General features: G+C 44.5%; 1 protein-coding gene across 2 annotated transcripts; it reads left to right on the top strand.

Annotated features, from left to right (window-relative positions):
• Positions 1-244: 244 nt before the first annotated feature.
• On the top strand, positions 245-35458 carry LOC119955309 (synaptophysin-like protein 1). 2 transcript variants are annotated; one of them, XM_038781392.1, is made up of 6 exons: positions 245-448; positions 536-606; positions 19907-20028; positions 21003-21198; positions 30288-30476; positions 33745-35458. In XM_038781392.1, the coding sequence occupies exons 2-6, from the start codon at positions 538-540 to the stop codon at positions 33883-33885; spliced, it is 717 nt and encodes a 238-aa protein (XP_038637320.1). In that variant the 5' UTR covers positions 245-448; positions 536-537; the 3' UTR covers positions 33886-35458. The 2 variants fall into 2 exon arrangements, with proteins under 2 accessions (XP_038637320.1, XP_038637321.1); XM_038781393.1 differs by having other exon boundaries at positions 388-606.
• Positions 35459-60948: the final 25490 nt, after the last annotated feature.

Here is a 60948-nt window from a genome sequence, read left to right as displayed (position 1 = left end):
ACTTCACAACTCCCTGGCATCAAATTCCACCCGCCACGTGCCTGCTGCCCACGCTGTCTATCAGGAACTAGCTTCAACCATTCGCCACCAGAGTTCAAAATACTTCCCAGGTTTTGTGCAAATTCTGAAACCGCCCAACGTCTGTCCACGTCCTTAAATGCACATCAAGAGAAGCGCAAAGTGCCTTTGTTTGAGATGTTTTAATGGAGTTTATTGCCAGTTTTTTGTGTGTGTGGATTGGACTGGAAGCTGGTGCACTTTCCCAGTTTACCTGTTGCTGAGTGCTTGCTCTGCCCGGTGTGGGGAGCTGTGAGCAGGAAGCTGGAATCTGCACACTGACTGGGACGCTGCAGGGAGGAGGCTGACGTTTCACTGCTCCGCTGCTGCTGCTGCTCGGGGAGGAACTCGACGCTCAGTTGCCAGCGCAGGAAGTGGAGGCGGTGGACAGGTAGGAGCGGGAGCAGCACTTTCACCCGGGGCCACTTCCCCCTCACTCACTCACTTACTCCAGGTCTCTCTCCCATTGCCTTTGCAGGAATGGCCGGGATGCAGCTGGACTTGGGGCCCCTGAAGGAGCCCATCGGCTTTATCAAAATCTTGGAGTGGGTGAGCTGCAGCTTTCTTGTCTTTTCATGAATTAATTATTTGGGCGAGGGAGGGCCCGAGCGGGGCGCTGTCAGCTCGGGGAAAAGGTTGCTTCAAACTCCAGCTCGGGGCTGAGTGGTCCGGAGCCGGGACTGGGCCCCGGGCCCGGGGATTGGGGGTTTGGGCCCGGATCCCGAGGATTGGGGGTTTGGGCCCGGATCCCGGGCCCGGGGCTCGGCTGCGCCTTGCTCGGCTCTGCCATGTGATCAGCCCCGGGGCTCGATGTCAGCTTCTTGCAGGGAAGGAGGGGAATTGGCAGCAGATTTTCTGCTTAATCTCAAATCAAATATATACGAAACTAAAGCTAGTTTATCAATGGAGAATTAATGCTTACTAATGGAGTACTAGTGAAATTAATGTTTACTAATGGAGTTAATATTGGATTACTTGTGAAATTCATGTTTACTAATGAAGTTTAATATTGGATTACAAGTTAAATTAATGTTTACTAATGGATTTAATATTGGATTACTAGTGAAATGAATGCCTTGTGAAGTTAATATTGGATTACAAGTTAAATTAATGTTTACTAATGGATTTAATATTGGATTACTAGTGAAATTAATGCCTTGTGAAGTTAATATTGGATTACAAGTGAAATTAATGCTTACTAGTGTAGTTAATATTGGATTGCTAGTGAAATTAATGCTTACTAGTACAGTTAATCTTGGATTACTAGTGAAATGAATGCTTACTAATGAAGTTAATATTGTTAGAAGTCTTACAACACCAGGTTGAAGTCCAACAGGTTTGTTTCAAACACGAGCTTTTGGAGCACTGCTCCTTCCTCGGGTGAATGAATTTAATATTGGATTACTTGTGAAATGAGTGCTTCCTAATGAAGATAATATTGGATTACGAGTGAAATTAATGCTCAAGTGTAGTTAATATTGGATAACTAGCAAAATGTTGAATTACTAACTAAATTAAGATTTTATAGTGAAAGTAATGTTAGATTATTAGTGCGATGAATGCTTGTTTGTGAATTTAACTTTTATTTTGTAATGAATGCAATAAACATTAATTTCACCATCAAATGGTAGATTACTCAAATTACCGTTTACTGGGGAAATCAGCATTTTATTAATGAAGTTAATATTTTCTCGTGAAATTAACCATTTATTTGGTAGAACGATTGATAACTAGTTAAATTAATCTTTTATTTATGAAAGTGAGGGAAGTACCTGTCAGGAGAGTTTTTTTAAAACACAAGGTGCCCCTGCTGAAGAGGGGATATTACTCCTGTGGTAGCTGAGCCTCAGTCCTGTTTTATCTCAGGGTTTAGGTGTCATGGTCTAGTTCTCTGACACTGATTGGATTCACGGTTCTGCCCAGTTAAAATAAAAATGGGGGTGTCTCATTCTACTGATGGATCGACTAGCAGGTGGTTTCAGCAGTGTAAATGTGAGGAGACATTCTCCACCTGCAAATGAAAGCTATGATAGCAAATAGAGAATGGACTACTGTATTTGGTGTAAATTATCTGATGCATAGTGTGCAGTGTTTGGGTGCTCGGGCACATTTAACTGTAGACTGAAGCGCATTTGGTGACTTTGGTTGACTTGGTGGATATCACTGCTAACCAGTGCAGGCAAAAGGCCTGTCCTGTTTGTGTTGCATTTGGGGTGAAAATTGGAATGGCCAGCTTACACAACTTCTGGTTTTGTAACCTCCAACTGTGGCTTCTTTTCGGATTTGCTCTTTTGAAATCACAAGCCTACAACTTCTCAAGTCGAACGTTTAATGTGGCATCATTTAAAAAATAAACTTGTGCATTATGGTGTTGTTTAATTCCCCCCTCGGTGCTCCTTATAGATCAGTATTGGGCACAGTCAGAACTGCATGAAAGGGGCAATTTGGCATGTCCAATCCACCTATCCTGCACGTCTTTGGGTTGTGAGGGTGAGACCCACACAGACACGGGGAGAATGTTTAAACTCCACACGGACAGTACCCGGTATCCAGAATCAAACCCAGGTCCTTGATGCCGTGAGGCAGCAGTGCTAACCACTGCGCCATTGTGCAACCTAATTTGCTGAAAAAGTTAACCGTTTAACACTACTTTGTAAACTCTATTCTTTACCTCCTAATGATCACTGAGTTGTTGAACCTCAAACCACAAGAAATTATAATTGTGCCATCTAACTGCACAGTTTGTACTTCTCGTTAAAATTTACTGCTGTTTGACTTTCAGAAAAGATGCTCATACATCGTCTCCATTGGAAAAAAGAGAAAAGCAATCTATTGCTCCTTACGCAGACTAATTTTCCTGTGTATAAATAAGTTTGATTAATTCATGCTGAAACCAAAATTTACTATCTAAGCTATTTGATAATGGATTAAATATTTTCAGAAAATACTTCAGGACCGAAGCAAATGCTCAAATCTGGTACGGTTTGAACACGGAGTTTGGATTTAATTGAATGAAAGACCATCAAATTAGGCCATTCAACCCATCATGTGTGTCCGCTGGATTTCTGAAACAGCCAGGAGTCAATTCCACTCTCCTATTCTCTCGATAGTCCTGAAACTATTTTTCTTTTAAAATATATATTCAATTCCCGGTCAAAAGTTATCATTGGATCTGCTTTGAATTCCAGAATGTTACATAGCTCGTTGAATAAAAATATTTCAACTCGCTTCTCTGCTGGCATTGTTAGCAATCATCTGAAATCGGTGTCCCCTGCCACTGACCCTCACTATCAAAAACCATCAGAATTTTAAAAATAACCTTTTATTCTCACAAGTAGGCTTACATTAACACTGCAATGAAGTTACTGTGAAATGCTCCTCATCACCACACTCCGGCGCCTGTTCAGGTACACAGGGAGAATTCAGAGTGTCCACATCACCTAACCGCACGTCTTTCGGGACTTGTGGGAGGAAACCGGAGCACCCGGAGGAAACCCATGCAGACAAGGGAGAACGTGCAAACTCGGCACAGACAGTGACCTAACCTGGGAATCAAACCTGGGACCCTGGCGCTGTGAAGGAACAGTGCTAACCACTGTGCTACTGTGCCACCCATATTTTGAATATTTGGCCTTACAGGGATATGTGGCAAAATGTTTATGTTTCGCTCAAACCTCCTTTCAGCTTTACTTATTTCAACCCATCACTGTAACCCTCTATTGCCTTGTCCCTCGTATGCTTGATTAGCTTTTTCTCAAACACATTGATACTATTGGCTTCAACCACTCCCTATGGTAGCAAGTTCCACAGTCTCTCTGGTAAAGAAGTTTCTTCTGAATTCCCTGTTGGATTCATGGTATGTATTGATCGTCCCAAGTTATGCTCTCCCTCCAGTCTTTCTCTCAACCCTTCCTGCCCCCGAGGAAACATCATTTTTGTATCTGTTCTAAGGCCCCAATGAAATGAACTCTCAATTGTCTTTTCCAACTTTTTAAGTTCATATGTCGTCTCATTTCCCTCTACTGTGCATGTTCAGACGTATCTTCAATCTCTCTCTCTCCACTGTGGAAATTTGATGTGCATGAATCTCGGTTTGGGTACAAGAGATTGGAAGCTTTACCCCTGATTTCTGAAGCTTGAAGGGGTGGAAAATATTGGATGTCAACAATTTGCCTTGGGCTGCATTAATGATCATTATACTGCAACCCAAATCCATTCCAGATTGAGGTTTTTATTTTCCAATTAAGGGGCAATTTACCATGGCCAATCCACCTACCTTGAACATCTTTGGGTTGTAGGGGTGAGACCCATGCAGACACGGGTAGAATGTGCAAACTCCACATGGAAAGTGACTTGGGGCCAGGATCAAACCCGGGTCTTTGGTGCCATGAGGTAGCAGTGCTAACCACTGTGACACCTCAGATTGAGTTTTAAATACCTCCCACTTTTGAGGGCTATTGTTCCCGATGTTTAGATAATTGTTTATTTTTTAACTTTTTGTTATGTATGCTGGTGTTTGACTTGAGGTTAATTATTGGGTGTCTTGAACAGTGGCTCCATATTCCCATCCTGAATTTTTGTAATGCTTTTTTGAGTTAGGAACAGTTTATTCAGTCAGACCTGCACACGTCGCTAGAGCAAGTATTAAACAACAGGATGCATTTAAATAGCACCTTCATATTGCTCTTTGTGAGAGCTTGCAGTGTGGGAATTGACTACTATGTTTCCTCCATTATAGCATTGACAGCAGTTTGAAAAAACGTCATTGGTGTAAATTTAGAACAGTACAGCACAGAACAGGCCGTTCAGCCCTCGATGTTGTGCCGAGCAATGATCACCCTACTCAAACTCACGTATCTACCCTATACCCGTAACCCAACAACTCCCCCTTAACCTTACTTTTTAGGACACTATGGGCAATTTAGCATGGCCAATCCACCGAAAGCTTTGTATCGTACCGAGGCTGTGAAAAGTACAGTATAAATACAAGTTCTTTCTTTTCCTTCATGTGTAAAATGTCCCAAGTGATGCAATGGTTGCTGACTTTTCTGGTTACACATAGTAGTCCTCTGGGTGTCATTGGGTGCAGGTTTCTCCCCCCCCCCTCACTCCGGCACTGTGCTGATCCACGTCTGAGACTCCAATCGCAGCCTATCTGTGCATGGAATTTTGACAGCTGGCATTTGTATGTTTTCCTCACACTTTTTCCACGGCTCCATCTGCTTCACAGGTGAAAAGCTCAATTTAGTTTTCCTCGTTCTGTTGGCTGGGTTGAAACTGGGAGCTGGCAGTATGAGGAGGCCCGTCGTTTTAGCAACATAAGGGCAGCATGGTGGTTAGCATAAATGCTTCACAGCTCCAGGGTCCCAGGTTCGATTCCCGGCTGCGTCACTGTCTGTGTGGAGTCTGCACGTCCTCCCCGTGTGTGCGTGGGTTTCCTCTGGGTGCTCCGGTTTCCTCCCACAGTCCAACGATGTGTGGGTTAGGTGGATTGGCCATGCTAAATTGCCCGTAGTGTCCTAATAAGTAAGGTTAAGGGGGGGGGGGGGGGGGGGGGGGTTGTTGGGTTACGGGTATAGGGTGGATACGTGGGTTTGAGTAGAGTGATAGTTGCTCGGCACAACATCGAGTGCCGAAGGGCCTGTTCTGTGCTGTACTGTTCTATAATGTACTGTCTTACACGGACAACTCTTAGAATTCATACAAATAGTTCACCAACTGTTTAAAATTGGTAAGAAATGACTCTATAATGTACTGGAGGATTGTCGAAGGGGCCTTAAGGGGCAGTCGAGGCAATCGAATATTGCAGGCATCGGAAGTAGGCGCAGAAGTAGGCAATTGAGCCCATCTAGCCTGCTCTGCCATCGTGCTGATCTCTTCCTGGTCTCAAATCCACCTACCTGCCTGTTCCCATAGCGCTTTAATCTTAAAAGTGCTCTTTTGGCTATACAGCTTAGATTCTCAGAGACTTGGGTTCACTTTATTCATTCATGGGACGTAGGCGTTGCTGGCAAGGCCAGCATTTATTGCCCATCCCTTATTGCCTTAGAACTGAGCTTCTTGCAGGGCCATTTCGGAGAGCATTTAAGAGAGAACCACTTTGCTGTTAATCTTGAGTCACGTAGGCCAGGTAAGGATGGCAGATTTCCTTAAGCTTTTGCGACAATCGACCTTAAATTCGCGATTTTTATTGAATTCACATTTCACCATCTGCCGTGATGGGATTCGAATGTGGAGCCCCAGAACATCTCTGGATTACTGATCCAGTGGCAATGCCATTACCTCCCCATGTTTTTTTTATAAATTCAGCTTACCCACTTTTTTTCACCAATTAATGGACAATTTTGTGTGGCCAGTCCACCTACCCTGCACAACTTTGGGTTGTGGGGGTGAGACCCATGCAGACACGGGGAGAATGTGCAAACTCCACACGGACAGTGACCCGGGGTCGGGATCGAACCCAGATCCTTGGCGCCGTGTTGCAGCAGTGCCGGCCCTCATGATTTTTAAAAAATATATATATTTATTAAGGTTTTACATGTTAACTCCTAACAGCTGACGGTGTCTAGGCCTTTCAAAAAGGAAATAAACGATTACCATCTCAGGTACAATCCCTCCACTGAATCCCTGATGGTGAATTTAATTTTTTCTAAGTGCACAAAGGACATTAGCGAAGGCCGACCTTCGCGACCCACGCTGGCCGACTTGCGTGACCCACCATTTTCTCTTACCTTGTTTGTTGCTGACAAAATTGGAGGAAATGGCTTTGTGTCACTTTGGCCCTAATGGTCCCTTTGTCCGTTTTGTCCCTTTGGCCCCCTGAACATGGGAAAGAAAAAAGGCTGTGACCATATTAAAAAAATGTGGCCGCACTGCGCATGCGTGCCTGATCATATTTGCGCATGTGCAACGATGATCGTGTAAGCATGCGCAGTGCAACCAAATTTTTTTTATCTGTTCCTGGCCATCTTGGAGACTGCTTGCAGCCGGCATTATTAACAGCCGGCTGCTACGGCTGTTGCTCGCGAATGTGCCCGATTGGGGCGCCGTGGCGGACGTCTCCGCGACCCTCCCGCCCCCGACCCACCCGTGGGTCGTGCCCCCGAGTTTGACAATGCCTGAGCTAGAGGCACTAGGCGGAACTGGAGATTTCCAACTCGTATCCGCCTCCGAGCTGTCAGTGCCGCCAAGGCAGTAACGTCTGCCTCTAAGCGACAGTGGACTACCGGTGAGCCCAAAACCCCAAATATGGCCACCAGTGGACATGGGCGTAATTATAAACGGTGAATCTCAGACATGGTGCTAAAATAGGAAGTCCAGAAGCTGGCAGTATGGGTCAGGACAAGAACATGTGTGCATGATCAGCAGGCCAAGTAAACCACGATCACATGTTCTCAACATTTGGCAAAAGCCCACTCATCCTTGCCTTGAGGAGCACCTTGAACTAAATTAGGCTCCACCGATAATGAGGACATGGAGTTGTCTCGCTAGTGAGTCTAGGGCCCAATTCACCCTCCCGTTTCAACCTCACCCAGTTGAGTGAGGAGGGATCAGACAAGAGAATGTGGCCATACAGGTCTGAGATAGACACCCTACCAGGCTATGCCGATGTTAGAATTCCTTTCTGGAAGAAGGAGCCAGGGGGAATGAAAGGAAAGCGGTGCAAGAGAATCACAAACTTGAAAGTAATGAAAAGGACTGGAGTCGGTAGCTGAATTTTGTCCGCTAACTCTCTAAAGCTGGCAAACTCCCCTCCGCAAACAGGTCACCAAATGTTCAAATCCTTTCAATTTCCACAAGTTAAATGTTGAGTCCAACCCAGAAAACGAGAAAAGGTCATTGTTACCGATATGGGCCAGTGAGGAAAAGGAAAGAAGTTTAAAACGTTGTGGGAACTGTTTCCAGATTCTAAGATCGGAGACCATCACTGGGTTCGAGGAGAATTAGGCGGGAGAAAAGGGCAATGATGCAGTAACTATGGCTAGGGGAGTGGATGTAGTGCAAGATCGAGCCTCCATTTGTCCCCAGTTTGAACTGGGATTGCTGATCCACAATAAGATTTTTTTTGGATGTTAGTGGCCAGGCTTGAGTAGTTGAACTTGTGAAGTGAGTTCCAATTGTGGACCACCCCAACCCCCTAAGTACCTGAGAGGCGGAAGGGGAACGTGCCTAATTGGGCTCACCTTCCTGGGGCATTAACTGGAAAACCTCTTTCCTCCATTTAATTTATAGCCAGGTAAGTGTCATCTTTATGCCATCGTTTGAGGGAGTTGGGTCCATAATATATAAAAGTAGGTCATTTCCATTAAGACATACCAGATGTTCCACACCATCCAAGTTAATACCCTTCCATTAATTGGAAGCCCTCAAGGCTATAGAGGGCAGCCCTATTGCCAGGGTGAAGTGGAGAGAGTGGGGCGCCCTCCTGGTGCCCTGATTCAAGGGGAATTTAAAGTCTTAGCGCAAACACTGGCCGCAGGGGCATCATATAACAAGCGGATCCAAGCAACGATGTATGATCAAATTTAAATCTTCCTGAGAATCTCAAACAAATAGTCCCATCTGCCCTGTCCAATGCTTTTTCTGCGTCGAGAGACAGTATCACCTCTGGCTCGGGTGCAGGGGAGGGGGAGAAGTATAACATTTGAAAGGTGATGTATATTGGCTGATAATTGACGGTCCTTTACAAAGCCTGTCTGGTCCTCAGAAATTATACTTGGAAGGCAATGTTCCAACAGGAGCAGCAGAACCTTAGCAAGCAGCTTAACATCCGCGCTTAAAAGCGAAATGGGTCAGATTGAACCTCTTAAGGAGCAGGGAGATAGACTTGAGTAAGGCCCGGAGGCAATGAACTATGGGATAAGGAGTCATTAAGTATCTCTAGCAACAGGCCCGAGCTGCCCTGAAAATTTCTTTCAAAATTCAATCGGAAAGCAATCGGGCCAGGGGCCTTAGCAGCCTGCATCAGACCAATATATTTTAAAATCTCGTAACAGGGAGTCCAGCTCACAAACTCTTAACTGCTTCGACAGCTGGGATATGCAGGTTATCCAGAAAATCAGACATGATCAATTTTCCCGTGGGACGCTTAGATTTGAACAGGTCACAGGAATAGGATTTAAAAGCTGCATTGACCTGGAATGGGGTTGCAGCAGCCTATCTGGGGGATCTCACAGGGTTTAAGTTGGTGAACCAGAAGACAACTGGCCTTCTCCCCATTTTGTAAAAAATACCCCTGGACCACCTTATTGGTGGTTAGTCGCTCAAACTGGGTCTGCAGGCTTTTTCTGCTGACATTCAGCTCTGGAGTAGGATCGAGCGAGTACTGGTGATCTGCCTCTAAAATGAAGCCCACCTGGTCCAAATTCTTCATCTTTGCACATGTGCGCTTTAAGAAATAATTTCTCCCTGAGGAGGCCTTAAGAGCCTCCCACAACGTGGAAGGATGAGTGAGTCAGACCTATTCATGTGATGTAGTCGTAATTAGAGATGGATAGGCGCTCCCAAAATCTTTGGGCCAGTGAATGAGTATCTGACCTCCAGGGTGGGTGTTGGGTGGGGCCGGACTCCAGCAATAGTCCGAACAAAGTTGCAGGACGTGGTCAGAGATTACAATCAGCCACCACTCCCGATGGGAGGAGAGCCCTATCTAAAATGAAACGGTAGATGCGAGAGTACGCATGGTGAACATGAGGAAAAAAAGGAGAATACCATGTCATTGAGGTGCAAAGAATCGCCAGGGGTCTATTTTGCCCTCCCACCCCCCAAACTGGGACATAAAAGATGACAAAGTCCTGGCCACACGGAAGCAAAGATTTCGTTCTAGAACGATTCAATTTAGGGTCCCAAACGCTGTTCAAATCGCCTCCAAAAATGTTTTATTATTTTTTATATAAATTTAGAACGAACATAGAACATAGAGTGCAGAAGGAGGCCATTTGGCCCATTCGAGTCTGCACCGACCCACGTAAACCCTCACTTCCACTCTATCCCCGTAACCCAGTAACATCACCCATCCTTTTCGGATACTTAGGGCAATTTAGATAGATAGATAGAACAGTACAGCACAGAACAGGCCCTTCGGCCCTCGATGTTGTGCCGAGCAATGATCACCCTACTCAAACCCACGTATCCACCCTATACCCGTAACCCAACAACCCCCCCCCCCCCCCTCCCCACATTACCTTTTAGGACACTACGGGCAATTTAGCATGGCCAATCCACCTAACCCGCACATCTTTGGACTGTGGGAGGAAACCGGAGCACCCGGAGGAAACCCACGCACACACGGGGAGGACGCGCAGACTCTGCACAGACAGTGACCCAGCGGAGAATGGAACATGGGACCCTGGCGCTGTGCAGCCTCAGTGCTATCCACTTGTGCCAACGTGCTGCCCATAAACTTTAGAGTTCCCAGTTTTGTTTTTTGTGGCCAATCAACCTATCCTGCGTATCTTTTGGGCTTGTGAGGGTGAGACCTACGCAGACACGGGGAGAATAGCAAACTCCACATGGGACAGTGACCCAGGGCCGGGATCGAACCCTCCGCCCCGTGAGGCAGCTGTGCTAACTACTGCACCATCGTGCCACCCCGACCGCCTCCAAAAATAAGATGATGTGAGTCAAGGTTGGGGAGGGAAACCAACAGAGTGTTAAATGAAATTTCTATCATCCCAGTTAATAATCTTTATTACTGTCACAAGTCGGCTTACATTAACACTGCAATGAAGTTACTGTGAAAATTCCCCAGCCGCCACATTCCGGTGCCTGTTCAGGTACACAGATGGAGAATTCTGAATGTCCATTTCACCTAACAACATGTCTTTCAGGACTTGTGAGGAAAAAAACCGGAGCACCCGGAGGAAACCCACGCAGACACATGGAGAACGTACAGCCTCTGCATAGACAGTAACCCAAGCGGGAATCGAACCTGGGACCCTGGCGCTGTGACGCAACAGTGCTACCGTGTCAGTTTGGGGCATAGACGTTTACCAGAACTACTGGGATGTTCAACAGGAAGCCACAAATGATTATATGTCGACCACCAGGGTCAGTCACAATCAATTGGGGATGGGGCGAACTGGACTTATTGATTAAAATTGGCATGCCCCTGGCCCTACTAATGAAACTAGAAGACAAAACTTGCCCAACCCATCCTTTGCGTAACCTTATCTGATCCTTAATATGTAAATGGGTTTCCTGAAAAAAGAAAACCAGAGTTTAGGCCCTTAAGATGAGCGAATACTCTCGACCATTTTACAGGGCCATTCAAACCCCTAATATTCCAGGTAATCAATCAGATAGGCCTCCCTCAAACCAGAGCCAGACATTCCCAAGGAGAGATGTTAAACAAGGGTAACAGATACGACAAAGTAAGATGATCCACCCAAGGTGGCCCTCGAGCCAAGTGAGATGATATGCAAACATAAACTAACGCTAACCGCCCACCCCTCCCCCCACCCAAACCCAACGGCGTCATTGCAGTCGAGCATAACCACACCCAAAAGCAAATGGGACGGTGGGAAATAATACCTTAACCTTAAAATCTACAAATAACAATACATAACTAAACACAAACTCTGGGCTCATTTTGAAAACTGCTTTGAGCTGCAGAAGACCATTTAATACCACACCCATTAGCTAACACTTTGTTAGCCGGGAGACTCAACTGGAGAGTAAAAGCTTATTTAGCTTGGGACACCACACTGACGACTAAAAATCACGCCAAGTGATAACGAAAAGGGAAAGGAAAAAATAGGTTAATGCAAGGAAAGAACAGGAAACATCTCTCGTGCACCAGTGGTACAGTGGTTAGCACTGCTACCTCACAGCACCAGGGACCAAGGTTCAGTTCCGGCCTTGAGTGCCGGTCTGTGTGGAGTTTGTGCATTCTCTCTGTCTGCGTGGGTTTTCTCCAGGTGCTCTGGTTTCCGTCCACATTCTAAAGATGTGCCGCCGGTTTGGTGGATTAGCTAAATTGTCCCCTGGTGTCGTGGGATGTGCAGGTTAGGTTATAGGGTTATGGAGGAGTGGACATGGGTGGAGTGCTCTTTTGAAGGGTCGGTGCAGACTGGATGGGCCGAATGGCCTCCTACACTGTAGGGATTCTGTGTACAAAGGACATGAAGAGCACACCCAAACGACAAACATGAAAGGAAACTAAATGCAAAGTGTTTGTACTCCAAGTGATGTAACAGATTAGACATAGAACAGTACAGCACAGAACAGGCCCTTCGGCCCTCGATGTTGTGCCGAGCATTGTCCGAAACCAAGATCAAGCTATCCCACTCCCTGTCATTCTGGTGTGCTCCATGTGCCTATCCAATAACCGCTTGAAAGTTCCTAAAGTGTCCGACTCCACTATCACAGCAGGCAGTCCATTCCACACCCTAACCACTCTCTGAGTAAAGAACCTACCCTCGGATATACCTCCCATATCTCCCACCCTGAATATTATAGTTATGCCCCCTTGTAACAGCTACATCCACCCGAGGAAATAGTCTCTGAATGTCCACTCTATCTATCCCCCTCATTATCTTATAAACCTCTATTAAGTCGCCTCTCATCCTCCTCCGCTCCAAAGAGAAAAGCCCTAGCTCCCTCAAACTTTCCTCATAAGACCTATCCTGCAAACCAGGCAGCATCTTGGTAAATCTCCTTTGCACCCTTTCCAATGCTTCCACATCCTTCCTGTAATGAGGTAACCAGAACTGCACACAATACTCCAAATGTGGTCTCACCAGGGTCATGTACAGGTGCAGCCTAACCCCGCGGCTCTTAAACCCATGCCCCCTGTTAATAAACGCTAACACACTATAAGCCTTCTTCACGGTTCTATCCACTTGAGTGGCAACCTTCACAGAGCACAGATTGTGCTTCTGGACAAGAGTCAGCCTCTCCTGGTGCACTAAAAAAGTACCCCTTTTCTCAGAATGTTACTGTAAGGCGGGATGGGTAAATCATCCCGAAATTGACTCCGCATTTGTACAGAGGGTGGATTTCACTTCAACAGAAGCACTCTTTTATTTACCAGGTCAGCACTAATGGCCTGGTACAGCCTAATAGAGTGGCCTTCCCATGTAAAATTTGGGTGCTGTCTTGTCCTCTCGAAGTACCAACTCCTCTTTAAAACTGTGAAATCTTGCGACATCGCAAGAGGCGGATCTCCAGAGCGAGGCTTCGGTTGAAGCGAACAGTGGGCCGGTCTAATTCTGAGGGGGATGGAAGTACACCCTCACCCACCATCCTGTAGAACAGGTCTGAGAAATACTGAGTCGGGGTGCGACCTTCGATCCTCACAATATGAACATTCTATCTCCTGGGACTGTTCTTCATGTCATGGAGAATTTTAGCGTGCATATCTCGGTTGTGGGAGCGAGACCCACGCAGACATGGGGAGAATGCACAAACTCCACACGGACAGGGGCCAGGATCGAAACATTTTAAAACCCTGCACCCAGCTCCTCTTGTGTGTGGTTACTGGGTTACAGGGATATGGTGGAGTTTTGGGCTTCGGTGGGGTGCTCTTTCCAAGAGCTGGTGCAGACTCTCTTTTCCGAATGGCCTCCTTTGCCCTGTAAATTCTATGATTCTATAAGCCCAGTGGCGAGCACCTTGAATCGCTGGCCATTTCTTCAACTGCTTTTTTGATAAAATGCCACTTCGTTTCTTTAATCTGCAGTGTTAAAAGCCATTTTGACACCCAGCACCCAGCCCTCCTTCGCAGCCTCATTCAGCAACGGTGAAGTTCTTTTCACACAGTCCTCTAGGTTGCAAGGATGATTGCAGAGGCAATGTTGTGACTGTCTATTTTGCTTATTTAAAGGGCTGGTACTTTTGTGAAGTACTTTTTAAATAGAGGGGGAAACAAAAAAAAAAACACTAACATTGAAATTTGGGAGGGTGGCAGAAGTGCAAACGTAAAAATTCAGTAATATGCCGATATGTTGCTGGATGGTGTTTGAGGCCTCAGAACAGATGGCACACTATTTCTGTGTAATTTCTATCTGCTCATCTCCACACTTCCTGCATCAGTCGGATGAGTGAACCTCAGATTAATTCATGGCTTTGGTAAGACAGTTTGGTCTGTGGTTGCTGTACCAGGAAGCGAGCTCAGTCCGACATTGATATAGTGCATCAGATCATTAACACACAGTGGCTAATGAGCTGCAGTTTCCACGAACCGGTAAAAGTTCGAATCACTATTTAAGTAATCGTTGCTTCTTAACTCTTCGTGCACCACTCCCGGAGAAATCAAAGCTTTGAATTTCACCACGGCTTCTTGTTTGATGCAGTCGTCTCAATCGGGAAGGAATGCGCAAGGGTGCTCGGTATCACTGGAAGCTAGCTGGTGCCCGCTCCTGTTCTAGTTAATCCCATAGAACACCAGAGATTGGAGATCTTGTCCATGAGCGAATGAACACCTGAAGCTCGTAACAAAACTTTGGTAATTTTCAGTTTTGCTAATTGGCAGTTAAGCTGAATATTCCAGAAATTGTAATGCAGACAATTATTTAACTTCACTACCAGTACGTTATGATTTTCGGCCTCTTCCATTCAAATCATGATAATTTAATATTTTTGTAATTGAATTCTCACATGGCTGTATTATTTACATGGTGCAGAAATATTATTAAATTGTGACTGTATTAACTTATGTGTCAGGTAAGATTTATTTTTGAGTTGCCACTTGTTGCGATTTGGTTAGGGGCTGGTACCTTTGTTTAAAAGTAGATGTGGCTTGGAATCTTGAGTTGCTTACCAGGGAATAAAAAAAACACAAGGTTCCACGGTTTTAAACAACATAAAATGAACTTTACTAGATAAAATTAAGAAGAATAAAGCAATTTACAACATTTAGCATTCGGAATTAACTTGTGATAAATATGAATTAACAGGCAAACTATGGTCAAACATACCACATTAAATGGCAGAAGCGAGCAAGACAGATCCCTCTGATTTTATTCTATCATAGAGCAAGTGTTCCTGGCAAGGTCAGCAATTGTTGTCTATTCCCAATTGCACCTAAACTGGGTGGCTTGTTAGACCATTTCAGACATAGTTAAGAGCCACATTGCTGTGGGCTTGGAGTCACAGGTAGGCCAGGCTGAGTAAGAACAGCAGATTTTCTTCCGTAAAGGTTAATAAAAAATCTTTATTGTCACAAGTAGGCTTACATTAACACTGCAATGAAGTTACTGTGAAAAGCCTCTAGTCGCTACATTCTGGCGTCTGTGCGGGTACATCGAGGGAGAATTCAGAATGTCCAAATTACCTAACAGGGACTTGTGGGAGGAAACTGGAACACCAGGAGGAAACCCACGCAGAGACTGGGAGAACGTGCAGACTGGGCACAGACACTGACCCAAGCCGGGAATTGAACCTGGGATCCTGGTGCTGTGAAGGATTTTAGTGAACCAGATTTGGCTCAAATCCCAAAATTAAACATTCTCTGCACTGCATTTGTGCCGATATTCTGTCGCAAGCTAAGTCAGCCAACCTGCTGTTTTAGGATCTTACATTTCTAGCTGTTAACACTTTAAGTCGACAGGGCCCCAACCTTTTAAGTGCAATAGACTCCAAGCTGCGTTAGTTGCATTTATCCCATTTTCTACAGTTAATCTTTAATTCTCTCAGAACTGAAAACTACCGTTAAAATATTAACATAGGACGGCACGGTGGCAGAGTGGTTAGCACTGCTGCCTCATGGCCTTGAGGACCCGGGTTCGATCCCGGACCCGGGTCACTGTCCATGTGGAGTTTGCACATTCTCCCCGTGTCGGCATGGGTCTCATGGGTAGGTGGACTGACCACGCTAAATTGCCCCTTAATTGGAAAAAAATAATTTGGCACTTTAAAAAATATATATTAATATGAACCATGAACTAGATATTGTCACACGCTTCACTGGGCTGTGGAAAAGCTTCCTCCGGCCTTGGTGATTAAAAGCCATTAGCTGTATCGGATGACAAAACTCAAAAAAAAAAACCTTTGGGGTGAATTCTCCATTTTGGCGGGGTTCTCCATTCTGCTAGCAGCACACCCCCACCCACGGCTTTCCTGGCAGAGTGTTGTGGTTACAAGGGGAAATTCCATTGGTCAGCTCTGGGAACAAATACTCTGATCTTATTGAATGGTGGAGCAGGCTCAAGGTGCTGAGTGACCTACTATTCTTCATTTGTTTGTAAGTAAAATGACACCAGGTTTTCACAGCTTTGTCTGTAGCAGCCTTTCAATTGTGTGTGTGTGACTATTTTTAGAGAGTGAGTGGGGTCAGTAGTTCCTAAAAAAAGAGCTCCATCTCCTGGAATGTATTTTGGAGGAAAATAACTTTAGAGGGGGAAGTGAGCTTTTTTTTGGAGGGGAGGGGTGTCAGGTTCTCCTATCTCACTGGACGTCACTTTACTGCTCATATCTGAATGAAGATGTGGGCCATTGACCTGGATGTCAATAGAGAGGTGCCTAGGTTGGGAAAATTGTGGTGGATACTGCAAACAGGTCGACATGCAGAAGATAGAACATAATGTGACCAAAGACTCCTATGGGGCAGAATTTGAAAATGTTTTCTGCAGAATAACACCGCATATCATTCAGATAGTAACACGTGCCCAAAAATACTTTAGGTTTTTGCATTCTATTTATCTTTTGTGAGCAATTGCTACAATCCTTGCTTCCTGCTGGTAGAAAACTTCATCAATGCAAACTGTATATCCTCCAACGATGTGCGGCTGTGAGTTCTAATAAGTTCTTTCTCTTGCTTGCTGCATGTGTAGCCCTACACCCAAATATGAAGGCATTTGGAAATCGTGAGGGAAAACATTTTGGTCATTCGACTATGCCATGTATCGATCTGCTTTTCTTTCCAATGCGACAACTTGGGATTGGTCATGTACAAACTTAACGGATAGGGAAAGACATTCTAGGCCATCGCAGTCATGTGGAAAAATTCCTTTGCCGACTTCCTCAGGATCACATTGACCAAGTATTATCTGCAGTATAAAGCCATTTACCTTCTGTTAGGTGCAATCTCTGCTCCAGTCAGGACACAGTCCAGCTCCTTGAAGGCATGCAGGGAGTAAGCACCACCAGCAATGTACTCCAAATGCTTTTTAAGGCTGTCGTGGCTGCATTTTGTTCTGCCTCTGCCTTCGTGAGTTTAAAATGAGAACCTTTAGACTTTTCTACACAGTGGACAATATGGCATCTCTTAACTAAATAGCTCCAACACTCACCTACGCCCACTTGCTTTGGAAAATACCCTTTTTGCCCCTACCTTGGGAGTAGAGTTTTCCAGGTAACAGGACCAGAATTTAGTGATGAGGCTGGAGCAGCACTGACATTTTATACAAAGTGAAAAGGATCAGATAGTGACAGGGAGATATATAATTGGCAAAGTGGCGAGTAAACCCTGGCATTGGTGAGATCTTTGCTTCAGAATTGAAGAACTGATCTGTGGTCGATGGCTTTTCACGTTCCAGGATTCACCTGCGAAAGCTAACCAAATGGGTTCTTCAGGCAAATTGGATTTTCGTTTCTGGAGAAGAATTGCTTGAGTGCCTGTTATTTCATCTGCATTTAGCTCTCAAGGTGGCTGTGGTGGGGAAGAGACTGTTGCCCACTTCCTTGTGGAATGTGCCTCTGCAAAGGATGTCTGGAGAAAGATGCTGGGGCTTTTGTCGAGGTTCATCCCAAGCAGCTCCATGCCTGCAGCACTCTGTCTGTGTCCAGAGTCACAAATACAGATAAACTGGAGAACCATCAACTTGGTGAAAGACGCTGTTTGGTCTGCCTTATACCTGCTAGTCATCCAGTACAAAGAGTTGCCCTCAACCGTGTGTTGCAGAGTGGCGCATACCAAGGTCCAGGACTATGTGCTGAGGGGGGGTGCTAAAGCTTGGGGCAGCAGTGGCGGAAGCTCTATGGGGAAGGGTCGCTGTCTCAGGTCTTTCAGCCCAGCGCACCAAATGGCTGGAAACTATAGTAACCTTCTCCTGTTTCCATGTTCCTACCCCTGTGGCAATATAAAAGCAAATTACTGCAGGTGCTGGAAATCTGAAATAAAAATTTAGTGCTGGATAAACTCATCAAACCTGGCAGGATCTGTGGTGAGAGAAACATAATTAACACTTTGAGTCCAGTATGGCACTTTGGGCTATGTGCCTGTACGCTGTATGGAGAGAAGTAGAATTCTATTGCACTTTCTGTAATTTGAAATGTTTTGCCCTCGGGCTGCATACCTTGACATGGAAGGTACATTGTGAATTGCAAGAGTATTGCAATTGTATTGAGGGCAGTTCAATGGAACAAGATGTATGGAGACGGGCTGAGCTCTATTGCACTTACTGTAATCTCCAAGTCGATGTATTGCAATGTTACAAAAAAATTATAAAAAAGTACATTTAACATGTTCTAAGGTGTAAGCTGCTATCCTTCTGTCCCAGTACGAAGGGGAGTTCTTGGACTAGAAGAGGATATGGTCAAGTTCGGTGATGTGGTGTTCCCAGCACATGTTTTAAATTATTGGTGCTGAGCTGAAGTCAACGTTTCTGGACTTAAATACTGCAGATGCTAGGAATCAGAAATGAAAACAAAGTGCTGGAAAAAACCCCAGCAGGCCTGGCAGCATCTGTGGGGAGAGAAACGAGAGTTAACATTTTGAGTCCAATATGACTCTGAAGAAGAGTCACGTGGACTTGACATTAATCCTGTTTCTCTGCAGATGCTGCCAGAACTGCTGAGTTTCTCTGGCATTTTCTATTATTGATTTGCGATCCAGTGAACTATTTTTAAAAATGTAAGTGCCAAGTTAAATTGTGGAGAGTTGGGCCCTTCTGAGGAATATTCCAACAAAAAGATACCATCTTTTCATTCTGAACCAGTCTTGTGCATTTTTCTTTTCCCCCCCGTTGTGTGCGGATGTCCTTCACCATGTGTTCCATTCTGACTGCTCAGCGTTAATGCACTGGTGTACACTGTAGCAGTGGTCTTGAGAGACAGCACATGGCAAAATCTGCAATCGTTCAAGTATCTGGCTCCAGCTTGTGTAAAACGAGCTTGTTTTCACTGTAGCATGTGAGAATGTCACTGGACATCCTGGGGAGGCGGTGGTATAGTGGTATTGTCACTGCACTAGTAAACCAGAGACCCAGAGTAATGATCTGGAGGCTGAGGTTCAAATCCCGCCACTTCAGATGGTGAAATTTGAATTCAATAAAATTCTGGAATTAAAAGTCGAATGACAGCCATGAAACCATTGTCGATTGTCATACAAACGTTCACGAATGTCCTTTTAGGGAAGGAAATCTGCCACCCTTACCTGGTCTGGCCTACATGTGACTCCAGACCCACAGCAATGTGATTGACTCTTAACTGCCTCCTCAAGGGCAATCAATGATGGGCAATAAATGCTGGCATAACCAGCGATGCCCACGTCCCATGAACAAATACATTTTTTAAAAACCACAAATGTTTTGACATACTGGTTCGCATTGCATTATCGGGGGAGGGGGGGGGATTGAATCCTGTTTGTAGGATGGCCCAAATGTGTGCCAATTATACATATTTGAAGATGCCGATGATTGGAAATCTTGTACGGCTGTTCCGCAAAAATAAATTTCTAAGCTAATAACATGTCCTTCGTAACTCACTTTCTGGCACTTGTTCCAAATTGGTGAATGGTTCCTGGGCTATCTGCGACACTCGGAAATATAATTGACCCGATCTCGCTCATTTTAAAAGCAAGCCAGAGGATTACAATTTGAACAACTAGCAGTTAAGTACTTTTAATTTTTTTAATGCTGCTGAAAGATTGAAACTTGTCATCACTTAATGGATCTTTTTTTTTACCCAGATATTTGCAATTTTTGGATTTGCAACATGTGGTGGATTCAGTGGCAAAACTGGCTTGAATGTGAAGTGCAAGAACACTAATGACACTCTTCATCTTAATGCGACCTTTCAGTATCCATTCAGGTTAGTAATTTGGTCTTTATTGTTCAAAATAGAATTTAACTTGACACCATTGAGACCATTTGTTTCGTATTGTAACTTTTTCGCTAGTGCAGAACTTGACATTGTACGTCAATAAATTAGCATAAAATTTTGATGTTTAATAAAGTTCAATTTGTCAACTTTCCATGCTTTTTTAGCTGTCGTTCTGTATCTCAATGCTTCAATTAAATGGAAGCTTCCAAAAATTTGAAGACAAAAGTTTGAATCTCTTTGCAATCTTGAGTTTTTTATGTTTAACAAAAATCCCGAGTCTTGGTTTGCCCCCCCCCCACTTCTCTTCTGCATGTCAACTGGAATAGCCTAGCACATGAAATGATAAAGTCGGGGAATGACTGAGGTAGCCTTGTACCATTACTAGTTTTGTACCATTACTAACAGCATGTTACTGTATTGTTATTGTTGAATGGCGCAGAGCAGCTAAGGCATTTAAATGATGGATCTCACATTTGCTGCCCTCGCCTGTCAAGGGTGACTACACCGTTCACTGTTTCTGAGAATAAATTTTGACGATGGAGCAAGTGAGCATAACTTTAGTGTAAAAGTAATTAAGTATTGCTGAACAGACCGAAAGAACATGTATGCACATTGCGCCTGTTTCAGTTAAACAAAATAAATGACAGCCATTCGCTGGTCACGGCATTGCCTTGAAAAATGAACCAATCAGAGTCCAGCTTCCCAGTTTAAATTCTTAAACAATGCTCAGCATTTAACTGTCAAGTCACCATTAATTGGTGCGTATTTTCCATGACAATGCCTCTGCCAATAAAAGTACACTTGCCTACCAATCAGCGCGCTCCCCGTACAATATAAGGGTCCCCCCCCCCGACATTGGTATTCTTGTGATCGTTCTGATGAGCTTAAGACAAAAAGCTTCGACAGAATGCCTTTTCTCAGCAATATTTGTAAAGTAATTCTTGAATTTGTATATTTTCTAGGTTGAACCAAATTTTGATTGTCACCAAGGATACCTGCAATCAAACAGTAGAAACCCACCTAGTGGGAGATTTTTCATCCTCTGCTGAGTTTTTTGTTGCAATCGCAGTGTTAGCCTTTCTCTATTGTATGGCCGCCCTTGTTCTGTACGTTGGCTATCTCCATATCTACCGTGATGGCAACCGTGGGCCTGTGATTGTAAGTAACTTAATGGAATGCTTTCATGAAACGTACTGTACACATCATTGTAATAGTTAGAAACTAATCAAAGTTGTAGCTTTTGACACCGATAGGAGTGTTTTTAGTCCTTGCCACCTATGAACCATTGGGTGAAATCAATATGGAGGGAGGGGAAAATACTTCAAAGCATGTTGTGATGTTGAGGAATCTCTGCATGCACTTGCTTACCTTATAGGGCATCTATAGCTTGTTTAGTGGCAGATCTCAGCCTATCTTAAATCGATATACCATAACAGGCTTCATGCAGAAATAAACTATTTGTTGCATGTCAGCTGAGTGCTGCCTATTTGTAGCCCTATTTAGCTACTGATACCCACTTGCAGATGGTTGTGGGGCTTTTTTTGTGTGACTCCATATTCCTTATGCATTTCCCTAAATTGAACCATTGTGCGCCATAATCTACTAACAATCTTGTCACCCTCCCTGTAAGTGGGGACCTGAGATTCTTGCACCTGTACTCTTCTTGTGACCAAGCAGGGATCTAAATTTTCACTGCATTAGGAAGGTTTAATTGCTGATGTTGAATTGAGGATTCCAGTGATTTCAGACTTTGACAATCGACTGCTGTATCCCCGAAAACTACAGCGCAGATGTCAGTGGTAACTCCAGGAGGGACTGAAATATTATGATTGGTGCTGGAAGGGGTGAACCTTCTATTAAAAGAAGCTTGGAGCTGTATTCTCTTTACCCACTTGTCATAATGACATGAAATTCAATAGCTAGTCGGGGACTCTGCCATTTTCTGTTGCTATTAATAGTAAAGTTCAATTGCGTACTGTCAGTCATCAATTAGCCCAGTATCGCGGGCTTGCTGTATGTTCCACTCAATTCTAGTATGTTCATTTCAGAAAAGAAAATCCATTTCAAACGGCCATCTGACTGACGAGGCCAAAATGTCATTCCAAAATTCAAATAGTTTGATTACGGTGGATTACATAATTTAATATTCATAGAGCACTCTTTTATATTTAGTGAACAAAATTCAAAGGTTAAAGTTTACTTCTAAATCCTTATTGTTGGGGAACATTAGCCCTGCTGATCTATTTAGTACAGGACCACAAATTTCCCAGTGTCCTGACACATTTATTCCTTTCAAATATTTACCCAGGGGCTGTTTTATGTTTCAAGTATGTTAGCGATGAGCATCTTCTGTTATATATTAAATATCTGCTTGCTTTAATGTCTGTAAGCTGCCATTCCCATTCATGATGGAGTCAAAATGGGTAGACTGGTTCTTGAGTTTTAAAACAGCTTGTCATTTTGTTTCCTGCTGCACAAATAAAAGGATGAATTTGAAGTGTGGTAAGTTGCGTGGCATTTCAGGATATGCTCAATTCGTCTCATGGGATCTATAATGTAATTATTGAATTTGTTCTGTTTAAAATCTTCCATGTAGCTGAGGTATTATTGGTTGTTCTGTTTCCATCTGGTATTTTTCCAGGCTGTGCTCATGAGGTTCAATTACTTGTTCATATGTGTGACTCTCTGGAAGCCCGCGAAAATAGCATTGTAGAAGGAAAGCCATCCCGTAGGCTGACGGCATTGCATGAATTGTATGTCAGTATGATTTGAGGCTCACAGCTGTGCGTTTTAATTGACTCTTAACCAGTCTACATAATCGTCAAGGCCTCATGTGTCCCAGGATTTCTTTTCAGAAAGGTTTGTAACAGGAAACGGGAAGTGGCGTGGGGACAGGATATCATTTACAAGTGTTAGGAGAGAACCAATGACTTTGTTTCCAAAACGAACAAGTATCACTTTTTAAATATATATTTTTATTAGATTTTTAAATTTTGTACAAATAGCGCAACAAAAATAAATCAATACAAAGCAGTACAGTACAAAACTAAAATTCTTGCAAATTTGTAAAAAACGAGACAGGATGAATTTAAAACAACAGGTTTAAGGAACCAGTGTCTCCCGTTTTAATACCGGATCCACAAAAAAACAGATTGGGGGTGAAAGAGGAGAAGGCCATAGAGGTACGATAGGATAACATCTCGGGCTGCACACCTTTGCCTTGCGAGATGATGACTTATAATATGGCTTGGAGGAAGTCAGATCAGATGGAGCCTATGAATTTGAGACAGGGTTCCCACACTTTACAGAATGCATCAGACTTAGAACGGATCACAGATGACAGGAATTCCATTGGGATATACTCCATGACTATTTTCTGCCAGTTTTAAATTGAATGATACTTGTCGCCGATCCAGGAACAAAATCTATTTTCATGAGTTGCAAAAATTAGGACATTGTACAGCCTTTTTTCATTAACGTCAGTAATTCTCCCATCTGAAGACCTAGAATCAGGAATAAATGATTAAGCTCTCGGGCTCTGTCAAATATCCTCTCCAGCTCCCTGACTAGATCAGACCAGACCAATAGGATTGAATCTTAACACATGTCCATGTACAGTGTATATAATCACCCTCGACTACCAGGCACTTTAAACACGTTGGGGATGTAACCGGATCAAGCCTGTGTCTGATGAGGTGTGAGATCTTCAGTATCTTAAACTGAGTCTCCTTCGTTCTATTGCAAACCAAGATTTTACTGACATAATCCTATATACTACCCCATGTCTCCTTGTCAATATTATTTGGCAGGTCTTTTTCTCAAGACTGAAAGGCACCCAATGTAATAAATCAGGATCTAGAACACAGGCCATTGTAAAACTTAGGGCACAATTCTCCGCACTCACGACAGTGCGGAGAATAGTGGGGTTCGTAAAATTTTACCGCCACGCTAGTCTGACGCCCTCCCGCTGTTCTCTCCCCCCCCCCCCCCCCCCCCCCCACGCCCGACTCCCGATACGAATCGCTGCCGCCGTTTTTTTACGGCCAGCAGCGATTCTCAGCTGGCCGATGGGCCGAGTTCCAAGCCCTTTACGGCTGATTTTACGAATGGCAAACACACCTGGTCTGGCCGTTCGTAAAAACGGCCGTAAAGTGCCGATTTTTAAAATCATGGCACTGATTGGCGCGGCAGTACCACGGCCGTGCCAAGGGTGCCATGGGCCCGCGATCGGTGGGCACCGATCGCGGGCAGCGGGTCCGATACCCGTGCACTCTTTGTCCTTCCGCCGCCCCGCCGTATCACTTTGCGGGGCGGCTGAGGGGCATCCCGGCCCGCGCATGCACGGGTTTCGCGCAAATGCGCGATGACGTCATCCGCGCATGTGCGGGTTGGAGTCTTCCAATCCGCGCATGCGCGGCTGACGTCATGTGACGCGTCAGCCGGCGCAAACTCTGGCAAGCGGGCTTAACGAAATTCGTTAAGCCCGCGATGCCGGAGTTTACGGCGGCGGCATGCTAGCCCCGACCGGGGACCAGAATCGGTTCCCGGTCGGGGAGGGGGAGGCTGGCGTCAAACCCGCCCGGATTTGACGCCAGCCTTACGATTTCTCCCTCTCTGGGAGAATCGCGCCCTTAGTGTCCGAAAGGTTAGGTGGGATTAAGGGGATGGGGGTAGGCCTCGAGTAGGGTGCTCTTTCAGGGGGTTGATGCAGAATCGATGGACCACATTGGTCCATTGATTCTGCATCAACCCCCTGAAAGAGCACCCTACTCGAGGCCTACCCCCATCCCCTTAATCCCACCTAACCTTTCGGATACTAAGTTTTACAATGGCCTGTGTTCTAGATCCTGATTTATTACAATGGTGTGGGTGAAATTAACAGTGCAAATTGACTATTCCTTCCCCCTTCCAAAGATGTCCAGATTTGTATCGTGACAGCTGGAAATATAACTCTTTTTCCCACAGCTATGACTAAATTCTTGAGTGAATGCTGGAAAAAACAGCAGTTCTGGCAGCATCTGTAGGGAGAATTAAATGAAAATGAAAATTGCTTATTGTCACAAGTAGGCTTCAAATGAAGTTACTGTGAAAAGCCCCTAGTCGCCACATTCCGGCGCCTGCTCGGGGAGGCTGGTACGGGAATTGAACCGTGCTGCTGGCCTACCTTGGTCTGCTTTGAAAGAAACGATTTAGCCCTGTGCTAAATCAGTCAGAGAAACGGAGTTAATGTTTTGAGACTATTTCAAGAACAGAGGGGGAAAATCTGTTGGATATTATGCTGTGGCTGGAAGAGATTGCAACACCAAATGCAGCAATCATAAGAACAAGAGAAAGATGATTCAAGTGCTGGGGAGGGGGAAGGAGTGTTTTTGCATTGAGACAAAAATGTATGGCAGTGTTCAAACTTTTTTTCCGGGGACCCATTTTTACCAACCGGCCAACCTTCGGGACCCAACCCGGTTGACCTTCGGGACCGTACCCGGCCGACCTTTGCGACCCAAGCCGGCCGACCCTCACGACCCACGCCGGCCGACCTGAGTGACCCACCATTTTCTCTTGCGTTGTTTGCTGCTGATAAAAATGGAGGAAATGGTTTTGGGTCCCTTTGGCCCTCGTACACGCTCCTCCAATGGAACCCGTTGGATGAAGGTGAAGCCTTCCGGTGTTGGAAAGTATGGAGTCTCCATCTGTCCAAACTTCTGCACTTTTTTCCTGTAAAATTTTATCAAATAAAATCCCCCCCGAACTTTGTTTTAAAAAAAAATGAAAAAAATTAAATTTAAATGAATAAATCCCCCCCCCGAACTTGTAAAACAAAAAGCTGCGACCGTTTAAAAAAAATAGTGGCAGCACTGCGTATGTGTGCCGGTGATCGTGCGCGCATGTGCAATGCGCCAAATCTTATTACATGTTCGCTGCCATTTTACAGGCTGCTTTCAGCCGGCGTTATTAAAAGCCGGCTGTTGCACGGGGATTTGCGCGATCGGGAGCGCCGCGAAGGACGGCTCCACGACCCTCCCGACACCCGTCCGTGACCCTCCCGACACCCGCCCGCGGGTCGCGCCCCCGAGTTTGAAGAACACTGATGTATGGAATGTTTTTTTTTAAAGGGATTAGGAAGGAGGAGAAAGGTCTGAAGTTGTTGAACTCAAATGTTGAGTCCTGAGGGCTGTAACGTGCCTAATCACCATCACAGCTTGCCTCCATCATTGCGGCCATTCTTCAGCTATCTAGATACTAAGCTCTGGAAGTTCTTCTGTAAAGCCCTACCTCTCTCTTACTTTAAAGCTCTCCTTAAAATCTTCCTCTTTGACCAAACTTATGGCCACTTCCCCTGTGCCACTAAGAAGCATCATTTTATTACATTGAAGGTGCTATATAAATAAAAGTTGGTGGGTTTGATGATCTGTCTTGTCTACCATGATTCCCATTTAGCATATGAAATCCTTTCGACAGGAGAACATGTTCAATGTGGCTTTTTGAACACATGGCTGTGTTTTGCAAAGTGGGAGCAGACCGCGAATTGAAGGAGAGGAAGCAACATTTTCATACCATGAAGGGGGGGGGGGGGCTTGTTTTGTTTTTTCCGGCACTTGCCTGTCCTGAGTTTGAACTGTGTAAAGCAAGCAGCAAAGTGGCTGCTGATTTGCTGCTGATCCGCCATCAAACATTCAGTACCATGTTCAAAAGATTTTCCAGTTATCCTTTCTCAACAAGTTTAAACTGGCACTGTACCCTTTCCCTTCCCCAGATAGTGACTTTTAAAAAGTGTTCATTCTTGCATATGTAATTGATTGTGAATGGCCCTGTCTGACAAGTTTAAATGGTGCACACAAAAAGTTTTTTTGAGGTCTCTGAGGCGATAAGAATTGATCACTTTTGGCCTGCAAACTGGTTTCTAACCTGCCGTTTGGCTGCTTGACTGTTGAGGAAAGATTGTTGTGTTCACCAGTACTTCCCTTCCTGCTTCCCTCTGGACCACCAATTAAAGCTCGACTGAGAAAAGTCTCATTTGTTTGATTTACATGTTTTTCTGCTTCACAAATCCATGTGTTCTGCGACTTCCTATGTTTATCATCTTATGGTATAGTAATAAATTAGCAATCCAGTCTTTAGCTTCAGTCTATAACTGCCAGCCAGTTAGTTACTAGACAACCTAGATTAAATTTATCAAAAGTACTAAAAATCTTTATCTGTTCATTATTGCACTGCCTGTTTCTGTGCTGAAAATCCTATGCACTTCCAACCGTCTTCATCTCACTTTCTCAGCATTACATTTATTTCTTTCTCTCTCATTCAACTTTCTTTTAAATTCATTTACGGGATGTGGGCGTTGCTGGTTAGGCCAGCATTTATTGCCCATCCTGAGTTGCACTTCAGAAGGTGGTGGTGAGTTGCCTTCTTGAACCGCTGCGGTCCTTCGGATGTAGATACTGTTAGGGAGGGAGTTCCAGGATTTTGCCCCAGGGACAGCGAAGGAGCGGCGATAGTTTCCCAAGTTAGTGTTGTGAGTGACTTGGAGGAGAACTCCAAATGGTGGGGTTCCCAGGTATCTGCTGCTCTTGTCCTTATAAATGGTTGTGATCGGAGGTTTGGAAGGTGCTGTCGAAGATCCTTGGTGAATTACTGCAGTGCATCTTGTAGATGGTACACACGGCTGCCACTGTTCGGCGGTGGAGGGTCTGAATCTTTGTGAAAGGAGGAGCAATCAAGCGGCTGTTTTGTCCTGGATGGTGTTGAGCTTCTTGAGTGTTGGAGCTGCACTCATCCAGACAAGTGGAGAGTATTCCATTACATTCCTGACTTGTGCCTTGTAGATGGTTGACAGGCTTTTGGGGGGGGGTCAGGGGATGAGCTACTTGCTGTATGGTTCCTAACCTTTGACCTGCTCTGGTAGCCACAGTATTGATGTGGCTAGTCCAGTTCAGTTTCTGATCAATGGTAACCCCCAGGATGTTGATTTATATGGGGGATTCTGTGATGGTAATGCCATTGAATGTCAAGAGGCCATGGTTATATCCTCTCTTGTAGGAGATGGTCATTGCCTGGCACTTGTGTGGCGCGAATGTAACTTGTCACTTGTCAGCCCAAGCCTGGATATTGTCCCGGTCTTGCTGAATTTGCACATAGACTGCTTTATTATCTGAGGAGTCGCAAATGGGGCTGAAAGTTGTTCAGTCATCCGTAAACATCCCCAAATCTGACATGCTGGAAGGCAGGTAATTGATGAAGCAGCTGAAGATGGTTGGGCACTACCCTGTGGAACTCCTGCAGTGATGTTCTGGAGCTGTGATGATTCACCTCCAACCACCACAACCATCTTCCTTTGTGCCAGGTATGACTCCAACCAGCAGAGAGTTTTCCTCATGATTCCACATTTAGCTAGGGCTCCTTGATGCTATACTCGGTCAAATACTGCCTTGATTTCAAGGGCAGTCAGTCTCCCCTCATCTCTGACATTCAGCGCTTTTGTCCATGCTTAAACGAAGGCTATAGTGAGATCAGGAGCTGAGTGACCCTGGTGGAACTCAAACTGAGCATCAGTGAGCAGGTTATTGCTGAGTAAGTGCCGCTTGATAGCACTGTTGATGACTCCTTCCATCACTTTGCTCATGGTGGAGAGTGTACTGATAGGGAGATAATTGGCTGGGTTAGATTTGTCCTGTTTCTTATGTACAGGACACAACTGGGCAATTTTCCACATTGCCGGGTAGATGTCAGTGTTATAGCTGTACGGGAACAGCTTGGCTAGGGGTGAGGAAAGTTCTGGAAGTTGCAGTTTTCAGTGCCTTCAACCGTTTCTTGATATCATGTAGAGTGAATCGTATTGGCTGAAGACTGCCATCTGTGATGCTGGGGACTCCTGGAGGAGACTGAGATGGATCGTCCTCTCGGCACTTCTGGCTGAAGATCGTTGCGAATGCCTCAGCCTTATCTTTTGCACATATGTGCTGGGTTCTTCTATCATTGAGGATGGGGATATTTGTACAGCCTCCTCCAGTGAGTTGTTTAATAGTCCACCACCATTCACGGCTGGGTGTGGCAGGACTGCAGAGCTTAGATCTGATGCGTTGGTTGTGGAATCACTTAGCTCTGTCTATTACTTGCTGCTTATGCTGTTTGGCACTCAAGTAATCCTGTGCTGTAGCTTCAGGTTGACGCCTCATTACCGGTATGCCTGGTGTTGCTCCAGGCATGCTCTCCTGCACTCTTCATTGAACCAGGATTGATCCCCTGGCTTGGTGGTAATGGTAGAATGGGAGATATACCGTACCATAACGTTGCAGATTGTGGTTGAATACAATTCTGCTTTTCCTGTGTGCCCACAACGCCTCGTGGATGCCCAGTCTTGAGTTGCGAGATCTGTTCGAAGTCTATCCCATTTAGCACGGTGGTAGTGCCACACAACACGATTGAGGGTATCCTCAATGTGAAGACGGGACTTTTTCTCTACAAGAACTGTACGATGGTCACTCCTACTGATACTGTCTTGGACATCTGCAGCAGGCAGATTGGTGAGGATGAGGTCAAGTATGTTTTTCCCTCTTGTTAGTTCCCTCACCACCTGTTGCAGTCCCAGTCTAGCAGCTATGTCCTTTATGACCCAGCCAGCTCGGTCTGTGGTTGTACTACCGAGCCACTCTTGGTGATGGACATTGAAGTCCTCCACCCAGAGCATATTCTACGCTCTTGAACCTTCAGTGCTTTCTCCAGTGATTCTTCCAAATGATGTTCAACTTCCCTACATTGGCCTCAACCATGCCCTGTGGTAACAGGTTCCACTTTCTCATCTTTCTCTGAGTAAAGAGGTTTGATCCTCAGATCCTTATTGGATTTAATGGTCGCTGTTATCTTTATGGCCCCTAGATTTAGTGTCTCCCACAATTAGAACAGCAGCTCTCCATACTCCCCTAGCTAATCTCCCAATTTTAAAGACTTCTATCAGGCTACCTCTTAGTTGCCTTAATCCAGAGAAAAGAGCCTAGGCCTCTTCAATCTTTCTTAATCGGTATAACCTCTCAGTTCTGGTGTCATCCTTTATGAGTGGGAATTAAGCCCCACATTATATTCAGGGTACATTCAGTGGGTTCATTTCCTTTGGGAAAGTTACATTTATTTAAGATGAGAACAGTGACATTTTGTTTCATAACATGTCCTCTTTGAATACACCACATTGTGTGGGAAGTTTGAGGTCAATTTATTTTCAGTGTTTTGAATTGAACTTTTATTTTCTTGTTGTTTTCTAGGACTTAGTTGTGACAACTATTTTTGCCTTCGTGTGGTTGGTCTCCTCTTCAGCCTGGGGGAAAGGCCTCACTGATCTCAAATACTCTACAAATCCAGAGACCATCATAAAAAATGCTAACGTTTGCAAAGGATTCGCTGACTGTTCTTCAGCAGGCGTGTCCGGCATGGGAAGCTTGAATGTTTCTGTGGTACGTGTGCTTAGTTTAATTTAATTCTCCATCTCCACCTATCTTGTGGTAAATAATTTTCCTGCAATAGTTGATTGACATTGTGTTAAGGCTTAAATGATGCTGTAGACTTAGAAAATGAACAGCACGCACATGGGGTTGGCAGGAGATGCAGAAAGAAATTTGGGGAGGGCATTATCTTTTTGGGGGGGTAGGGTGCTTGACTACTTCATGTGTGATGTTCCTTTGCCTATTTGTAATACTAATTCAGTTTGTTGTGTTGCTACTATTGTGCACTTGAAAATCTTTGAGCGTGTCATTCAGTCTGAAAACTTCAAAAATACTATTTTCAAGCCCTATTGGATAAGTCTGTCTCTGAATGCTCCCGGACGCCTGTGGGGTTCTGCTGTAATGATTGCTCACAGCAGATGCCTCCAGCATATCATATGACCTGGCCGTGCGTCAAATTAGTGTTTCGATCTACACCCATGATATTTTAAGGGTCTGGAAGCACTGCGGAAGAACTAGATCCATTACAAGAGTGAATCCTGTCCCTAAAAGGGCTCCAGACCTTTACATTCACATACGAGGCATTACTGCCAGTTCGTAGCTACACAGCTACTTTGCAGGAACAGTAGCCTGGTGGTTATGTTACTGGACTAGTAATCAAAATAATGACCCAGAGATGTGGGTTCAAGATCTAACATCGAAACTACGGAATTTAAATTCAGTTAATTCAATAAACCCAAATAAAAAGCTGATCTCTGTAGTGGTGACCGTCAGATAACTGGATTGTTGCAAAAATCCATCTGTTCGCTCATGTCCTTTTTGGACGGGAATCTGTCCCTATCTGGCCTGGCCAACATGTGACTCTCAGCAACGTGGCTCACTCCTAACTGTCCTCCATAATGGTGTATTGAGCCAGCGAGGTCTATCAGACTGCTATGAAAATGTCAAATGAAAATAAAATCAGATGGCCCAGCTGGCATTAACCTAGATTAATAACACAACAAAGGCACACCGGCCTAAACGATACTGCCATGTCATCCTCGTTCAGCATCCAGAGGCATGCCAAAATTGGGACAGAAATAGCCTGACGTAATACTACTCATTGAATCACAGCTTGCAGACAATTTTTCAAAAGCCATTTACGGGACATGAGCATCGCTGGTTTGGCCAGCATTTATTGCCCTTGAAAAGGTGGTAGTGAGCTGCTGTACTCCATTTAGCATAGGTACATCCACAGTGCTGTTAGGGGCAGGGACCTCCAGGATTGTGACCCAGCAACAATGGAGGAATGCAATAGATTTCCAACTCCGGATGGGAATAGATTTTCCAATAGATTTCCAACTTGGAGGGGAATCTCTAGCTGGTGGTGTTCCCATGTATCTGCTGAGGCTGTCCTAGATGGTAGCGGATCTGGAAGGTGCTGCTTGAGGAGCCTTGGTGAGTTCCTGCAGTCTATCTGGTAGATGATACACACTGCTGCTACTGTGTGTCTGGGTGGAGGGAGTGAGTGGGATGTAGATCAAGTGGGCTGTTTTTCCTGGACGGTCCTTGAGTGTTGTTGGAGCTGCACTTATCCATGCAAATGGAAAGTATTCCATCACACTCCTGACTTGTGCCTTGTAAATGGTGGACAGGCTTTGGGGAGTCAGGAGATGAGTTACTCGCCACAGGTTCCTAGACTCTGACCTTCTCTTGTAGCCACAGTATTTATATAGCGACTGACCAGAAACTGAACTGGGCTAGCCACATAAATACCGTGGATACTCAGTGGCTGGGAATTCTCTGGCAAGTAACCTACCTTCCAACTCTCCAAATCCTGTCCGCCATCTACAAGGCAGCTCAACAACATCCAAGACAAAATTGCAAGCTTGATTGGCACATTATCCATCAGCATAAACATTCACTCCCTCCACCATCAACACAGCGGCGGCAGTGTATACTATCTACAAGATGCACTGCAGAAAGTCACTCAGATTCCATTGACTTCCAAATTTGTGACCTCTACCACCTACCACTTAGAAGGGCAAGAGCAGTAACCCATGGTATCACCACAACCTGCTATTCCCCCTCATGATCTCTCACCACCCTATACCAAGTATACTGCCATTCTTTTTTTGCTTGGTCAAAATCCTTGAACTCTCTTTCAAACAACAGAGAGTGTAGCTACACAACATGGACTGCAGAGACTCAAGAAGATGGCTCAGCGCCACCACCATAAGGGCAATTAGGGATTTGCAACAAATGGTTGCCTTGCGAGTCATGTCCACATCCCATCAATGTATGGAAATCAAACAAAATTTTTGTTGCCACTGGACCAGGAGGTTCATTGCCACCTGAAAGCAAGTTGTACCCCTCATCTTTTGTGACTTCAAGTTTGTCAACATTGGTTGGCGCAAGGAAGAGATGCCGCCAATCCATGTCATGCAGAATAACCCAGGATACGGTCTACAGGATTATTTGCTCTATGTCAAGAAGCCATTCCTCCCACTACCTGGGAAAGATATGGGACCTTGGGCACCAGTATTTGTGGGGTGGAGGGGAAATGGGAATACCTCATCATCTTCAACTGTATCCCGCGTAAAGGGGCTCCCAGGACCCTCTGACAGAGAGAATACTTGAAGCCTCCTTTGTGGAAGATGAGATTCCTAACATGCAGGGTCATGTGGATTCATCATTGTTGGCGGCACTTTGGATCCTCTTCTTTGGTGTCCATGGGTTTGGAGACAACTGGAGTCTCAATTCTTTTTTCCTTTTGAATTCTGCTTTATCCCTGTAGGTCACATAGTCACTTATTTTCCCCTGTGATCAGCAGGAACACGTGATGGTCTGCACAAAAAACGATCTTTAAGCCTCCTTAGAGCTGAATGGCGCAGTGGAAGCACGCTGGGCCCATAACCCAATGGTCGATCAAAACCATTCTCTGCTATTTACGTTTGTTGTTACAGCGAAAAGGAATATTCAGCTGTTCCTCACAAATATATCTGATATTTCTTTGTGGGTGGCACGGCGACACAGTGGTTAGCACCGAAGACCCAAGTTCGATCCCGGGCCAGGGTCACTGTCCGTGTGGAATTTGCACATTCGCCCTGTGTCTGCGTGGGTCTCACTCGCACAACCCAAAAATGTGCAGAGTAGGTGGATTGGCCACATTAAATTGTCCCTCAATTGGAAAAGAAATTAAATGGTTACTCTAAATTTATTTTTTAAAAGCGCTGAGTATTGGCTCATTTTGCATCACTTCAGTTGATGAATTTTGATGTGTTCCATTCTTCCTTTGCAGGTGTTTGGTTTCCTCAACATGATCCTTTGGTGCGGCAATGCGTGGTTCGTGTACAAGGAGACCAGCTGGCATGCTCCACCAGAACCTCCTAAACAGGATCCAGGGAATGTGGCAGCCCCGCAACCACCTCAAAATCCATAGTGGATGTAGCTAAAAAATTGTTGAGGCATGTGTTTGAAAACTCACTAAGGCATACAGTAGGTTTCATAATTACTCATAACACTGCATTAGCTTGTTGGGAAGATGTGTCCGTTGTATTTACTATTTGTGCTTTTGTGCCATATGCCTTTTTGGTAGGTGGAGATGGAGGAAATAAGATGAATGTGTGTAGTCCTTTTTAAGTTGGGGTTTACAGTGAAATAATGTGCAGACACTGTCAGCAATAGTGTTCGTAATCTGTTATACCACATATGTAACACAGTGAAGCCCTTTCAAGATCTGTCTAACATGCCAGCCATTTCTGTCTCAGGTGGTGTTTATTACAGAGTATTTATAGTGTATGCCTTAAATCTCTAATGATCAGTAACTGACTACCTGTTAAATTTAGTCTTCCTATCGCCCTCATCTTGATGGGAAGCATTAAATGCATGATTTGCATATACTAACAAGCTATTCTGGACTATAAAAAGTAGGTGATTGCTCTTGAATTTCTTTTGAATGAATAGGATGTACGTTTTTGATTTTTAAAGTTGTCTTTTGTAAGATTAGCCTCATACTTGACCTATGTTGTACTGGATACAAATAGCTTGGTACATGAAAGATGTCAATCTTTAAAGGGCTGTGCTGTACTACACCATTCAAGCCATCGCAATGAGAAGAATTTTTGTTGGATTACCGAAAACACGTATCAGTTTTTTCTCTGCTTAGTCTATTTTCTTGTACAGAAATTATGGAAAGAATGTGAGCAAGAAATTATTTCTTTTGGCCAAATCTGCACTTGCTTTTTTCACAGGGGTGTGAAATCATTAGTTTCTTTTGTACAATACTTGATAAATAGCACTTTCTCAAGTTTTGTGTAGTTCCAATCTAGGCTTGTCTGATTGTTTATTTTTCAGTTCAGAGCAGTAAAAAAAAAAAAAAAAATCCTAATTGTCATTATGACCCACTTTCATTAGAAATTACGTAATTTGTAAAATGAAGGTCGTTTGATATAAGCTTGAAAATATTTGTTTCCAAATCTTTGCTTGCTTTGTCTCGCTGTCTTAAAATGTATTGATTTTTGACTGGTGCTGTTATTCAATGGTTAAGGCCTGTCGCACGATGTGGTAAATTACCAAATGTATTTGAGCTTTTTTTTTACACATATATTTGTACACATACATAAACTGCCTCCTTTTTTGATTTTGGAATTATGCTTTTGTTCGCAGTTAATCCTCCAATTGGCTGGATGCTTATGGAGGGGGCAGGGGGAAAAGGAGGAGGGCAAAAAAAAATGATTTGCCTCGTATCCGTTGTCAAAAGATCAATGTAATAATTCCAGATTTTCACTGAACTTAAGTGCCTTTTCCTCATCAGACACTGGCTTGTATTTTGAAAATGGAATTCTCAGAACTGTCCATGTATTTGGTTGGATGTGTGCTGCTGAAAGACCTCAAAGATGCGTCAAGTATTTTGCCAAACTTGGTAAATGTTTTGGCCTTGTGAGATGGTCTGTTCTGTTTTTAAAGGCCTCTGTTTAAGAATTCGGGAAAAATAAATAAAAGATTTTCTGTTGTTGATTGCCCTTTTTAAAAAAATAAATGTGTATATAAATCTTGCTGAAGTAAAATGGTGGGTCGCACACAGGCAAACTTGGACCATGAACATTTTTATAACTTAAGGCCATCTTGAGTTTTACTATCCTTAATTATTTTTTGAAGAGAATTTGTGAGAGAATTCTGTTTCTTCCATTTCTAGTTTTAAATTGTGTCGAATGTTATTTGACAGTAGAAATTATATGAAGAATACATTTTTTTGCTCAAAATCTTCTTACTGTTATCGGCAATTTCTGGAACTGCAGGAGTATTTTTTTAAAGTTTGAGAACTTCATAAATGCGACCACCTTTAAATGAAATGCAATGGCTTAGAGGTTCGTGAAGTGAAAATGTTTGGTTTCCAGTTTGAACTGTGGTGACTTGGGTGAATAGAAGATGCCAGCTCTTGGGCCACACTTTAGCTGTGCAGTTTAATCTCTGGAGGAAGGTCCTGCACTGTTATCTCTCTGCTCCTTCTGGCTACACTAGAAAGCAAGTATCTCTGTCTCCTGTAAGTCGAACAATCGATGAGTCATCAACAGGTTAGAGAGCTTTGCTCTTCCATCCAAAAGCTCCAGCTAGCTTCGAGCTGTTGGAATTTCAGTCCTGTCTCAATTTCCTAACTGAATTCCCAAATATTAACCTGCTCCTGACATCACGAGTGCTTGCTTTCTCTCAAACTATTCATGACCATTCAGAACTAGTGCGTAGGAAAACATCAGCTTTTCCCCCCACCTCACCGCATTGTACCGCCTCTGTGCTTGGGAAAGTCAAAAGACCTTTTGGGCTCAGGATTTCTGATACATAGATAAACAACAGCAAGAAAACAAAGGGGGGTGGGAGGGGGTAGCTGCTTGGCTGACAGATGAGCATCATCAAATTGGCTAATGAGTCTTTTTGCCTTCCATTTGGTGTAGGAAGGCAGTGCGTCACAAGAATGGATCTGTTTGACTAATGGCTTGGAGCCTTGAGGCAAGTCATGTGATGGAACCTCTAGGACTGCATTTAATCATAGTTGGCAGCCCTCGGTGATACTGCTATATTGTAAATAAGATAGAGAAGTGATGGCACGAAAGTGAAGCAGCTAAAGGAATGATGGTTTGTTAATTGCAGGTTTTATTTGTTACCTTTAATTGCTACTATTTTAAGTTTCCCAACACTTGAAACTTGCCTCTTCGGCTCAGGGCAGAAGGAAGTTTCCCATAAGCTGAACATGTCATAGAAACATAGAATTTACAGTGCAGAAGGAGGCCATTCAACCCATCGAGTCTGCACCGGCCCTTGGAAAGAGCACCACACCCAAGCCCACATCTCCACCCTATCCACGCAACCCAGTAACCCCACCCAACCTTTTTGGACACTTGCGTGGCAATGTAGCATGGCCAATCCACCTAACCTGCACATCTTTGGACTGAGAGGAGAAACCGGAGCACCCGGAGGAAACCTACGCAGACACAGGGAAACTGTGGAAACTCCACACAGACAGTGACCCAATCTTGAAATCGAACCTGGGACCCTGGAGCTGTGAAGCAACTGTGCTAGCTACTGTGCTGTCTCCAATGAACTGAAGCTAGCTTTTTCTACATGTGTATTATGCATTGTGATCAAATGTTAACTTTTATTGTCCAGTATCTTCTACGGTAGTATGACCTGGAGCCAAAAAAATAAATCTGCTTGTTAGATGATCAATGCAACAATCTCGCAGCTAAGTATGTATCTCAATATTTGAGTGACGGGCTAATTAATACTGTGCAAGTAAGGAAACAAGGTAACTTCTAAAATAAATCTCACCGTCAACTTCTGCAGCACTCTTCACAGTAAAATATATTGTGTGCCTGAATGTCCTTTTTAGCAGCTAAAGGTAACTCTTCTGACCGTAAAGTACTCTGAAACTGGGTCAGGAGCGATGAATCCCTGGTTAGAATTTACTTCTTCGCAAACCTTCCTGACTCACTCTAGTCTTTGTTTTCTTGCTGTAAGGGAAACCAACCACTTCACTTCTTAAAGCTTTCCCAGTCCTCCATGTCTGATTTAGCAGTAGATATGTCAGTTAGCCTTGTTAGGTTGTGGACCTGTCTTTGAATTGACCACACGCTGCTGACCAAACTTAGAGATTGGATTATTGAAGATGATGCCTGAGAAATTCTGGACCTCAAAGTTTGAATACATAACAAAATGATTATGAAATCCTATTATTTACAGTATGAAAACTCACAAGCATTGAGGAGATTTTGACATAGAACTTGAAGGTTGTGTCGGCCATCAATATTTGACATAATTTGCATATATGCCAGCTGCTTGACTAAAATAAGAGAAATGTTAGTTAATTCTGAGATCATGTAAGGCATCTTGGAGCAATGTGCCAAATTTCCAAATATTTGGCCCACGCATTAGAGCCATATCATCATTTAGTATTGAAGTTTATATTACCCCAGTGTGAAAGGTATAAAATTGAAGGCTTTCTCATCTACAAATGGAAGTAATGTCTAGTTTTAGAACTGTTCAGCGGTTCTTCAACAAGATGAAAATTCTTTCAACACTAATACCCGGTGGTACAGATACAGAAGCAGAACCTCCTTCGGGAGATGTTGCTCATCGTGTGCGGACATCATTAACTTCAAGATATTTTAAACTCATTCATAGGATGTGGGCATCGCTGGCTAGGTAAAGATTTATTGCCACACCCTAATTGCCCTGCAAAAGGTGCTGGTGAGCTGCCTTCTTGAACTGCTGCAGTCCATGTGGTATAAGTAGATCCACAGCACTGTTAGGGTGGGAGTTGCAGGGTTTTAACAAAAGGTCCAGGTCCATAAAATTTCCCATCTGCCTCTGCCTTAGCCCAGCTTCTACTGCAACCATCATCCATGCCCTTGTCACCTCCAGAATGTATTTGTCACTTCCAGGCTCACTATTTTAATGCTCCGTTTGCCCTGCCCTGTTCTTGTGCTCTCTGACCTACATTCGTTCTTAGTTAGCTTTGTTTTTGCTTGTGTTCAAATCCATTTGTGGCAAAAGCCCAGCTTTTTCTGTTACCATCTCCAATTCTGTGACCCTTTAAGAGCTTGCCTTCCTTAAACTTTGGCATTTATGCATCTCAAAATCTCTTTTTGTCTCAACATGATGGCTGTCTTCAGTTGTTAGGGCCATAACCGTTGGAACAACCCCCTCCCCCCCGACATTAAATACAAATTCTGTTTGAATTGATGTTCTTGGGCTCAGCACTTTAGAAATACGAAGCACGAGCAAAGGCAATGAGCAAAGCATTGTCACTGCCCAACTGGGCATTGGGAAGAAAATTCGAATACATTTCTGTTGCAAAGACTGAAGAGAGCAAAAGAAAGTTCTTGCACACTTTTTAAGTCAAGAGTTTAAAATCACAAGGTTATACAATGAGCAGGATGAGCTGTAGACAAGGGAATTGGATGCAAATGTGCTTGCATTGAAAGTGCATAGTTACTGTAAAAGGACAATTTGGTGTAGGAAATCGAAACTGAAAGTGCGATAACATCTGTTTCTGTTAAACGCTAGCTTATTTTTGTTGTTGTGGAACAATTATTTGAGACGCTGCTGTTTTCCTGAAATAGTAATGCGGGGGAGGAAACCCTGAAATTAAATAAAATATGAAAAACGAGAACTAAAGTTTTGACTGTATTTTCTGAGGCCAAATCAAAAATATTAAACTTGGACATAATCCTAAAGCCAGTAGTTTCCCTGGCTTCCCCTGCTCTGTCACTTTAACTGTCAGGAGCCCTGTTTGCTAATATGTAGGGGATTTCCATCAACCCACTTGGGGTGAAGGCAGCACGCGGCGTAGTGGTTAGCATTGGAACTGAGGCGCTGAGGACCCGGGTTTGAATCCCGGCCCTGGGTCACTTCGTATAGAGTTTGCACATTCGCCCCATGCCTATGTGGGTTTCACCCCCAAACCCAAAAGATGAGCAGGTTAGTGGGCCACACTAAATTGCCCCTTAAATGAAAAAAAATAATTGGGTACTCTAAATTAATTTTTTTTAAACTCTCTTGGGGTACAGAGAAAATCCTGGCAGACTTTTTCTTCCATGCGCTGAATCAGTTGATCCCTTGTGTTCCTCCCAGAACGTCAGAATCTTCAGTGGGTTAAGGTAAACTGACTAATTCCAACAACAGCCTACTCCGCATCTCAGAACTAGTGTCTAAAATAAGGTGTCATTATGTTCCTGCACCCTCCCCTCTATTTAATATGTTAATGGAAAAATCCTATCTCAACCTCCCCACTATTCTTTTTCTGTCTGGTCAGTGATTCTCTCTCTCTCTCTCTCTCTCCCCCCCCCCCCCCCCCCCCCCCCACTACGCACACCCACACAGTCTGCAGGACCAGAGGAAAATCTTTCTCCTTTGGTGCTGCTAATGAATGTTTTCCCTTCATCCTCCAATATTTTTACTCTCTTGCCAAACCAGAGATAGAGTGATCTGCGTGCATGCACGTACCATTTTTAACTTCCCGCATTTTTTTCTCCCCTCTTCCTGACCTCATGTTTTTATTTCCTCCACATCTCTTCCTTTGTTTTTTTTATTTTGCATTCTGTTTATTCTCCTGTGAATGCTTCTCCATTCATCCCTACTTATCCTGCATCTTCCATTTTGTGTTCCTCTTTCTGCCTGCACATCCTTCATACACCCTTCATGCTTTAGCAACTTTGCAACACTGATGACAGCCGGTCCCAGGAAATGTAAAACAAAAACCCAAAATAATGTAGGCCCAAGAAAGGGCGAGAGGCTGGAAGGAGCTTTTTTTTTAAATTCGTGCATGGGAGGTGGGCGACCCAGGCTGGGCCTGCATTTATTTTCCATCCCTGATTGCCCTTGAGAGGGTACTTAAGAGTCAACCACGTTGCTGGGGATCTGGCACCTGGACAAGATAAAGGTGGCAGATTTCCTTCCCTAAAGGAATTTAGTGAACCAGATGGTTTTTTCTGACGATTGACAATGTTTTCGTGATCATCGTTGGACTTTTAAATCCAGATTTTTTATTGAATTCAAATTTCACTAGCTGCAGTGGCGGGATTTGAACCTGGGTCCCCAGAGCATTACTCTGGGTCTCTGTGTCCAAAGACAATAAAACGCCTCTCATGGCCACTGTTCTGGGTCATGACCCACGATGCATGGTCAGATGGTCCAAGTGTTACGATGGGAGGAGTATCTCTCTAGCCCCACTACAGGTCAAATCATAAGTGTAGGTGTTTAATTCATTCACCAATTGTTACCTTGGCTGCTGCTAGACCTAGAAAAATAGACCAACCAGGCTTCTTTAAATAAACTCAGAATAATTGAAAACAAGTTGTAAAACTGGTTAACGTACAAATTGTAATCTGGAAGTGTAACGGTTTACCCCTGTTTAAATCCCAGCGCACCCACACACAGGATAAGACAAATAAGGTTTCTGAGGAGGCTGGCACATGGGAACACTGGCTTTTTAACTCTCTTGTCACCGCTTCACTGGCTTTCAAATACCATCGTTATCCCGAGGTGCGAATTCTCTGGTGGAAGGTGAACTCACTCTGGGCTGCAGACAATACACGAGAGAAGCAATCTTCCTTCATACCCATAGTTTGTTCTTGAGGCACATACTAAGTTCAAAAATATGTTCAAAAGAGCTTTTCTCAGGCCGGGTGTTTACAACCAGACTACAGGAGCCCACAGCCTATCACAGCTGTTTCTTCTATTTTAAGTCAAGTAAACAAAATCACTCTTAATCTCCCCAGAAGAGTTCTACTCTAAAGTCCTCCCCTTTTTGATCGAACAGCCTTCCCACATGTATAGAACATAGAACAGTACAGCACAGAACAGGCCCTTCGGCCCTCGATGTTGTGCCGAGCAATGATCACCCCACTTAAACCCACATACACCCAACAATCCCCCCATTAACCTTACACTACGGGCAATTTAGCATGGCCAATTCACCTAACCCGCACACATCTTTGGACTGTATGTGACACGCTATGACATTCCCATTCTCAGCTGGTCACTTAGCTGAATTTGTGTGATTTCTTGGGAAAGAAAACTGCTTGTTCACGTAGTCAAACAGACTTGGGGGAAGTGGGAGGATGACCACATTTTCTAAAAATAAATACTAATATACCTGGGGAAGCTGATAATTCTGCCTGGGGCAGATTTACTAAAATGGGTGTTGGTGTGTGGCTGTGTTCCGAATACTCAGAAGCCCCAATCAGTGGATCCTGTTCCCTCTGCAAGAGGCCGGGTCAGAGTTACAGGGACTAATTTTATGGGCACAACTTTACTTCTTTTGAAGGAGCACATTAAATATTAAAAGGTACGGTGTGTTATTCCCTGTGAACTGTGAATGGATAGAATGTAACGTACAAATAGAATTGGTGTAATAAATGAGGGATGACATTTTCTTTTCCAAAAATGACTGCATATTGTGCAAGAATTGCAATCCATCTGCTCCGTTACAAATGGGGTATATCCATCTGTGAGTGGCCTACACCAGGTCTTTGGAGGCATTGGCCCAAGATAAGGACATCTTGAGACATCAGGAGGGACCAAAGGATCTGAGGCAACCAGTGATGGGAGGCTCGTAGGTTATTTTGACGAGCTCAAGGCTGCTTTGTTTGACAGGGAAGAGTCTATCTTACACTGGGAAGAGGATTGTGAATCTTGCTAATTAGCAGAATTGTGAGAAAACAAAGTCAGCTAATGGAAGAGTTTCAGTGACTGGAAAGGACAAATTCCCACTGTTTATAGAAGTCACCCATGCAATAGATACAAATAAGCTTTTGTTCATTGATTCTCTCAACAAACACTTTCAATTGTTATTGACCTCCATCGTTTATAACAAGTTGGCTCATTTTTGTTGGTGTCGTGTAACAGGCGCTTGCATTTCTTAACGCCACCTGAAAAAACATGAAAGCATAGTGTGACAGTGGACCAGATCAATGTAAATTGAACTTTATTTAGATGCATTGATTTTTTTTTTCCTGGTTTCCCATTGCACGCTAAGCCTCATTTAAGAGAGTGGGAATGTCGTAGCGTGTCACATATAATGTGGGAAGGCTATTCGATCAAAAAGGGGAGGATATTAGAGTACAACTCTTCTGCATTGCTGGAAACAAAAGCGTATCTGTTTAGAGAAAGAGATAGCTGCAAAGTTCAGTGGAGGCAAACAATTGCTGCATTCAGAACATGTAAAAGCTAACCGGGCTGATAACTTTTGAATCACTGCCAGCCAACTTTACTTTCTCTATAAATAAACCTAGAAAATGAAGAATTTAACTCTACAAAATGCTCCTTAGATTATGCAGTCACGAGATTTTAAATATCAAGACTAAAGCACAGGGCTAAATCGCTGGCTTTGAAAGCAGACCAAGGTAGGCAAGCAGCACGGTTCAATTCCCATACCAGCCTCCCCGAACAGGCGCCGGAATGTGGCGACTAGGGGCTTTTCACAGTAACTTCATTTGAAGCTTACTTGTGACAATAAGCAATTTTCATTTCATAAAGAAGACTGTCTATGTTTCTAAGGTGCACCAGACCTGTCGAAAATGGACGGCTGTCAGTGTGGTAGTAAATGTATCCAGCTATATATATATATATATCGTAAGATACTGTACACATTTTTGAGTTTTCAGTGACAGTTTTACTGCTCAAATTTCTGCATATCATTGCAGAAAATCTTTGACACCGTGTCTCTGTTATATCCAGTTGAGCTCTGATTTTCTTTTTCCAGCTTGCAGCAATTGTAAATTTAGAAATTACTAAAGTCGAACTAGAGTATTGAAAGGGTGATTAATTTTTCAGGTATTCCATAGATCCCGCCCACCCGAAGAAGATTTAGATTTTTGACACTTTATTGTTGGGCCTTTCAAGCCCCAAAAAATCTTTCTTCTTGGGTTAGATTTGAAACAAGAAAATAATGGCAATTTAAAGATGTCAGAAATTAACATAGAGAAAAGTCAAATATAATTGAGAGCTTCACTACAATTATCACAAACATCAATTTCAACTTTTATCTTTTTTTCAACCTGTTGTTTAAAAACAACTTATCTTCTGGGACTTCTTGCTAAATGTTGCTAAGTGTGCTTTACGCTTAATTTGCTCTGTTTAATCACCTTGCTCTAGAGTCGCCAGGTATCTTTATGATACCACCACGAGGTTCAAGTTTAAATGCTGATCAAAAACTCAATACACCAGTTAGTAAGGTTCAAATCAAAACACATTTATTATATACACAGTCAATCGCTACTCATGCATAAAATACTACTCATTAGACTATTTCTAACACTAACAGGCCAATACTTAGCTTTGGAAAAGGGACCCACTAGGTCAGGGGAACAATTGGCCTCTCGTTCGATCCTGAGTGCAGGCTTCCAGCTGGTATGGACTAATGGTTAGGAGCGCCTATCTCGTAGCGTGTGTTGACTGGACACTTACTTGTTGGTGCAGCTGCTAGGCAGGTCTCTGTCAAGGGTTGTTTCGAGCTACTGGGAGACCCTGCCAAGACGATCGAACTGAACTTGGGGACTCTATTTTATAGTTCCATGGGGTTTTGTGCCCTTGTGGGCGGGCCCTGTACCTGGTTCCAATTGATTGGACTAAGTTCTGATCATTTGAATTGATTTCTCCAATACTGGAGCTGTTCCCTGATCGCTGGGCGGTTCCTTAGTGTCCGTTGACCTTCCTTTGTCTTGGCTCCTGCTGGCGTCGAGGAGTCTGGTTTGGTCTTGATTACTTCAATGTATCTAATTGTTCCTGGGGATTGCTCATTAATATGTAGATGGCTTTTGGTTTCGGTTCTGACTGGGTTCTGCAAGTCTTAATACACAGGAAACCTTGTACCTGCTTGTTTTCCTGTCCTTGGCTGAATTTCCCTGCATTCTTAGCGGGCTTCCATTTTGGAATCGGGAAGTGGCCAATCCAGGTGGCTACAAACTAAAAATTCTATATTACAATAATTCAAAAATAAAGCACACAATAGGAATATAGGATCATGACTAATCTATATCTTTACTCCCATCTACTTGCCTTTGTTCAATATGCTTGTTACACTTGCCTAAGAATCTCGGTGTTGAAATTCTCAATGGCTAATCTTCAATAGATCAAGGGAACCCAGCTATGTTTGGGTAATTAAATTGAGAATAGCTGTGTTACACTCAGTCAAGTGCATACCTGTCGCAGTGTGCCAACTCAACATTGTTACAATTGCACAGCTCGAGGCTCTTCCCTGTCTGGATGGTGGTCTGTAACTATAGTACAAAGTTGGAAAATAATCTTTTTATTAAGAGCTTCCATCTCACTGAAAGGGTAGCCGGGAGATCCAACAAACTACTCTGAAAACTCTGCGCGCATTTTGATAGCTGTAAATTGCAGCACAGCAGCTGAAGCAACCCACAACACATTTAACAAGACTCTTACTTAAAAAAAAGTAAATATCCTTGAAGTTTCCCAATGTTAATAGATCATGTTAATAGGAAATTCTTGGATCCAAATCTGCATCTTGGCCAAGAAAATAAATCAGTTCTTCTTTGCACCGTACTCTGTACCTGTTGAAATCCACCTATTAATTTTTGATGTACACTGTTTACATGCAAATAACTGAAGGCATTAACTTTGCTCACCAACAGTGGCGAAGATGACCAGATGCCACAGCTCTCAAACCTGCAAGCAATCATTTCGTATCATACATCGCTGCACTAGTAACATTCCAAATATGGGATTCTCATTCCAAATTATTTAAAATGAGTAAAAATTTTATTTGTGCCCCTACTTATTTTCAAACCCTGGCAATTCTCTCTGTGCAGTGACAGGAATGTACAATAAAACTAATATATTCATGACAAAGGACATCCTGCTGATTTTTAAAATGTACTGTAGCAAGCCTTGGAGCCAACAGATGACACATTAGTCTGATATGAGCCATAAAATTCCTTTTAAGAAAAGTTAAAAGCTTTTAATGTTGCATTTTTATTATGTATTTATTAAACATTAACTTCTTGGGGCTGTATGCGCACTAGAAACAATTTGATGGACATTAACTTTGTGCGATTGTGTAAAGCGGTTATCGAAAATTGTTAATTGTAGATAATCTAATGAAGAGTGATAGAAGCAACCAGTCCAACACATGAAGCAGGGAAAATGGTAACACTTGCTTATCACGCCAATATGTTCTATGTGAGATTGAAGAAGCCACGTTCACAAGGATTTAATGGAGACTGAAAGATTCACCGAGCTTTGACTAAAGAGTGGAATCTCCAGGTTAGCCATGAAGGTCAGTTGGGGGATTGGAAGTTACCAAGTTGGGAAAGGAAAAGAAAGAAGACTGTGAGCAAAGAATGGCTTTGGACTGATTCTGTGAGAATAATGGGTGGGATTCTCTGACCCCCGCCGGGCCGTAGAATCACCGGGGGGGGGGGGGGGGGCGTGAATCTTGCCCCCGCCGGCTGCCAAATTCTCTGGCGCAGAATTTTGGCAGGGGGCGGGAATTGCGCTGCGCCGATCGATGGCACTGGCAGCTCTCTTCCCCCCCCCGGCGATTCTCTGGCCCGTGATGGGCCGAGCGGCTGCCCGTTTTAGGACTGTCCTGCCTAAAAGGTTGAGGTTGTTGAAGAACACGCAAGATATTGTAATTTACAAATCCAATTATTCCTCGCACAAGATCACTTGTTTTTTTTCAGCAGAAAGGATAGATCTAAAATCATTGCATCATGGTGTTCATTGCACCAAATCCCTCTGACCCACTTCTAATCTGCTGCGAAGATGAAATATCTCGCTGTTACGCAATCTGCAAAACTCAGCAAATTAATAATTTCATGGCATGGTAAGAATTTCAAAAGCATCGGTAATTGAGACATTTGTTCTTTTTTATGCGTAATCCAAGCTATCAGATGACACAAAGTTGAAAGTTTTAAGGAAATGTTACGTTGCAGAAAGAGGCCATTCAACCCATCCTGTCTGCACTGGACGTTAAAAGAAAAAAAACTAGCCGCTGATTTTAATTCCGCTTTCCAGCATCTGGTCCATAGCCTTGCAGGTTCCAGCAGTTCAGATCCAGATCCAGGTACCTTTAAAAAGAGTTGAGCATTTCAGCCTCAACCATCAACTTGGGCAGTGCATTCCAGTTGCCCACCAACCTTTGGGTGAAAAGGCTTTTCCTCATGTCCCCTCTAATCCTTCTACCGATGTGGTGGTATGACTAGGAGGTTTACGGTGCCTATCTGCCATTGGTGCAGACCACTCGCTGCCCATTGGCTCAGATCGGTCATGTGCCTCTCTGCTGATTGGTTGAGGCTAGTCATGTGACTGCTCACCCATTGGCCGAGAGACAAGTAGTCCCGCCTACGAGGCGGGGTATAAGAACCCGTAGGACCCGGCAGTCGGCCTTTCTCTGTAAGTCGACTGCTGGGCACACAACTTGTTGATTAAAGCCTGATATTTGGAACTTCTTCACGACTCGAGTCCAATTGATGGTACATCAACCGATCACCTTAAATCTATGTTCCTTTGTAGTTAACATGTCTTTTATAATTTTGTCCTCCATATTTTTGTACACTTAAATGAGGTCACCCCATAACCTCTGTTCTAAGGAAAATAACCCTAGCCCATCCAATCCCTCTTCATAGCTGCAATTTTCAAGACCTGGCAACATTTTTGTAAATCTCCTCTGTATTCTCTCCACAGCCTGGATTCCTTCCTGTAATTTGGTGACCAGAACTGTTCACAAAACTCCAGCTGTGGCCTTAACTAACGTTTTATACAGTTCCATCATGCAATCCCTGCTTTTGTATTCAATACCTCGCCCAATGAAGGAAAGCATTCCTTATGCTTTCTTGACCATCTTGTCTACCTGCCCTGCCACCTTCAAGAACCTGTGGACATGCACTCTAAGGTGTCTCACTTCCTCAGCCCCTCTCAATATCCTCCCTTTTATTGAGATGTTCATAGGTAAAACATCAATTATACAGAAAACAGTATTGGTATATAATTAAATTGAAAATATAATGCGGGGTGGCATAGTGGCGCAGTGGTTAGCACTGCTGCCTCACGGTGCCAAGGACCCGGGTTCAATCCCGGCCCCAGGCCACTGTCCATGTAGAGTTTGCACATTCTTCCTGTGTCTGCGTGGGTCTCACCCCTACAACCCTAACGATGTGCAGGTTAGGTGGACTGGCCAATTGGGTACTCTAAGTTTATTTAATGTGGGACACTGACAGCTCATTGAAACCCAACATTGCTGAGAATTTGAAATGGCAAAATACAGAGAGTAGTTAACTTGCAATATGCTAAGTTGTCCATTGGATGCTTTTGTGAACTGTGCACTCTGGCTTCTGTAAGGCAATCCGGCTCCTGCAGGTTCACACGAGCATGAGAACAATTGTTTCAGGGAAAGACATGGATTCATGCAGGAGTGCAACTTGTGAGTATATTGAACAACTTGCATTCATGTAGCACCTTTAACATAAATATCCCAAAGCACTTCATAGAAGGCTTATGAAGCAAAGTTTGACTCCAAGCCACATGAGGTGAAAGGACAGATGACCAAATGTTTGGCCAAAGAGAGAGGTTTTATGGAATGTGCTAAAGGTGGGGGAGAGGCAGAGAACCTGAAAGATTTCAGACCCTCAATGTTTACAGCACAGAAGAAGACAATTTGGCGCCTCATAGCTGTACTGGATCTCTGAAGGAACAATTCAACCCTTGCCTTCTCTCCGTAACACTTCACTGGTGATCAGGGCGGTATAGTAGCACTGTTGCTTCACAGTGGCAGGGTCCCAGGTTCGATACCCAGCTTGGGTCACTGTCTGTGCGGAGTCTGCACGTTCTCCCCGTGTCTGTGTGGGTTTCCCCGGGTGCTCCAGTTTCCTCCCACAAGTCCCGAAGGACGTGCCATTAGGTGAATTGGACATTCTGAATTCGCCCTCAGTGTACCCGAGCAGGTGCCGGAATGTGGCGACTAGGAGCTTTTCACAGTAACTTCATTGCAGTGTTAATGAAGGACATAAACATAAACATAAGAACATACAGTGCAGAAGGAGGCCATTCGACCCATCGAGTCTGCACCGACCCACCTTAGCCCTCACTTCCACCCTATCCCCATTACCCAATAACCCCTCCTAACCTTTTTGGACACTAAGGGCTATTTAGAGTGGCCAATCCACCTAACCTGTACATCTTTGGACTGTGGGAGGAAACCGGAACACCCGGAAGAAACCCACGCAGACACGGGGAGAACGTGATGACTCCACACAGACAGTGACCCAGCGGGGAATCGAACCTGGGAGACTGACGCTGTGAAGCCACAGTGCTATCCAATTGTGTTACCATGCTGCCCTAGTTGTGACAATAAATGTAAGCCTAGTTGTGACAATAAAGTTTATTATTATCATGGAGGAATGATTCAAATCAGGAATGCTCAAAAGACCAGAATTAGAAAAGCTCAGCTAACTTGGAGGTTGATAGGGCTGGAGATTACAGAGACAGGGAAAGGTGAGGCCATGGAGAGATTTGAAACAAGGATGAGAATTTCAAGATCAAGGTATTGCTTCACTGAAATGAAAATGAAAATCGCTTTATTGTCACGAGTAGGCTTCAAATGAAGTTACTGTGAAAAGCCCCTAGTCGCCACATTCCGGCGCCTGTCCAGGGAGGCTGGTACTGGAAGCCAATGTAGATAATTGTGGAAAATGGTAATAGGTGATCAGGGTTTGATACAAATTAGGACATGAGTTTTGAATGATCTTGAGTTTAAGAAGAGTAGAATGGGTAGTCGGCCATGCGTGTGTTGGAATAATAAAGGTTAGAGATAACAAAGGTGTTAGAGGAAGAAATTGCCATATGTGTCAGGATTGGTATAATAAAGATGTCTCAAAGTATTGTAATAGCACAGGTTAAGGGCAAACCAGCAGGCAAGAGGTTAAACATACCAAGGGAAAACCAGTAAGCAAGGGGTTAAAGTCACCCACATTGGAAATGATTTCATCATCTCACAGAGCATTTGAATATGAAAAGGGAAACACAGGAGGTCCCAGTAAGTCTAAGGGATCCATTGTCCAACACATTCGCACCTCTTCCAGAAGTTAAATATGTTAAGCACAAACCCATGAGATTGTAAGGAAACATTATATTCTTTAATTGTTTTCCCATTACGGGGACCAGAAAATATACACACTGATCACCTTGTATTGTTCCGACTGAATCGATGACATCAAATACCTAATTGTAAATCTAAAAGAACTTTAAATATACATTCTGACTATGATCAGAGCTGGCTTTTGCGAGCTAAAGCTAGCAGCAGAACTTGCCTCTCCTGTGTGCCCACAATTAAACAAGGTTTTACCAACACCACGTGGTCGAGAACAGACTTTGAGGTTTTTCTTCCCTCCAACAAAAGGCGTGTTTAAGAGATTCAGTTGCAGATGAGCGAAGCAAGAGTGGAGATGCTACAGAACTGGAAGTAGGTGTTGGTATTACAGACCTGGAATATTACTGAAACGAGAGAGACACTGTCGAAGCTTTTCATCTTGCACTCTTCAGGGCAAATGGAAGAATAACAAATTTAAAAGGAAGCAGCCATTTGTACTGCATAAGAAAAAGGTGATAATTGGTTGGCCAGTCAGCTCTGATTGGTCGACATGTTGGCATGAGGATGAGCCAGGTGTGGTGATATGCATCACTGTAAATACACAACGGGTTAATGTAAATACACATAGACTAGCTAGACACCAGAGGGAGCACCAGAGACATGACACACAGACATTCAACCAAAAGGTCAATAAGGTAGGACACGGCCAATGGGCATTCACGATACACACAGAGGTGACCCAATACAGGAGGACATTACACCAACCCATATAAAAAGGACACAGCACACATGATCTTCCTCTTTCCAGTGGAGACACTCACTGTCACAGACACAGACACAGGGTTGATTGAACATCACACCCACCACGTGGATTGTAGCAGACTGGTTCGTCAGTCTGAGTAGCTATAGAAGGATTAACAGTAGAATCGAATCCAAGTAGGAAAATTGTTAATTGTTTAATAAACGTGTTGAAGCTATTTCCATGTCTGAACCTTCCTTTGTCAGAGTGCACATCAAGGAAGCATCTTATGCTACGCCAAGAGCATAACAAGACACCAGGGAGCTATTGTTTCTATGTTTTTATGTAACTAAAAACAGGGCCTGGACATGCACCTTCTGCTTGTAGAGGTCAGGGCCCTGCCTATGAATATATTTAAAATTTAGCAAGCATTAGGTGAGCTATGACTGATCATTTTAAATTGGTTGCTCACCTGGTATTGTTCATTAAATGCTGTCCAAACTAGGAATCACATCTAACATTGGACATTACTTTCTGATTTTGCAAGCATTGGCTTGTTGCAGTCATCTAAGTGATGGTATAGATGTGTGGTCAGAAGATTATCTCAGGATCAAACGTGACGGCAAGTTTGCAAACTATTTGACTGAGCCTCAAACTGTGAGTTTGACGTGTACGAAATGCTGTGATTCTTGTAGACCATTTGTCAGCTAACATGCTCCTAATTTTGCTTTATGATATGCTTTGAGATTTTGTTTTAGAGATTTTTAGTGCCAATAGTGAAATTGGACGCTTCTGTTTCGATCATTTTTATATACACTCAGACAGATTAATGTTGGCAGTAATTATTTTGGCTAAACTCATATGCAAGTTTGCTTATTGTGGTGTTGCAGGTTTGGTGCTGGGCCTGGGGACGGCTGCCTCCTAATTACATCTTTAATAGTTGAGTGCATTCTTGCTGCAATTTGAATTCCTTCCCTTTCTTTCATTTCCCTAACATTGGGTGTGAGGTTAGGAGCTGCAGTGTTCTCAAAACTGTTGTGACAGCTCTGTGCTTTTCCAATGTCAAGCTCCAGATTTTGTGTTATACCAATACAGCAAGCCTCTGACTACAATGTCACAGCATATTAAACGTTGGGTTTCCTCACCTCAAGCACCGGGGTTAACCTCCAGAAAAGGCTGAGGTCATAGAGGTTACAGCATGGAAACACGCCCTTCGGCCCACCTTGTCCATGCCGCCCAGTTTTTAACAGTAAGTTAGTCCAATTGCCAGCATTTGGCCCATATCCCTCTATACCCATCTTCCCATATAACTATCAATGCTTTTTAAAAGACAAAATTGTACCTGCCTCTACGATTGCCTCTGGCTGCTAGTTTCAGACACTCACCACCCTCTGTGTGAAAGAATTGCCCCTCTGGACCCTTTTGTATCTCTCCCCTCTCACCTTAAACTATCAATGCTTTTTAAAAGACAAAATTGTACCTGCCTCTACGATTGCCTCTGGCTGCTAGTTTCAGACACTCACCACCCTCTGTGTGAAAGAATTGCCCCTCTGGACCCTTTTGTATCTCTCCCCTCTCACCTTAAACTTATACCCTCTAGTTCTAGACTCCTCTACCTTTGGGAAAAGATGTTGACTATCTACCTTATGTATGCCCCTCATTATTTTATAGACCTCTATAAGATCACCCCTAAGCCTCCTACGTTCCAGGGAAAAAGTCCCAGGCTCTCTTTATAACTCAAACCATCAAGTTCCGGTAGCACCCTAGTAAATCTTTTCTGCCTCTTTCGAGTTTAATAATATCCTTTCTATAATAGGGTGACCAGAACTGTACACAGTATTACAACTGTGGCCTTACTAATGTCTTGTACAACTTCAACAAGACATCCCAACTTCTGTATTCAATGTTGTGACCAATGAAACCAAGCATGCCTAACGCCTTCTTCACCACACTGTCCACCTGTGACTCCACTTTCAAGAAGCTATGAACCTGTACCCCTAGATCTCTTTGTTCTATTACTCTCACCAACACCCTACAATTAACTGAGTAGGTCCTGCCCCGATTTAATCTATCAAAATGCATCACCTCACATTTATCCCGTATCAGCCTCCCGGAACAGGTGCCGGAATGTGGCGTCTAGGGGCTTTTCACAGTAACTTCATTTGAAGCCTACTTGTGACAATAAGTGAATTTCATTTCATTGAAATTCAACTCAGCAGCCCACTGCTGACCCGTATTCCTAGATAACCTTCTTCACTGTCCACTATGCCACCAATCTTGATGTCATCTGCAAACTTACGAACCATGCCTCCTAAATTTTCATCCAAATCATTAATATAAATAACAAATAGCAATGGACCCAGCACTGATCCCTGAGGCACACCGCTGGTCACAGGCCTCCAGTTTGAAAAACAATCCCTCTTTGACTTCTGTCGTCAAGCCAATTTTGTATCAATTGGCTACCTCACCCTGGATCCCATGAGATTTACCCTTCTGCAACAACCTACCATGCAGTACCTTGTCAAACGTCTTGTTAATGTCCATGTAGACAACGTTGACTGCACTGCCCTTGTCTACCTTCTTGGTTACTCCTTCAAAAAAACTCAATCAAATTCATGAGACATGATTTTCCATTCAGAAAGCGAGGCTGACTGTCCCTAATCAGTCCTTGCCTCTCTAAATGCCTGTAGATCCTGTCTCTCAGAATACCTTCCAACAACGTACTCACCACGGACGTTAGGCTCACCGGTCTGTAGTTCCCAAGCTTTTCCCTGTCGCCCCTGTTAAGCAAAGGCACAACATTTGCTACCCTCCAATCATCGGGGATGTCATCTGTGGCTTTGACGATTCAAATATCTCTGCTAGGAGACCTGCCATTTCCTCCCTAGCCTTCCACAACATCCTGGGATATATTTCATCATGTTCCGGGATTTATCTACCTTAATGCACCTTTCTCAACAGTAAATACCAATGGGAAGTATTCATTTAGGATCTCACCCATCTCTTGTGGATCCACACATAGCTGACCTTGTAGACCCTGAAGAGGCCCTAGTCTCCCCCTAGTCCCTAGTTACTCTTTTGCCCTTTATGTATTTGCAGAAGCTCTTTGGATTCTCCTTTGCCTTATCTGCCGAAACAATCAAATGTCCCCTTTTTGCCCTCCTGGTTTCTCTCTTAACTCTACTCCGACAACCTCTATACTCTTCAAAGGATCCACTTAATCCCAGCTGCCGATGCATGTCATGTGCCTTCATCTTCTTTTTGACCAGGGCCTCAATATCCGAATCATCCAGAGTTCCTTACTTCTACCAGCCTTGCCCTTCACTCTAAAGGAATTTGCTTACCCTGAACTCTGGTTTACACACTTTTGAAACTCTCCCACTTACCAGCCATTCCTTTGCCTGCCAACAGACTCCCCCAGTCAACTTTTGAAAGTTCCAGTCTAATACCGTCAATATTGGCCTTGCCCCAAATTCGAACTTTAACTTTTGGGCCAGATCTATCATTCTCCATAGCTATCTTAAAACTAATGGAATTATGGTCACTGGTCCCAAAGTGATCCCTCACTAACATCTCTGCCACCTGCCCTTTCTCATTTCCCAAGAGGAGGTCATGTTCTGCCCCCTCTCTAGTCGGGCCATCCACATAATGATTGAGAAATTCCTCCTAAATACACTCAACAAATTACTCTCCATCCAAGACTCTAATGCTATGGCTGTCCCAATCAATGTTGGGAATGTTCTGGTTCCCAACTATTACCACCCTATTTTTCTTGCAGCTATCTGTAATCTCCTTACATATTTGCTCCTCAATTTCCCCCTGACTATTTGGGGGCCTGTAGCACAATCCTATCAAAGTGATCTCTCCCTTCTTATTTTTCAGTTCTACCCATATAGATTCAGTGGGCGAACCCTTGAATATATCCCCTCTCAGTACTGTCGTGAGATTCTCCCTCCAGTTTTATCTTTCCTATAGCATCTGTACCCTGAGACATTGAGCTGCCAGTCCTGCGTCCCAGATACACTGTCCTGGAATTCAGAAGTAACAGCCCAAAGTAACAATATGCGCATTTATCTGCTATTTGACTGAAAGCCTAGCCTCTACTTATACAGCAGTAGTCTTGGTACAAAATGCACTTACTTCAGGACAGCATGGTAGCACAAGTGGATAGCACTGTGGCTTCACAGCGCCAGGGTCCCAGGTTCGATTCCCCGCTGGGTCACTGTCTGTGTGGTGTCTACATGTTCTCCCCGTGGCTACGTGGGTTTCCTCTGGGTGCTCCGGTTTCCTCCCACAGTCCAAAGACGTGCAGGTTAGGTGGATTGGCCATGATAAATTGCCCTTAGTGTCCAAAAAGGTAAGGAGGGGTTATTGGGTTAGGGGATAGGGTAGAAATGCGGGCTTAAGTGGGTCGGTGCAGACTCGATGGGCCGAATGGCCTCCGTCTGTACTGTACGTTCTATGTTCATACCGACTTCAAATTACAGAGTAAACCTGAGTGGAGTTAAAGCCCCACCTAACTTCCAAACCAAGAGTTTTACCCTGACTGCATTTAAACTAAACCAGTGTTAGTACAGTATGAGACAAAGGAGCTTGGCCTTAACTCAAATGCAACTTCAAAGGAATCAGAGAGTGAGAAATCAGAAAGGGGTGAAGTCCATCTTTGCTTTTTGGATGGGGAGAGGTAAGAATATGTTTTCAGGTTGAAGTCTGTTTAGAAGCACAAGTTGAAAGGGAGTTAGTTTGAGGCTTGTCATGGCTTGTTTAAGAAGAGCTTAACAGGGATTAGTGTGACTCAGTTCTGCAAATTGTGCTTCTCATATTTAGAGTGAATGCTCTGAAACCTGCCGCGCTGGTCAAGGTTTTACTTATCATATTAACGACATGAGGGCCACAATAAGAAACACTCACGTCCGTTCAGTATAAAGGGGGAAGCTGACAGCTTATTGCAGGTTCACGCGCTTGTTGTTTGAGCAAGGATTGAAAGTGTTGTATGGTGGAGAGCTGCATCTATACTGTAATGAACATAATGAGCACAATAAAGTTGTAATGAATAAGTCATGATGCACCATCAATGGACGCGAGACACGATGAAGGTCCAAACTTAGGCTTTAATCAGCTAGATGTTAGCCCGGTGGTCGACTACAGTGAAAGGCCGACCGCCGGGAACTCTGGGTACTTATACCCCGCCTCGGAGGCGGGTTCTACTTGCCTCTCGACCAGTTGGTGAGCAGTTACATGACTAGTCCCAGCCAATCAGCCGAGAGGCACATGACCAGCCAGAGCCAATGGGAAACCAGTGCTCTGCACCAATGGCAGTGCTTCTATTCATACCACCACAAGTCATATGGGCTCGAAGCATTAATTCTGTTTCTCTCTCCACAGATGCTGCCAGACCTGCTGAAACTTTCCAGCATTGGCTGGTTTCAGATTTCCAGCAACAGTTTGCTTTTAATATGCAAACAGATAAAGTCAGGTAAAGTGAGTGGACAACAAGATGGGAAATGGAGTATAATGTGCTGGAGTGTGAGATGGCGGAGTGTGAGATGGCGGAGTGTGAGATGGCGGAGTGTGAGATGAATCACTTTGGATTAAGGTTAGAAAAACAGAATGGGCTGGATTCATCGATTCTGAGCCTAAATGCAGAGGATGTGTGGCGTATTACGTCAAGAAATTCGGTGCTGATTCCTCACCTGCGACCGGTGAGAGGCTAGCAGCCATGCCGTGTAAAACCCCCTGAGCCCACGATAAAAACGGCTGGAGAATGGCTGGGTCCGTGGCCGAGCATGCTCACGGCAATGACCTGCAGCGGTTGCAGCGTAATACATTGCGCCGGCCATGCACGGGCCCGTCCTGCCAGATGGTGCCCCCCTGGCCACCCGCCACCAGTCCCCCCAGCCCTCGCGGAAGCCCCGCCGGCCAGCCTCATGGCTCCGTCCCAACTGCGGCGGCGCTTGGACACAGTCCACAGCCGTCACACCGGGTTCCCGACCACTGACACCACACACCAACCGACCGGTCGGGAACTCGGCCCGGGGGGGGGGGGGGGGGGGGGGGGGGGGGGGGGGGAGCATCGAGGGAGGGCCTTCTGGTGATGTGCTAACGCTGTCCCAATCGTGTACGGCGTGTGACGCAATGACGCCATTTTGTAGGTTGCGGAGGAGACAGAACCTGCATCAAACACACGCCGCCCCCGATATCGGCATCAGAAGGAATTCCCTGCCTGATCACCGACTGCGAAATCAGCGACGGGGAACGGCAAACCTGCCCAAGATCTTTCAAATGGTGAGGGATTTGGGCATATACTTACATGGAACAAAACAAGCACAGCAAGCAATTAGGAAGGCAAATCTATTGCAAGGGGATTGGAGTAAAGGAATATTTGTACAATTCTATAGTGCTCTGGTGAGCAGTGTGTGCACCCCCCCCCCCTCATCCTCCCCCCCCCCCCCCTCCCCCTCCCCCCCCGCCCCGCCCCCACAATGCAGTCCTCATTTCAGGAAGGACATACTGTATTCGTGGGGGGCAGGATGCAGAGGTTCACCAAGTCGGTTCCTGGGATGAAAGTGTTGTCCTTTTCTGAAAGGCTGGGGAAATTGGCCCTGTGCTGTCTGGAGTTTAGGAGAATGAAGGATGACCTCATTGAAACATAAGAAGGGGCTTGACAGGGTAGACACTGGGAGGTTGTTTCCCCTGGCTGGGGAATCTCAGCATAAGGAATTTCAGAATTATATGACGAGGGATTTCTTCACTCAAAGGGTTGTGAATCTCAGAGGATTGTGCATGCTCCACCGTTGAATATATTTAATGCTGAAAAGACTGAATTATAGCTTCTGGGAAAATCAATGCATTGGTGAAGGGGACAGAAAAGTGAAGTTCAGGCTGATGATCATCCATGATGGTATTGAATGACAGAGCAGGCTCGATGGGCCGAACGGACTCCGACTCATTAAATGTTTTTATGTAGAGGGATAGAAGATCAGACATCAGTCTTTCAGAAACATCTGTCAAAGAGTTACAACAATTCGCATTGGCCTTCAATCATTGATTTCATAATGTGGAGATGCCGGCATTGGACTGGGGTGAGCACAGTAAGAAGTCTTACAATACCAGGTTAAAGTCCAACAGGTTTGTTTCAAACACGAGCTTTCGGAGCACTGCTCCTTCCTCCTCCTCCTGAGGTTGCAAAAACCTACCTACCACCCTTCTGAGAAGGAAATCTGCCATCCTTACCTAGTCTGGCCTACATATGGCTCGAGATACCAGCAATATGGTTGCCTCTTAATTGTACTCTGAAATGGCCTAATGAGCTGTTCAGTTCAAGGGCAATTAGGGATGGACAGCAAATGCTGGCCTTGCTGTCGACGCTGACGTCTCACAAAATAATAAAGAAAGCCACACTGACTGATGTATCCTAATGAAACATCGCTTATTTGAGGTTTGCGATAATCACTATTTTTCAATATTTGTCCATTGACTTGCACACTGAAGAGCATCTAGTTTAGATTGTCATTGGAATCAGAGAATATGCTACTTTGCAGGTACAGCAAGTTAGAAAAACACAGAGCGATAAATAAAATAATGGGTACGATTTAACCAGAATCTTTCTGTGCCATTTTGGCGGGCTGTTTCTGGCCATCTTATAGGGTGGGATCCACACCGGTACTTACCCACATTTAGTCATTTTTCTGGGCCTAGGCGAGTTTCTCCCCGGTCTAGCCCACACGGAAAGGTTTTCAGCAGTGAGGAGCTGAAATCACCGGCGATACCGGATCCTCAGAGATTGGAGCACCATTTTGAAAGGGTGCCCTGATCTCTAAGTGAGCTCTCGGGCCCCTCACATTCCCCACCAATGGGCAATGTCACCCCCCCCCCCATCCCCCCCACACCCATGGGAATTACCCCACACCGCTCCAAGTGAGGACACCTTGCAATGGGGTAGCTGAGGGCCCCCCCTTTTCAGGCCTGCGTTTTTGGACCTCCTCCCCTTTCAGTCCCCCATCCTTCACTCCACAACCTTTATGATGCCCCCTCATACCCACCCTTGACCCCCCCCCCCCCCCCCCCCACCCTTGATACTCCCCCCATCCCCCTTTTCATGGGCAGAACCCATCAGGCCCCGGTCCTTGGCACTGCCCCATGGCAAGTCTCCCAGGACCAGGTGTTTGTTCCCGGGCCTCGAGAGAATCGGGCGCTGACATATTTAAATTACATATTTAATAGCTCATTTAAATATGTAAATCTGGATCTCACCCAACGAGGGTTAGATCCATATCACGACACCTCATGAGATCTCGTTAGATCACAAGACTTAACGGCCTCTTCGCTTCACCTAGTTGGGCGCAACCATAAGACCATAAGGTATAGCAGAATTAGGCCATTCGGCCCATCGAGCTCTGCCATTCGATCATGGCTGATATGTTACTCATCCCCATCCTCCTGCCTTCTCTCCATAACCTCTGATCCCCTTATTAATCAAGAACATATCTATCTCTTAAAGCCACTCAGTGATTTGACCACAGCCTTCTGCGGCAATGAGTTCCACAAATTCACCGCCCTCTGGCTGAAGAAATTCCTCCTCACTTCTGTTTTAAAGGATCATCCATTCAGTCTGCGGCTGAGACCTTGGGTTCTACTGTCTCCTCCTAGTGGAAACATCCTCTCCACGTCCACTCTATCCAGGCCTCTCAGTATCCTGTAAGTTTCAATAAGATCCATCCCTCTTCCTTCTAAACTCCATCAAGTACAGACCCAGAGTCCTCAACCGCTCCTAAAATGACAAGTCCTTCATTCCGGGGATCATTCTTGTGAACCTCCTCTGGACCCAATCCAAGGTCAACACATCCTTCCTTGGATACGGGGCCCAAAGCTGTTCACAATATTCCAAATGGGGCCGGACCAGAGCCTTATACAGCCTCAACAGTACATCCCTGCTCTTGTATCTTGCCATCTTGACATGAATGCTAACATTGCATTTGCCTTCCTAACTGCCAATTGAACCTCCATGTTAACCTGAAGAGAATCTTGAACTTGGACTCAGTCCCTTTGCGCTTCTGATTTCCAAAACCTTTTCCCATTTATAAAATGGTCTATGTCTCTTTTATTTCTACCAAAGTTCATAACCTCACACTTTTCCACATTGTATTCTATCTGCCATTTCTTTGCCCACTCTCCTAGCCTGTCCATGCCCTTCTGCAATCTCCCTGCTTCCTCATCACTACCTGTCATTCTACATATCTTTGTATCATCTGCAAACTTAGCAACAGTGTTCCTTCTTCCAGATCATTAATGCATATCGTGAATAATTGTGCTCCCAATACTGACTCCTGTGGAACACCACTAGTCACTGGCAGCCATCTTGAAAAATACACCTTTATCTCCACTGTCTGCCTTCTGCCAGTCAGCCATTCCTCTATCCATGCCGGTATCTTCCCCTTAACACCATGGGCTCTTATCTTATTTAGCAGCCTCTTGTGTGGCACCCTGACAAAGACCTTCTGGAAATCCGTAGATTATATCCACTGGTTCTCCATGTAGAATTTACTCATTACCCCCTCAAATAATTCTAACAGATTTGTCAGGCATGACCTCCCTTTGAAGAATCCAATGATGAGGCCCTTTAATTGAGCCCAATGTGTTTAGACGTATTCACACTATTGGGGAACAGACAATGCTAGTAGCACAGTTCTTCCCCTCGGTTGGTGTAATATTTCTTGTTCATCAGTTAGGTAAATAATAAGTACATCATTCATTTATATTTCACTACAATGCAGAGACTTGTAGCCTTGTGGATGCAAGTCAGCTTCCAGGATCAAACACATATAGAAACCCGCACTTGCTAGGGTGATTCCCCACCCTGATCCGTTACCTGGGTCACATGACCCTCTCAGCACATCGCCCCATAAAGGGACAAACACCACGAATTCCAACTTGCAAATGATCCAATGCTCAGCAAACCAATTCATCCTGAACCAACAATAAACTGTTATTGCCTCCCCACATCCCCATCTCACCTCACAGCTGGAATGTGCATTGAGAGTTGTGTTCAGCTGAACAATGAACTTTAATGAGTGACACCAATATGCTCAGGTATGCCTAAAATACTGACCCAATGAGTAGTGCTCAGTACACAATGGATCCTGGGAGCAGTGTGCTGAAATAAAGACCTGGGTCAGTATTCTCCGATCCCACGCTGGGTCGGAGAATCGCCAGGGGGACGCGAGAATCACGCCACGCAGCTCTGATGCCGGGTCGATGATTCTCTGGCGCCGCGCCGGTTGGGGCCGTTGAAAGCGACCCCCCCCCCCCCCGGCATTTCTGTGCGGCTCGACAGGCCGAGAGCCCGCCGAGTTTGGCCGAGTCACGCCAGCGTGGGTTTCATATGGTCCCACCCAGTGGGACCTCGGAGTTCTGGCTGAGGGGGCCATCCTGGTAGGGGGGGGCTGGGGATCCGATTCCGGGGGGTAGCCTCCAAGGTGGCGTGGGCCACGATCGGCTCATTACGTGTTCCTCCGCGCCCGGCCCCTGTAGGGCTCTGCTATATTGCCCGGGGGCCAGCGCGGAGACAGGGACCCACTCTCATGCGCGGACTCACGCTGGCCGCGGCACACCGGCTTTCGAGTGCCGGAGCAGTGGACACTACTCCGGCGCTGTACTAG

Source organism: Scyliorhinus canicula, chromosome 20, assembly GCF_902713615.1.
Source record: "Scyliorhinus canicula chromosome 20, sScyCan1.1, whole genome shotgun sequence".
Lineage (NCBI taxonomy): Eukaryota > Metazoa > Chordata > Chondrichthyes > Carcharhiniformes > Scyliorhinidae > Scyliorhinus > Scyliorhinus canicula.
The sequence above is the reverse complement of the archived record's forward strand: the minus strand, read 5'-3'. Positions and strand labels throughout refer to the sequence as shown.

Coding starts and splice junctions, on each gene's coding strand:
- LOC119955309 (XM_038781392.1), top strand. CDS start 538: ATGGCCGGGATGCAGCTGGACTTGGGGCCCCTGAAGGAGCCCATCGGC. Junction 607..19,906: donor TTATCAAAATCTTGGAGTGG/GTGAGCTGCAGC, acceptor TTTTTTACCCAG/ATATTTGCAATTTTTGGATT. Junction 21,199..30,287: donor GCAACCGTGGGCCTGTGATT/GTAAGTAACTTA, acceptor GTTGTTTTCTAG/GACTTAGTTGTGACAACTAT.